The sequence below is a fragment of the Cornus florida genome, unplaced genomic scaffold (assembly GCF_030987335.1).
Source record: "Cornus florida cultivar Cherokee Brave unplaced genomic scaffold, ASM3098733v1 CherokeeBrave_3.0.0_Hap2_Chr02, whole genome shotgun sequence".
Lineage (NCBI taxonomy): Eukaryota > Viridiplantae > Streptophyta > Magnoliopsida > Cornales > Cornaceae > Cornus > Cornus florida.
The window spans coordinates 89,944,123-90,016,211 of record NW_026775572.1 but is presented as its reverse complement, the minus strand read 5'-3'; the positions used below and the strand labels follow the sequence as shown (position 1 = coordinate 90,016,211).

Below are 72,089 nucleotides of genomic sequence, written 5' to 3'. Positions count from 1 at the left end.
CATGAGATAGTTCTTCACTTAGGGCTTGGATGAGCCCTAAGTTCATGTAACCTAAACCTTTGTTTTTTTTTTCTTGGGAAATTATTAAGTTGTAATTAAATATTTGGCCTTGTGATTTATTTATATATACATGCTTGATTTGACAAATTAGGGCTTGTATTGATTAATTCTTCCATTGAAATCTCCAAGTTGATTGTATGTCTATATATGATTAATTAGGGATTTTATTTTTCATTAGATGATTGAAAATTAATTCTTCCATTGATTCTATATGAAAATTTCATGTCTATATGTGATTGATTTAGAATTATACTCTACACTAGATACTTCTTTTAGTTATGTTTAGTGATGGCCATAGCATGAGACTTAGTTGATACAATTGTCAATTAATTTGATGGATAAAGGCTTAATCTTGATGAGTTGTTCTACAAATTAGCTTATTGTCATTAGGTAATTGTAGTAAAGTAGGCAATTTGTGCTTGATTATGTTAATCCATACTTCTAATTACAATTAGTATTATCCTCTTGATTGATATGTGCTCTTATTGGATACATTTGTGAATGTGTATGGTGGGTTATGACGTAGTTTTGAATGGGCTCTACACTTAAGTTTAATTGTCATTAGGTAGACAATTCATTCTTGATGTTGATAATCTATGCTTACAATTGTGATTTGTGATGATAATATGACCACATCTATAATTACACTAATGAATTCCCCATTAATTGAAAGCATATGGTTAATTGCATGGGCTTAGTGGTGAATCCTAACCCTAAGACTCTCTTCATATCTCTTTAATTCTTAGTTAAATTTAATTTAATTTACTTGTATTGTCATTTCTATTTCCATGCTTTCAATTTAACTCTAGTTTAATCACTTCACCAAAAATCTTTTTCTCTCTCTTTATCTCTCTCTCCTCTCTCTTGTGCAATCTCTTTAGCACTAAAATCAAGTTTAATCCCAACACGTGTTCAATCTCTTGCGTTCGATCCCTTCTCACTTCATACTACATAGTATAAGTGTCTAGCGGTTTATAAATTATAAAATATGATGCCCACTTCACATTAATTCTAAACCTAAAGTGTTGTACATTATTTTGTGCATACGCTCGGGTCGCATCATAATTTTGGCGCCGTTGCCGGGGATTGACGGTTTAGTTGGAATTGAATTATGCATTAGGGCTAATTTGATTGTTTTCTTTAAATTACTATTTTCTTACAAATCCCTCTTGTTCAATTAGGTACCTAAAAAGAAGAGGAGCAAGCATTGGATCTTGGCACCATTGTGATGTTGTTGCTAGGGACTTTCGTGAGCTTTATTGAATTTCTTTTACTATAATTGTTCAATTCTCTACATGCTTGCGAGATAGCCCTTATTGAGGCTATCACATTGATTAAATTCTTGTCCAAGCATAAGCCCAAAAGGAGGCTATTACTTTCTTGATAGAAAGCATCGGCCCGTGTGGAGGCAATTTAATTTTGTGCATTGATATAACATGGGAGTATGGGAACATCGTATGTGGAGGTGATGAACTATTGTGGTTTGTTGTGAAGTTGTTGTGGTTTAATCTTGAATCATCCATTCAGCGTTAGGAGGTAGTTCTAGGAGAATTATTCCCATTCTTGATTATCCCACACTTAATGGAAAACCAATTCTAAGATCTAGGGCATATGGATAATCTAAGTGAGTATCACCCTCTTAATGGGCATCCACCCTTGAGAATTCCCCATCCTAATGTGTTTCCACAACTCAATCAAATGCAACAACCTCCAATAATACCAATTCATCCTCAAGATCATGTAGTGTATCCCCCAAATCCTCAATTATCTCTTCGGGATCACTACACTCCAAATGAATACAATGCACCAACATGCATCCGGTTGCCAAACTTTCGGGCAACCCATTATGAAATCAAGCCCGCAACCATCCAAATGTGCCCTATTTTCTATAGGGTGAGCAATGAAGAACCACATAAACATTTGGATGAGTTTTTGGAAGTTTGTTCAACCGTAAAAATCACGGACCTTCCGGAAGAAGTCTTAAAAATGAAGCTTTTCCCTTTCACTCTTCGGGAAAAGGCTAAATATTGGTTCAATAACTTGAGTGCAAATTCAATCACATCTTGGGCTCAACTACAATATAATTCCTAAAAAAAATTTACCCCGCAAGTAGAAACGATGCTATGAGAGCTTCTATCCGTGAATTCTCCCAAAATGAGGGAGAACCTTTACATGAAGCATGGGAGCGTTCGAACGATTTGCTACGGAAGTGTCCACATCATGACATTTCAAAGTGGCAATTAGTTCGTTGCTTCTATGAAAGCTTATCCGATACCCAAAAAGGTATTGTTGATGCTTCATGTGGAGGAACCTATTTGGACAAAAATGAAAACGATATATAGCATCTTTTTGATCGCATGAGCGAAAATTCAATGCATCGTTCTTCATCGTCCCGATTTTGCCAAAATTTGAATGAAGGAGGGAAGAAAACCTCCAGTCTTTCTCAAGTGGAGAGTTCCATGGAAATTGCCGCCGAAGTCAAAAATCTTACTCAAAGGTTTGATAAATTTCTTTCGAGCCAAAACCCGGTAATTCAATCATCCAACTCTTTCCATTCTCAAGGTGTGATGTGCATGACTTGCTCTAGTTATACTCACAATACTTTCAATTGTCCTCTTGGACAAGTTTTTCCGAGTAAGTATCAAGAACAAGTCAATGCTATTTTCATTCATCCAGGAAGTAATCCAAATTCTAACTCCTACAATTCTGGATGGAGTGATCCTCACTTCTCTTGGAGAAATCAAGGAGGAGGTATCATTCCTCCTCTTCATAAAAATTCTCAAGAGAAGTATGTACCGCCCCACCTCCGAAATGCAAAGTCTCAAGCATACCATTCTCTATCTTATCCTCTTCCAAATGTGAATCAATTCTCCAATTCTCATTCTTCAAATCATTAATCTTTTTCTCATCCACCTCAAGAGCCTCCTAGAAATCCCACTTTTGAGGATAAGGTTTTAGAAGCTTTGGTTGATCTTCGAAAGGAAAATCAAGTGTTTCATTCGCATTCTCAATCAATTACAAAACTTGAAGCCTAAATTGGGCAAATGGTTCAACCAATGAAAGGGAAAGGGCATATTCAACCCAAACTTAACCAAAAGGCATACTCCATTACCTTGAGGAGTGGGAGAAAAATTAATAACAAAGTTGAGAGACCTAGTGAAGTTAGTGTTCCGGTGCAACCAAGTGTTAGCCCATTTACCATTCCCAATTCCATTCCTACTTCACTAGGGACAAATGGTCACATTAATGAGCAAATTCCATCATTATCATCTTCCTCCCATGTAAAGAAGTCTTATGAGCCCAAAGCTCCATTTCCACAAGCTTTAAACTCTACTCCATTTTCGAGGCAAGAAGGAAAAATCCATGACATGATGGAAGTTTTTAAACAAGTTAAAATCAACCTTCCTTTTCTTGATGCTATTCAACAAATTCTACCGTATGCCAAGTTCTTGAAGGACTTGTGTACTCAAAAGACGAAGAACAAGGGACCAAGCCCAAAGAAAGTGCTTCTCACGGAGCAAGTGAGCTCTATCATTAAACTTAACACCCCACCTAAGTTCAAAGACCCCGGCGCGCCAACCATCTCTTGTACCATAGGGAACCATGAGGTCAAAAGGGCTTTTCTTGACTTAGGGGCTAGTGTTAACGTTATTCCTTACTCCGTGTATCTTTAAGTAGGTTTGGGAAACCTTAAGCCAACTTCGGTAGTTATTCAACTCGCCGATAGGTCTACAAAACAACCAAGGGGAATAGTTGAGGACATCCTCATCAAAGTTGACAAATTCTATTTCCCGGTTGATTTTGTTATGCTTGACATTGAGCCGGTTCCCAATCCTACCACTTACATTCCAATAATCTTAGGAAGACCATTCCTTGCCACTGCTAATGCGACAATCAATTGTAGGTCCGGCATTATGGACATAACTTTTGGCAATATGATGGTTAAGCTTAATGTGTTCAACACGAGCCAAATATTTTTTGAAGATATTTTATTTCAGGGGTTTTTAAGAAAACATTTTTAGAAGATATTTTCTTTCTAGGTCATTTTTGCAATTATCTTTTCTTGGAAGGGCCACTATGCAATTAACGAAAGTTATTGCAAAATGCCTCATTTTGAGCCTGGATCCTCGCATGGGATTCGTTTTCACATTTCATCGAGTCGGGTACTCTGAGAATTTCCTTCCGGTCATCTTCCCTAGTTTTAGGGTTTTCAGCCCCAATTAGCGCCGAACTTGTTTAGGGCATATCTTTCTGCTCGGGACTCAGTTTTCGACTCCGTTTCCTCTATTATTTAGATTTTTTTCATTTTGGTTCTTTTTCGTTCACGGTGTTTTACTATTTCAGCGCGTTTGCGCAATTCCACTTTTCCGGACCCGGTGGGGCCTGTTCGGGGCACTTTTAGGGTTTTACTATAAATAGAATGACTTAAAGTGAAAAATCAGATTTTCACCATCTTCTTCCCCTCTTTGACTAGCAGCCATGGCAGCCCTTTGGGCTTCCACCATTTCTTTCTTCTCCTCCACTCTCTTCTCTTAGTTATTTGCTTCTAGCTTTAGAGTTTATCGAAAGCCTTGATGAGTCGCACCTTTCCCCCTTATTAGAATCCATTTCTGACCATTTTTTAGTTCGGGCTTCGAGTTCAGGTTTGGAGTGGGGTAGAAAATTTGATTTTGGGAGGGGTTTCTTCTTTGTATTTTTCCAGAAAAATTTGTTTGATAGCCCATTTTTGATCTCAGATCCTGTAGTAACTTTTTGCCCTCTTGTCCAGTTCTGATCTAGGGGCATTTTGGGGATTTTATAGTGATTTTTTTTTTTTGTTTCTTTTTGCGTTGTCGGGTAAAAAACTCAATTTTAGGGGGGCTTTCTTCTTCATGTTTTTCTAGAAAAACTTGTTTCGACCACCGTTTCAAGCCTCAGTTCTGGATACTCAATTTTTTTTTCTCACTGTCAACATGTGCATGCCATTGGGCGCCGGCATGGGCGCCGGGCGCGCATAGGGCATGTTATGGCCTTTGTCGGGCCGCCGCGATATCACAACTTCAAACACTCGTTTCTCCCTCATTCGGACTCCAAATCGAGTGAACTTTTTTATGAACTTGACTAATTTTTTGTCGTCTTTCCAATGGTATGCTCGGTTGCACCCGAATCTTCCTGGATAATTACCAATTTACCCTTTTTGCTTTAAATGCGTGTTTTTCTTCGTCATGCCGTTTCTCCTTCGTCCAGACTCCGAATCATGCAATTCTTGAGTCCATCTTGATTATTTTTTTGTTATCCTTCTAGCGGTGTGCTCAGTGGCACCTGAGTCCACAGGTTTCAAAAGTGACTATTTTTCCCCTAGGGGCTTATTTGTCATATTTTTGATCTTTGCTTCCGCATCGGTTCTCATTGAGTTCCACAACCTCATAGAAGGTCACTTTGACTTCTTAGAGTCTTGTTTTCTGCGACCTCATATTTCTGTTTTTATCGGGTCAACCTTTGGTTCATCACAGGATGCACTGGCTTGAAAAACAAGGGCCGCCACAGTTGAGTTATCTAGGATGTATCTGCGTATCGGGTTTCTGTATGGATTGTAGTAGGATAGAACTTACATGTAGGCCTAACCCACTCTTATTTTTCAGGTGTTTGTCAGTTCCAAGGTTAGAGCGTGATCGTGCAGAGCAAATACCATCACTCACTCATTCGACTACGTAGGACTGCTTTCTATGTTTAGCTTTAGATTTTATTTCAGTTGTTTCAGCTTTAGTTTCGAATATTATTAGGGGTCCACGAAGAAGTGGTAAGTTCGTCAATGGCCAATCCAATTTATGAGGACATTCCTTATAATATTGGGCATGAAGTCATTGAGGCGACCTTAGTAAATGAGGAGAAAATGATCAATGTGGAAGTTGACAAAAAGGATGAAGAGATTGAGTTTCCTAATAATCCAACCGAGTCTTTGAAAGACATTATCTTGCCAAGTGCAAGGCCGATCATGATGGACTTTATTTTCAAGACCGTGAATGAAAGGGAACAAATTGCATCTTCCATCATTTCTTTCCAAATCATTCTTTTAGGAGATGTATTCATTGTTGTGAGAGAATATCCATTGGGGAAAATAGATAAACGGATCAATGAAGATGTCTCATATCCGGTTTTTGATTCTTTCGACTAGTGAGTCGCCCCAACGTCTTTCTAATGACGTTAAACACTAGTTTTTCGTAGAGTTTCCCGACTTTACTTCTCCTTCATTTCTCTTTATTTTATTTCTTACATCTTCGTCTAAATAAAATTTTATTTTATTTTCTTCTTTTACTTTATTTTATTTTTTGTACAATTCTGCTTTCAGAAATTCAAAATTAAAAAAAAAAAAAAAAAATTGTAATGGGTAGTGTAGGATGGAATTTGATTTGATTTCAATTTTATTATTATTATTATTTATTTTATATACTTCATTTTAGTGTATATATTTAATTTTAGTTTTGCTTTATTCAAAAAAAAAAAATTGTAATGGGTCATGTATGTTGGTATTTTATTTTATTTTTAATTTAATTTATTTTTATGTATATATTTCTTTTTAATTTTGCTTTGTTTAAAAAAATAAAATAAAAAATAAAGGGTATTGATCAATCCCATGATGGGCAGAAAGCACCAAAAAAAAAAAGGGCCTAGTGGATTGATCCCCTACCCATGTGGATCGATCCCTTTTAACTTGTGCCATCACTTTTTCATTACACAGAAGGAGCAATTTTTTTGGTCTAAAATAATCGATCCTTCCTGTTGAGGGATCGAGCGCCCTTAACCTTGCCCATTCACTGCTTACCTTCACCCCACATAAATTCCTCTTTTCTCCCTTCGGATTCCTTAACCCAAATCTCCACTTCCAACCTCCCTGCCCAATTTCTTTGTCCAACCCTCACTGCTTTCTTCTTCTCTACCGCGGCATCAAAGGCGTCAAATTCCGGCGCCATGGTTCTGAGTTCTTCTCCGCCGACGGTTTGAGGTTCACCCTTTGCTTCGCCTCTTTGGGTCTCGGTTGGGTGCGATTGGGGAAGTTCGGTTACCGATTTGGTAGGTTGTAGGTCTGAAAAAAATTCCCGCGCCATGGCTTCCGATTCTTCTCCGGCGATTGTGATTTGAGGTTCGCCCTTTGCTTCGCCTCTTTGGGTCTCGGTTGGGTGCGATTGGGGAAGTTGGGTTGCCGATTTGGTAGGTTGTAGGTCTGAAAAAAATTCCGGCGCCGTTTGCTTCGCCTTTTATTTTCCAACACGGCTGGGTCGTTCTCCGGCGTCGAGGCTGAGTCTTTCCAGCACCAGCTGGGTTCTTTCCTGGCGATTTTCCTTCCAGCGTCGCGGCTTGGCTGCTGGGTCTCGCCGGCGATTCTTGGACTGGGTTTACCCAGCCGGTTGTCTTCTCTGGCGAGTTTGTGATTTTTTTTTTTAAAAAAAAAAAAAGAAAAAAAAAAGAAAAAGAAAAGAAAAAAATTAACTAAATAATAATAATAACAAAATTAAATAACAAAATAATATTAATAATAATAAATATAAATAAATATATATAAAAAAAATTTAGAGTCGCATTCCGTTTAGTAAGACGTTAAAATTAGCTCATTTTTTTTTATTTTGTAAGTTGTATATATTTATGTTCTTTTTCTTTATTTATTAAAAAAAATCAAAATCAAAAATCAAAAATTGGTATTACCATTATGCCCCTCTACATGCATGTTCTCATCTTTGTTTCAAGGGCTTCATCTTATATATCTTTGCATCATATTTTATATTGTTTCGAGTGTATGATTTTTATCCCATTTGATATTTGATGTGAGTTGCTAGTGTGATTTTTCAGTATGTTTTTTAATCCAAGTTTGGGGGAGACCTTTTTTTTACTGGATACTTGCTGGACTTTGTAATACCCCTAATTTTAAAAGGATAGTTTCGGCATTTATTTATTGTTTTTATTGTATTTTTGCATGATTATTTGGTTTAATTCTTTTATTTAATTGTTTACCTATGTGTCATGTGTTTTAAATTGAATTAAGTGTTTTTGTGTTTTAAATTGAATTAAGTGTTTTTAATTATTTAATTGGGTTTTTAATTGAAATTAATTAGTTAAGTGAATTTAATTATGTAATTGTGTTTTTCCATTTACTTCTGCTTTAAGTTACAGTTAACTTTGGGGTTGGAAATTTCACGTTTAAGTAAGCCGTAACAAAAGTAGTTCTATGGGCCGGTTAGGATTTAGTTAGGGCTCTAATTAATGTAGGGTTTTGGTATAACTCTATAAATATATGGGTATACGTCTGCCGAGGGTTTCTAAAACCCTATTCACCATATTCCCGTATACAGTAAAGAGAGAAGTTGAGAGAACGGAGCGTCGTAACGGTCTTTCAAGAAGAATAACAGAGAGGACCAAGGGAGGTGTTTGGTGGATTAGATCAGAACCAGAGGAGGCTAGAAGGTAGTCAGTGGTTGCCGGAAAGCTTAGAACAACGGCGTCAAGCATCTGTTTATAAAACTGTACAGACAAGTTCTTCTCTTTCTCCTTCCCTTTGGCTTGTGTTCTGTGCACCTAGACAGTCTCTAGGAGATTAATTGGCCTTAAACTGAACCATGCATGTTTGATATATGATTTGCTTGATCGTTTTATCTATGCAAAATTTATTTACAAAATAATTATAGCGCGTATGTTTTCTTGACTCTGTTTTGGCATAACGTCCCACTGTTTTAATTTTTATTTTGAATCTTACTGAAATCAACCGAGGTCTGATTGGATACTAGATGTAATTTAAGACTTCAAATTTAAAATTGGAGGAAGAACAGAGGGGTTGGGATAAAACTGACGTTGCAATTTAGTTTCAGTGCCGTTCTTCAACAACGCTAGTTTAAATGGCTTGATTAAACTATGTAATTGCTTTCAAAACTATTGTAGACAATCTTGGGGAATGCTTCTAGACTAAATTACGAGTCCTAAGTTTGGTTTTAAAAACTAACAGAGGGTTAGGAATAAGCCGGAGAAGGAGCACAAGAGCTGAAACACGCACCGGGGACGAAGGCTCACACAGGAGGTGAGAGCCGGCTCCATGGAAGTGGGAGCCGACTCCCACAACAAAGTGGAGCCGGCTCTAGGGAGTCCTAGAGCCGGCTCTAGGCTGGAAAAGAGCCTGCTCCAAATTCTGGAGCAGGCTTCCTTGGTATTTTTGTTTTATTTTACGTTTTTTTTTAATTTTCTACATACTATGTTCACTGTTGGAGCATGGAGACTGTTTGAATGAATTTGGAACTTTACAGAGGGATCAAGGAATGAATTTTGAATGTTAGTAAGACCCTGAATTGAGTAAAGTTTAATTCTAAGTTGTCGGGACAAACAGGGTAAAAATTAAGGCACTTAACAAATGGAATTGAATTAATTGTTGAATTAAAATTCAGCAATTTGATGGAACATAATGTGTTTATAAAACTTGTTTTAGAATGCATTCAAGTGCATGATAGGGTCATTTAATTATTAATTTTGATCTATGCATGCTTAGGAGGCTAGTTGCGGAATTATTAAATTGTTTACTGCAACTATATGGCTAATGCTTGGATTTAAACTGCTGAAATATTTAAACAATCTTCTGAATTGTTTTAGCAATTTATTGGTTAATAATAGGATTATTTAACCTATTCACATGCATGATGGAGTCCCTGACATATTAAATTTGGTCTATGCATGCTCTGGATGTTAGTTGTTGATTTGTTAAAATCGTCTCCTGCAACTATATGGTTAAATGCTTGGATTTAAATTGCTGAAGCTTTAAATAGTTTTCTGCAATTGTTTGGATGGTAGTTTTTGGTCTGTAAATTATTGAACTGTTATATATGTTGTAATTTACATGGATATGGAGGATGGTATGTACCGGTATGGGACGGTGACATACTAGGGACGGTTTAGCTCAAAACGCATAAACCTAACCTAATGGATTAATGGAATAGATTGAAAGATATCGAATCCTAATTGTGGCTAAGTCAGATCAACTGTAACCAAGTTGGATGACTTCCTGGATTAACGGATGGTAGTTAAGTCATATCAACTGAATAAGTGGAGTGACTAACTAGTTGGTTTATTGTAGGTCAGTTTAATAAATAGTTGAACTGCTTACCCTGGATTTGGACGGACTTTATATATATGTTTATGGTACCACGAGTTGAGCTTGAGTTTCAGACTCATTGGTTAGGGTGCGTATATGCAGTGGATGCGTAGCTGGTTATAATAGGTTGAGGTGTACCCTGTTAGGTCTAGGTACTCATGCCCACCTTTGGGTGCGTATTCGCATGTTGCCTTCTATTCAGGTTGAGACCCCTATTATAGACTAGTGAATGTCCCTTAGTGTGGATAGATTTATATGTTTGGACTAGATAGATATTGGGAGGTGTCTACGGTGTATCTGCGTATCGGGTCACTGTATGGATTGCAGTTAGATTAGAACTTGCTCGTGGGTCTGACCCACTCCTTTATTATTCTTTTCAGGTACAGGACGGTTCCAGCCTTAGAGCTTGATCGTGCTTGTCGAGGACAGTCTCACCTTCATCTGATTACGTAGGACTTCTCTCGATATTTCTAGCATTATCTATTTTCAGTTTTCAGTTTCAGTTGAACTTTTGGTTAGGGGTCCATCAGTGGATTCCCAAGTTGTAACCTTGAAGTTTTGGAGGATTGGATTTTCAATTTTCAGTTATACATGGAGGATTTTATAATTAATGTTACTTTCAGTTTTATTCCATCACTTTTGTTTCATTTTGTCATCTGTGTTCACTTTAAAATACTTTAATTGTTTGATATTCCCTCGGGTTTGAGCCTGGGCCTGATCAACCCGTGTCTCAGATCCGAGGGGTATCACAGTTGGTATCAGAGCACTCCAGGTTCAAGTGTCTCTAGGACGTTTCGTATTAAGACTTCCGCGTAGCGTTTTGTTTATATAGAGCTTATGTTTAGGATTCGTTGAATTCTTTTACGGTTCGTTTAAACTCGTACTGATGTCTGTCTTTCTATGTTAACAACATGGTTAACACTGGAAGAGGACAGAACATGAACAGTCGACAGAGGAGAGCGTCACGTAGACAGCAGGAACGTCTACAACGTCGACAAATGGAAGAAGAGCAGCAAATGCCAGGGTTTCAGGAGGAGCTGGAGGCAGTTCAACAGACTCAGGGTCAGGACAGAGATTCAGAGATTCCTCCACACCTCAATGACCTCGTTGCTCGGGCTATAGAGGCTGGGGTAACAGCTGCACTCCGGAACCAACCACAGGTTCAGCAGGCACCTGTACCAGCACTAGTGGTTCAAACGGATTCTTGGGGAAAGGCAAGGAGCTCTTTCACAAAGGGGAGTCCACCTGTGTTCTCAGGCTCCACCGATGCGAGAACAGCTCACCAGTGGAAACAAGACATTGAGCGTCATCTTCTAATCCGAGGGCTTTCTCTACCAAACAGAATTACATAACACTCTCTGTGTATTATGGAGAATTAACTGAAATTTTTCGTGAGTTGGATCATCGTGATAAGGTGATCATGGAGAGTGAAATAGACATTACATCTTACCGAAAATCAGTTCAACGACAAAGGGTGCATATTTTTCTTGCTGGATTAGATGGTGAATTCGAACAAATCCGTGTTGAAATTTTGAGAAATGATCATATTCCCGAATTAGAAGAATATTATGCACTGGTTCGCTGTGAATCTGTTTGATGCGCAAAGATGAATGCAGATCCTAAAAATTCTAAAGCTTCAGCCATGGTGACTCGAAATCGATCTAATCAGAATTGGCCTACTCAAAACTAGCAGGACCGAATAAGGTCCAGCCATCCTAAGACCACTAATGGTGCCGACAAATCTTCTTACAAATGTACTCACTGCGATCAAATTGGTCATACAAAAAATCGAAGCTTTGAACTTATGGGGTATCCAGAATGGTGGGATCATAGCCGTGATCCACGAAAAAGGAATTCTAGAAGACCTCCACTGCTGCGGTTGTTGAAACAAAGACAGAGGATGATGTTGCTGGAAAGTTCTTGGCATTAGCAGCAACGGTAGGTAATGGTGGTAAGGTTTTAAATATGTCTACACCTGTTTCTAATAGTTCATGGATAATTGATTCCGGTGCTACGGATCATATGGCATTTGATTCTAGATAGGTCTCACCCCTTAAACATCCCTGTGACGGCCCTGGTTTTTCAAGTCAGTGTGTCCTGTGATGAACCGAAGTTTGACCCAATAACAGATCCGAAATGCAGAAGCAAAAACATAAACAAGGTCTTTAAGGATATACAACATCCCTAGGATGCCAAAGTGACCTTCCATGAGGCCACGGAACTCCACGCGAACCGACGCGGAAGAAGAAGATCGGAAAAAGACCGAATAAGCCCTCAAGGGAAAAATGGTATTTTTACATGAAAACAACGTCTTTAGAAATGTACATCATCCCTAAGACACAATCATGACTTCTCATGAAGCCACGGAAACAAAAGGAAAGCAAGCAGAAACGATGTTTCAAAAACGGATAAGTTTAGCCCCATAGACAAAATGGTAATTTACAGTAAGATTTGGTGCTACTGAGCACACCATTGGAAAGACGACGAAAAAATAATCAAGTTAGACTAAAAAATTCCTTGATTCAAAGTTCGGATGAAAGAGAAAAGTCAAAACAAAGTTTTGACGTCGCCGCGGCTGTGAATAATATTGTGACAGCAATGAATAGTGACCTGGGCAAAATGCTGAAAATCGTGTGCCATTTTGAGGCACTAAACGACATTTTTGGGAAAAACACGAAGAAAAAACCCCCTTAAAATAATTTTTCCAAACTAACCATGTCGAAAGAAAATTTTATTCTTGACGTGAAATCTCCAAAATACCCTTAAAACAGACTTTTCTGAAACTGCATATGCACACCAAAAAATCCGATTTGATGCGGGGTTTTCGAGACCGAAACGACATTTTCTGGAAAAATGTTGTGAAGAAACCCCCCTAAAATCACATTTTCTATGTGACCATGTTAAGGCCGGAATTAAATCTTCAAAGGAAATTCCAAAATACCCCTAAATCAGTTTAGGTCAAAAGCGATAAAAAAAAAAAAAAAAAAAAAGGATAAACAACCTTGCACCAAGTGTTTATTTGACCCTAAATGGTGTTGTGTGCTAAAACGATCATGCACGCAAACGTAAATAGTGATTTTAAGTGCGCGGGAATGGTCTGCGGCTCCCAAAAATGCCCGATGCAAAATACGACCTATCTGAACCTCAAAATGCAAAAAAAAAATACTTTTAATGGAAAACTTGAGACTGACAAGCATCCATTTCATACAGATGTGATATTTTGTGCAAGGTGAGATTTCACGCAAACGTAATATACATATTTACACGCGTTCCAATGGCGTACGGCCTCAATGGTCGCTAAATACAAAATATCACCTATTAAACCTCAAATTTTGCCTAAAATGGCACTTAAAAGAGAAACTTGAAACTAAAAATTATCAAATCGCTTCAAAGGATCATTTAACCCTTGTCCACACTTTATGCATGATTGAAGAGACCCTGTGGAAGTGTTAAAGCACACTTCCCACACCCCATGCAAATGTAGTGAAGTTAATACATGTTATTTTTCTATTTTTCAACAAAATCACTTAGAAATAAAAGTATTTAGAATACAAATTAAATGTCCTTGGCCCATGGCCTCATTACATACATGTCAAATACATCCCAAATGGCGCACTTAAGTGCTTATTACATATTTAGAACCAAATATACAAGTTTTGACATTTTAAATCAAAAATAACATTTCATGCTAATATTTGCATGAATTAAATACTTCAAGTCTACAAAAACATCCAAGGGATATTGTGCATCCCAAAACCACGTCTTCTTGCCTGAAACAAGTCGTATTCAGCGAGGGGTGAGTAACCTGTATTACTCGTAGGGAATGAGCATGCATACACCTAACTTTTTACAAGTTTATCGCATTAATGTGAAACAATTCATAAGGTTCATGCCACCTAACGTCTAGGTAAAAAGTGAGACTCAGGGATCATCCTAAGCTACTTTAAAACATTCCCAGCATAAACCAAAATATTTATGCAAGTAAACAATATAGGGGCATATGTTGTAACACAACATGACATAGATATTCAAAGTTATCAACTTGGAACCTAAAATGTGAAAACAACTAAAACAGTTCATGCCACTTAAGGTCTATGTTCCAAATGAGTCTAAGAAATCATCTTACGCTACATTAAATAATTAAAACCCAAATTACAATATCAATGCAATTTTAACTAATATTAGAACTTCTAATACAACGTATCAAAATATAGATTATCAAAATTATCCATTTGAAACCTAAAGTGCGTAAACAACTAAATATTACAATTTAGTAATAGTAGAACTTCTAATACAACGCATCAAGGCATAGATTATTTGTAATGACCCAGTCATTTTCCTTCCTTTCTTTTTTCTTCAAATTTTACGGATAAATTTTTTCCGTTGTCTTTTTTTTTTGTGTTTAGTTTTTCATCACGTAGTGTCGTTTTGAGTGCTCGAAAATGGTTTCCGAGACTCTTTTCCTTTGGATTGACAACTTCCCTTAAGGACCGAGTCATTTTCACTTTTTAGACACTATTCACTTTTCATCTTTTTCCCGTTTGTCACTTTGTTGGCACAACCTCACTTTTCGTGTTCGAATTTGATTCCGGTTTTACATACATCCACGATATTTAAATTCCATGCCATGTGTATTTTTACTTTTGTAGAAAAACATGCTAGTTGCTTACTTTTTCGTAAAAGGGTATGAATCCATGGTTTTTTATAAACATTTTTAATTTTTGGGGTTTTAGTGTAATTAAATAAAGTAATTATTTTTCTTCTTAGGGACCATTTCGTAATTTAATTTGAAAGATATTTTCAAAAAAGACCATTTTGCAATTAAGTTTACAAGATATTTAGAGGAGGGACCCCTTTGTAAATATTTTTGGGCTACCTTGGGATTATAGTTTTAAAAGGGGGTTTTTGTGTAATTGACCATAGATGTGTGTGTTGACTATGGTGTAGGATCACATAGTGAGTGGGGAATTTTTATTTCCTCCACTCACACTTTATCACATTATATCATTTTCTTCCTCACTACAAATCCTAGCCACCATTAGAGAAGCTTGATGCTTAGGCCTTGATTTTTGAGGCCCTTCCACTCACCTTAGATCATAAAGTTTGGAATACTTTTTGTTCCCCTTATCCTCCTCTACATAAACCTTGAAGGGTTTGCCATTTTGTGTTGATTTGCCTTAGATTCAAGAGGAACAATCCTCTTGTGAGGTAAGGGGTGTTATAGTTTATTATCTAAGGGTTTTACTTGCTTTTGTAATGAAATATAAGTTGTATGCATGTCTTATGTTAATTTGAGAAATTAATGATTAATTATAACTTCTATGTAACTCACTTTAGACTTGGCATATGGCATGGCCATAACTTGATCTTTGTTATAGATTAATTTAAGATGATTTAAATGAGTTTTCAAATCTAGAGATTTAATGAATTTAATTTAATTTAAATTCTACTTAATTGTACCTTGCTCGTATTCCATTTTAGACTTGATATATGGCATGGCCATGGCTTAATCCTTGATATATATTAATTTTGGATCATTTGAACAACTTTTGAAATCTAGAGATTTAATTAATTTAAATTAATTAAATTCTACATGATGATGTCTTACTCATTTTACACTTTTGATTTGATATATGTAATGACCATGCTATTTTGTTTCACATATATTAATTTGAGATTATTTGGAATTGATTTTGAAATCTAGATAATTTAATTATTTTTGTTTAATTAAATTCTATCTAATTGCTCCATAGATTTAATTGTGTTCTAGAAGTTGTTTCTATATTTAAATCATGGACTTGGACTTGTTGTATATTCACTTAGTTACGTTTTGAGCATTGGATAATATTGTGGTCTTGTGTAATAAGTTGCACACTTTGTATTTGACATCTTTCATGCCATAGTAGTTGTGGATTTAGAGCATGTATTATATGTGTTTTCAAATTTGGTTGTGCATGGTAGATAGTTGATTATCTTGTATATACATGTTGATAAATACGTTGTTGCACAACTTGTTGATTTTGGAAACTTAGGGATGTCGTTGTTTGACTACGGTTAGGACATAGTTCTAGTATGGGGGATTGTCCCTCTATAGTCTAGTGCACACATAGAGAGGTTACCGTGGGCTAGTAACCCGAACGTAACTATGGTGTCGGTCTGATCCGGCGAAATATCCAAGTATCCACCTTGTTTAATTTCGCATTTCATTTCAAGTTGATAACTAAATGATGTTGTGACTTGTTGTTCCTTATTTGATTTCCCATTTTGAATTCAAAATGTTAACTTTGAGAAATCATGTTTTATGGGTTGTATTAGAAATTCTAATGTTGGTTAAATTGCATCGATATTGTGATTTGTGTTTTATTGACGATTCCTTAGACTCATTTAGAACATAGACGCTATGTGGCATGACCCACTTTAGTTGTTTTCTTACTTTAGATTTCAAGTTGATGGCTTTGAGAGTCTATATCTTGTTGCTTCGTATAACATGCTTCTATATTGTTGAATTGCATGAATGATGTGATTTATACTATAAATGAGCTATAGTAGCTTAGGATGATCCCTGAGTCTCACTTTGACATAAACGTTAGATGGCGTGATCCTTTTGAATTGTTTCATGTTAATGTAAAAATCTGTAAAAAGTTGAGTCTATACATACTCATTTCCTACGAGTAACTTGTTTACTCACTCCAAAGTTATCTGGTGATTTGTCAGGTACGGATGCCTTGGTTTGGGATACACAATATCCCTGGATCGTTTCGATGAATTGAAGTTCTTTAAGTGTATTCTTGTTCATGATTCATGCAAATGTTAGCATGAAATGCTATTTGTAACTCATATGTCAAAACTTGTATATTTGATTCCATATATGTAATGTGTACATAAGTACACCTTTTGTAATGTATTTGACATGTATGAGATAAGGCCGTAGGCCAATGACAACTAGTTTGTATCTTATGTAATTTTTGACTTCATGAAATATTATGAAAATATTAAAAAATGTCAAGTCATTGTTTCACCATATTTGCATCGGATGTGGGAATTCCATTTTTATTATTTCATAGGGTCTCATTAATCATGTATGAAGTGTGGCTAGGGGCCAAATGGTAATTTGAAATCATTTGTTAATTTTGGTTTTCAAATTTCCCATTTCTTGTTCATTTTCGTCTTTTTGGCCGTTGGGGGGTCGAATTTTGCATCGGCTGTATTTTTAAGCCATGAACCATTGTAGCACATCCAAATAGGTAAGTTACGTTTGCATGCATGATCATTTTCAAGAAAAACCTCATTTTTGGTGATTTGAGCCTCCTATGGACTCATTTTACAACTTTTTTTTTGCATAATCTGATCTAAGGGCATTTTGGTGTTTTCCTTCAAGAAATAAATTTCGGCCATGACATGATCACTTAGGTTCTTCTTCGTGTTTTTCCAAAAAATGTTGTCTTGGTATCGGAAATTCCTCGCTAAGTTCGGCTTTCAGTTTTACATTTTAGCAGTTTTTTAACCCTCTTGACCTGATTTCTTAGAGGGGCATTCTGGGCATTTTATAGCAAGTTTTTTTCATTTTCTTATGCGCTTTCGAGTAGAAAACTCAATTTGGGGGGGGGGGGGGGGGGGTTCTTCTTTGTGCTTTTCCAAAAAAATGTCATCTCAGCCCTCAAAAACTCATTTTTTTCCCAAAAAAAACCCCAACTGTCAACTTTTTGCTGAACCATAGTACAAGTGTACAGGTCAAGTGTACGGGTGGTGAATCTCATAACCAGTTACGTATGCTTGGGTAGAATACGTGACCTCTATTTTTGCCTCCTAACTGGTTAAGAAAGTCTCCTAACCGGTTAGATATTCTTGGGTTGGCTCTTTTTGACCTTTTTGCCCATTTTTCTTCCGTTAACCATATCTTCTTCGTTCGGACTCCGAATTAAGTGATTCTTAAGTCTAAGTTTATTAATTTTTTGCTATATTTCCAACGGTGTGCTCGGTTGCACCCGGATCTTCCTGGATAATTACCAGTTTACCCTTTTAGCCTTAAGTGCTCGTTTTTCTTCGTCTTGCCGTTTCTTTTTCGTTCGGACTCTGAATCATGCGATTCTTGAGTCCATCTTGATTAATTTTTCGTTGTCTTTCCAATGGTGTGCTCAGTAGCACCCACTTTTATTTTAGAAATGACACTTTTGCCCCTAGGTTTATTCTTGTCCGTTTTTGAAACGTCGTTTCCACATTTATATTCCTTGGGTTTCGTGATCTCATTGAGGGTCACATTGATGTCTTAGAAACGTGTTGTATCTCTAGAGACCGCTGTTTTATCTTTTGCTTTCACATTCTGGATTCGTCATCGGATCTACGTTCGGTTCATCACAAGACGCACTGGCCTAAAAACCAGGGCTGTTATATTATCAAAGTTAATAACTTGAAATCTAAAATGCGGAAACAAGTTATAACAATTTAGTGTTATTAACTTGTATTGACAAGAAAGGCATGCAAGTATACTAAGTACATGTATACTATACCTAATTGAAATGTCAAACACCACATCACAAGTTATAAAAAATCCATATTAAACAATTTGGAATTGAATGTGAAATCAAGTAGTGGCGGAAAGACAAGGACATACGGTCTCAATGACCAAACAAGTGATCTCGAGTTACTGGCCCTCAAGGTGCTACCTAGTGCGTACTAAACCTGGAATAAAATCGTATATTGGTGTTTTTGGGTTACTAGCCCTTAGGGTACCACCCAGTGCGCACTATATGTTATAGGTGGAGCTCTCATTCCCCGTACTAGAGCCATGCCCTAGCCGTAACATATTCTAATGTCCGTGTAAGCTTTCTTAAAATCAACAAGCTGTGTGTCAAGCCATATTACATATACTCAATGCACTTAGTCAACTACCATGCATAAACAAGTCATGTAAAACACACAATATATGTCCTATGTCTTCAAGCTACAATGGCATATGACATGTCAAATATATAATGTGTAACAAGCAAGTTAAATTATAACTTCAACTCATGAAATACTATCATGTAATTATACAACAAGTTCCAAATTATAAATTAAGTAAGAAAACAACATCAATGCCTAATTACCTCAATGGAAGCATATAAATCGAATTTAATTAAACCAAATAATTAAATTCTCAATATTACAAAGCAACTCCAAAAGTTCTAATAATAACATATGTCAAAAGTTATATCAAGGTCTAATTTAATATCAAGTCACAAGTTAATTCTACCTTAGTTACAATTAGGCAAATTAAACTTTATACGAGAAAATAATTAAATAAAGTTTTCTAAACTCATTCAAATATTCTCAATTTAATATATGTTAAAGAACATGTCAAGAAATTATTTAAAATCAAGTTACAAGTTAATTTTACACTAGGTACAACTAGGTTAATTAAATTTCATACAAGAAAATAATTAAATAAAGTTTTCTAAACTCATTCAAATCTTCTTAATTTAATATATGTTAAAGAACATGTCAAGACATTATTTAAAATCAAGTTACAAGTTAATTCTACACTAGGACAACTAGGTGAATTAAATTTCATGCAAGAAAATAATTAAATAATTTTTTTTAAACTCATTCAAATATTCTCAATTTAATATATGTTAAAGAATATGTCAAGACATTATTTAAAATCAAGTTACAAGTTAATTTTACACTAGGTACAACTAGGTGAATTAAATTTCATACAAGAAAATAATTAAATAAAATTTTCTAAACTCATTCAAATATTCTCAATTTAATATATGTTAAAGAACATACCATACTCATTACATATATCAAGTCAAATGTCAATTTAAATGAATGTAACACTTGAATAGAAACTAATTAAACTAACTAATTAATTTCTCTAGAATTTAAATAAATTTCAAATAACTCCAAATAATTATATGTCAATGGTACTACCATGGTAATCACATATATCAACAAAAACTTAATTAAGTAAGTGGAACAATTAAATAGAAATTAATTAACTTTAAATAATTAAGTCTCTAGATTCTAAAACAACTCCAAATGACTTTATACTAATACAAGTTATAGATCAAGTCATGACCTTCAAGAATATCATGTCCCGACTTAATTTCATGTAAGGTACTACAACCTATTAATTTAAAAATTAAGTGTAAGACATTTAAACAATTTATTGTAAGCTATAAAAACAATTAAAACACTTAGATTAAAAACCTAAATCACCCCCTAACTCACAAGAGGATTGTTCCTCTTGAATCCAAAGTAAACAAAGGAATTTTTTAATTTCCTTCAAGGGTTATATAGAGGAAGGTGGGGCAAGTGTTTTGTGTTTCAAGCTTTTGAGTCTAAGGTGAGTGGAAGGAGATCAAAACCAAGTTTTTAAGCCTAGGTTAATGGTTTCCTTCAATGGTGGCTAAGGTTTATTATGAGGAAGAAGATGTAATTAAAATGTTGTAAAATGAAATATTAATTCCCTTTAGTGTAATCCTCCACTCACTTCGTCAAAGCAAGTCAATTACACCTAGTCTTGCACCATGCCTACACACACAAAAAAAACTAGACTTTAATTATAAGCCTACACTTGTCATTAATGCAATGGTTCATTTTAGGCTTAATCTAAAGCCTACACTTGTCAACAATCTAAGCTAACAAGTGCACCAATGCTAGGCCAACAAGTGGGTGAATATCCACCCTCCACATGTCATCATCCAAGGCTTACAATTGTTAACCAATGAAATGCTTACAAGTGGCCCAATGAGAGTGCGACACTTGTCACACTTTTCGGTAATTACAAAAAGGTCCTTTTTGAAAATATCTACCAAAATAAATTGCAAAAAGATCTCTAAGAAATAAAATAATTACTTCCTATAATTACGAAAAAAAACCCCAAAAATAAATAATGTTTCCGAAGAAACCATGCATCCATGCCCTTTACGTAAAAGTAAGCATCTAGCATGTTTTTCTAGAAAAGTAAAAATACACGAAGCAAGTAATTTAAATATCATGGATGCATGCAAAATTGGAACCAAATTTGAGCACCAAAAATGAGGTTACGCGAAGAAATCATTCTCGGGAAAAAAACGAAAAATAAAAAGTGCCAAAAAAAAAAATATGAAAATGACACGGTTCTCACAAAGACGTTGTCAATCCAAAGGAAAGAGTCTTGAAAACTATTTTCGAGTACTCGAGACGACACAAAGTGACAAAAAAACCCGAACTTGGAAAAGAAAAATCAACGGAAAAAATTTATCCGTAAAATTTGAGAAAAAAGAAAAGGAAGGAAAATGACTGGATCATTACAATCCCTTACAAAAATTTGTTTCCACTGCCAACGGTACCTTGGTTCTGATTATTGGGGAAGGATTCTTGTCCCTCACCGACACCTTGAATTTAGATTCTGTTTTAGTTGTTTCATCTTTGGATTATAATCTTTTGTCAGTTTCTCAAATAACCACTACCTTATTTTGTATTGTAATTTTTTTGGGTTTAAGGATATCCGAACAAGGCAAACGATTGGTTGTGGTGTTAGGCGAGGAAAGTTGTATTACTTGGACTTGGTGTCTAAAAGTTCAGATAAGTTACGTCAAGCTTTAACTGTAGCTGGCTCTAAGGGGAAAAAGAAGAAATCTGACATCTGGTTATGGTATCGATGTCTAAGGCATGCTTCCTTTGGTTACCTGAAGAAATTATTTCCTAATTTATTTGCAAAATTTGATGTTTCTAGTTTCCGGTGTGATGTTTGTGAACTTACAAAGAGCCATTGTGCTTCATTTCCATTAGTTTTGAATAAAAGTCCAGTTCCTTTTATGATCATACATTCTGATGTTTGGGGTCCATCCAAAGTTAGTACCTTGGGTGGATCACGTTAGTTTGTTACTTTTATTGACAACTGTGCCAGGATGACATGGGTATGCTTGATGAAGTCCAAAAGTGAAGTAAACTTGTTATTTCAAAAGTTTCATAAAATGATTTGTAGTCAATACAATGCACATGTTCAGGTTCTCTGCAGTGACAATGGAGGCGAATAATTAAAGTTCTGAATTTCAGCAGTATTTGGAAGCACACGAAACTATTCATCAAACTACTTGTTCCAATACACCCCAGCAGAATGGAGTGGCCGAGTGAAAAAATCGTCACTTATTGGAGGTTGTCTATGCTTCATTGATAGAAGCCTATATGTCTTTATCCTATTGGGGAGAAGCACTTACCACTACAGCGTATTTGATCAACCTGGTACTATAATACCCCTAATTTTAAAAGGATAGTTTCAAAATTTATTTAATTGTTTTATTGCATTTTTAATGGATTAATTGTTTATTTGATGACGTGGCTATTTGTTTATGTGCTTTTAATTGAATTGTTTGTTAAATTAATTATGTGTTTAAATGGTGTATTTTTTATTTAAATTTATTTGTATGATTTTTATTGTTTGCTAAATGATGTGTATTTGATAGTTTAAATGCTATATGTTTATTTGTATTTAAATTGTTCGTTTATTTTATTTTATTATAAAAAGGAGTTGGATTTGGATAGTAGTAATGGACTAACCATTTGGGTCACATGGACTACTTGAATACGAGGTTTAATGGATATGGATATTTACCCATGGATAGTTATGAGGATATATGTATATATGGAAAGTTTTATTATTATTATTATTATTTGTAGAGTTATTAATAGTAATAGTATTATTATTATTATTATTATTATAGATAATTAGTGTATATATATATATATATATATTGATATAAATTATATATATTATATATATGTATGTAGCAGACTTAATTTATATATATATAAGTATATATATATATATATATTTTTTTTTTTCCCTGAATGGGACTTTTTTGAAATTTATAAATAGAAGTACAATAGTACAATTACAAAAAGGGAGGATAAACCTCCAAAAGAAACAGAAGAATGGATAATAAGTCCATCCACAGCAAAAAATAAAAACGAAATCCTAACTAGGAAAATCAGAAAGAAAATCAAAGCAAAAGCCATCCTCGAGAAAGAAATTCTGAAAAACTAGACCACAGCAAAATGACTGCAGTGAATTCTAGCAATCCGAAAGTTTAAGGAAAATTAAATATAACAAGGAAGAAGGAGTTTAGCTTTCGATCCAAAAGTTTAAGGCAAGTTATTTGTTCTACACTTCTCCCTTAGATCTTTGATTTATATATCTGTAGTATAGCTTTAGGGATGTTTAAAGGATAATTAAAATTGAAATCCATGTTTTAATTGATCTTAAATATAGGTTTTATGAATTTTGCTCATGGGTATTCTTGTTGTATGAATTGATAAATTCATGGCTTAGATCTAATTGTTTTATGGATTTCGTCCTGTTATAATGATGTATTTTCATGCTTGTATGTTGATGGGACTTGGTAGCATGTTTGAACCTTTCACAATGGGGATTGGGGCTTAAAATTAGGCTTTTTAGGTTGTTTCACGTAATAGTGCTCGAGGCTCCTGTTACAAGGCTCGAGCAGAGTAGGGCTCGCTCGCTCTAGGCTCGAGCCTACTGTTACAGGGCTCGAACCCAACATGGGGAATTTTCATAAAAGTGTTTAAATTGACCCCAAATTGATTATGAAGGGTCCCGAACATTAAATAGGGACTAAGGATGATTTTAAATGAATTTTAAATAAGCTTGACACCATGATGCGTGCTATTTGAATTATTTAAAGAATTGATGAAGTTAATCTTTTAATTTGTTTTAACAATTGAAATTAAATGTTTAGCATGAGATATAGTTGGAGAATGCTTACTTAGCTATAAAATAAATTATCAGCATACTTAAGATTCAGTTTATGTGAGATACATGATGTAGGAAGCTTAAATAAATTATAAGTCATTCTTATGATTTGATATCACGATATTACATTATTATGCTTATTTCTGGATTAATTGATGAATTATTATATCTGTTGCATTAATTATTGGATTGTATGGATTAATGCACCATCTCAAGAGATGGGGGCATATTAGGGACAGATTAACGGAATAGTTAAGTCCTACCTATTTATATTCATAAAGGAACGGATTAACCATAGAGTTAAGTCCTACTTATTTACGTCAGGTCAACAGAACCAGTTGGATGACATGCCATTAAAATAATATGATTGGATAGTTTATTTTTATATTTTGGATATGGATTATATATATGGATATGTGATATGATATGAGCTTGAGTCTCAGAATCGATGGTTAGGGAGTGTATATTGCCTTGGGAATGTATAACTGGATATAGTGGATTGTTGTGTGCCCTGGTAGGTTAATGGTACTCATGACTATCGACGAGTTTTACATGTTGCCTACTACCTAGTGGAGTCCGCCCTATATTCTTATGACAGTCCTTTAATATATATATATATATACAGGCTATTTAGCTATTGCATGAGTTAGCTATAGATGTGTAGTTTATCCGATCTCTGTTTAGGTTGTTGTGATACCCCTTGGATCCGAGACACGGGTCGATCAGGCCCAGGCCCAAACCCGAGGGATATCAGACAATTAATACTTTAAACGAACACAGAATACAAAACGAATTTAAGAAACAAAAGTTTAAAGCTGAATGAAAACTAAAATATAATCCTTTAAATTAAATACTTAAAATCCCACATAATAAAGTTATAATAATCCAACTTAAAAACCTCCAAGGAAACAACTCAGGAATCCATCCAGTGAACCCCTAACAAGAAACCAAACTAAAATAAAACTAGAAGAAATCCATAATTAAATCATGGAGAGAGATCCTACGTCGTCGGAAGAATGAGTGACCTTCTCTGCCCAGCATGAACAAGCTCAAGCCTGGAACTGACATATACCTGAAAAATAGGAGTGGGTCAGGCCCACGAACAAGTTCTATCCTACTACAATCCAAGCAGAGACTCAATACGCATATACATTCTAACCAACTCAACAATAACTAAATAGTCCGTAGAAATATATATATATTCACACTACAGGACTTTCACTAGACTACAGGCCCTTCTCAACCTGACTAGTAAGCACCATGCAAAGCGCACCTGAGGTGGGCATGACTACCTAGACCTAGCAGGGTACACATCAAACCATCGTAGCCAGTTATGCATCCCCATGCATATACACTCCCTAACTAGCGACTCTGAGACTCAGGCTCATATCGTGGTACCATAAAAGTATATTTAAAATCTGTTCCCATCCATCCGTAAGAAATCTAGTTTAGTCGTTCAGTGTAATCAGCCACACAGACTAACATATAAGGAGGACTCTATTTATTAAAATATGTACCCTTATTCCAAAATAGGTATGACTTAGCAATTTGAGCTAAACCAACCCTAGTATGTCACCGTCCCATACCGGTGCATACCATCCATCCATCCAGTAGTTGACATTACAGATAAGGAATGTAAATATCAAATTAATCCACAACTACAACAATTGATAATATAACTATGTAAATATAAATATCAATTGTTCCAAAAATACCTAGTCAATGCATATAGCAAACTGAACCACAAGAAACATACATAGAAATATAAACTAACATGCTTACTCCAGTAACTGATAAATCTAAATAATGAGATACATCAATTAATTTCATGACAAGCATAATACAAATAGACAATTTATCATGCTCATACTATACCGACCCATTAATTGATGCTATAAATGATAAAAAGATACACATCAATTAATCCTCACTAAACATGACAAAAATATAGAATTTGACATGCATATTTTACATCATTGATACCTAATTAGAGACGTATAATCCTTGATAGAAAATTGCTAAATTAAGTCCTAGCAATTTAAACATCCATAGCCAAATTCAGTATAGGTAAGTTGTTAAGAAATTCCTGTTATTCAAATTTCTAACAATCTAGAATTGGGTACACCGTTGTGTTTTAAACCGCACTTCTAAACCATCCAAAACCTACCATCACAATCTCTAACTTAAGTCTAAAAACCCAAAAATCCATTCACAGTAGCCCAACCTCGTTGGAAATAGCAGAAAAATAAAAATAAAAAATAAAGAAAACAAAGAAGCAGGCTAAGTTCCCAATTGAGCAAGCTAAGTTCCCAACTGAGCAAGCTAAGTTCCCAACTTAGTCGGCTCGGTTGGTGATGTCGTCTTTTTCACTTTCCTTGAGTCCGGCGTCTTCCCGATGAACTGTCCTCCTTACCTAGGGTTCCTAAGATCTGAACTAGACTCCAAGGTATTCCAAAAATAATTAAATCCTTTGTTTAATAATCGACAACAATTGCAACCCGAACTATGCAATAAGGATTTAAAACAAGCAACTTATAGTTCATCAACGTTTACTGTTTAAATAAATCAACCATGAAACCCAGACTTATTTTAATGTTTTCCCAATGTGTTCCAGACTTAATTCAGTTCCTTATTCAATAATTCATCGTCAATTTAAATCATGAATTAAGCAAGAAAAATTCAAAACAACCAAGTTTACGCTACATGAAATACATATTGATTTAATTACCTCAGACATGCAAACCAGATTAATGTTTATATTTCTTTACTCCTGAAGTTGTGTTAAGAATGTAAAGAACACGAGCAAAGGGAAAGACTTAGGATTAGACCTAGCCTGTAAGACTTTGGTTCAAAATCTTAGCGCCGTCTTCCTAAGGTTTCCGGCAATCCTTACTGTAATTCTCCTATGTTCCTTCTCTGCCTCCACAGTCGTGAGTAGGGTTCTAAAAACCCTTGGCAGAACCTTATACGTATATTTATAGGCCAAACTAATCCTAGGTTCAATTAAACCCTAAACTAACTTACTCGGCCCATAGACCAACCCATGTTAGATATACGTCGGCTACATACGTGAATTCTAAAAATACAAAAAATCTAATTTAATAAATAACACCTTTAACCATTAAAATAAAATAAAATCTAATTTAATAAACAACTAAAATAAATAAAATCCAATTAAATAAACATGAGATTCAAATAATTAATCAAATAACATAAAAACAAAACCATTTAATTAAATAAAATAATTAAATAAACAACCACATAACACAAGTAATTTAAATAATGCACAATTAATAAATTAAAATGCAATTCAATAATTAAATAAATTTCAGAACTATCCTTTTAAAATTAGGGGTATTACATTCTTCCCCCCTAACAAAGAATTCCGTCCTCGGAATTCGCTCTTACCTTTTTCCCATAATTCAGGAAATTGCGAGCGAATGACATCCTCCCGTTCCCAAGTAGACTCAGCCTCATTGTGATGACTCCACTAAACACGAACCAGAGGAATAACCTTATTACAAAGGATTTGATCCCGACAGTCAACAATCCGACCCGGTGGCTCCAAATAGGTTGCATCTGGCTGTAACTCAATCTCCCCAACATCGATATGCTGATACCGATCCTCATCTCGCAGAAATTTTCGCAACATGGAAACATGGAACACGTTGTGCACGCGATCCAAATGATCCGAAAGTGCCAACCGATAAGCAATAGCCCCAACGCGATCCGTAATCATGAATGGACCGACAAATCGCCGAGACAACTTCCCTTTCTTCCCAAAGCGCATGACACCTTTCATCGGCGACACTTTGAGGAGAACCTAATCCCCAAACCTAAACTCCAAAGCACGAGTGCGATGATCAGCATAGCTCTTCTGCCTACTTTGGGCAGTATGCATGCAATCTCAAATAAAAGCTATCTTCTCAGAAGTATCCTTAATGAACTCAGGACCCAAGAATCTGCTCTCACCAATCTCCATCCAACAAACAGGCGATCGACACGGTCGGCCATATAACGCCTCAAACGGTGCCATCCCAATAGTCTTCTGAAAACTATTGTTATACGTAAACTCCACAAGCGGTAAATAATCCTCCCAGTGGCCCTTGAAATCAAGAACAAACGACCTAAGCATATCCTCCATGATCTGATTCACCCTCTCAGTCTATCCATCAGTCTGAGGATGATAAGCAGTACTAAGGTGTAATTCTGTACCTAAAGCTTGCCGAAAATTCTTCCAAAATTCTGACACAAAGCTCGAATCCCTGTCCGATATAATAGACAATGGAATGCCATGTAGCTTTACAATCTCAGTAATGTAAAGTCTCGCCAACTGCTCCGAAGTGAAGTCAGTACGAATAGGCAAGAAGTGAGCTGATTTAGTCAACCTATCCACGATGACCCAAATGGAATTGTGATCTTTGAAGGAATTAGGTAATCCCTCCACGAAATCCATAGAAATGCTCTCCCATTGCCACTCCGGTATTGGTAATGGCTGTAGAGCTCCTGGCGGCCTCTGATGATCAATCTTAACCATCTGACAGGTACTACACTGTGAAACAAAAAAAGCAATGTCCCTCTTCATACCTGCCCACCTAAACTGTCGCTTCATATCCTGATACATCTTGTCTCCTCCCAGATGAACAGAAAACTCAGAATGGTGAGTCTCAGTCATTACATCATTCCTTAACTCCTCAGCAGAAGGTACCACTAACCGTCCCTTGTACCTCAAACCTCCATCAGCCCCAACATAGTAGAATGGAACCTCTCCGGAAGCTATCTCTGCAACCTTGTCAATGCACTGCTGATCTATGAGTTATGCCTGCAAAACCTTGTGAATGATAGAAGGTGTAACTACCATACAAGCCATGAAAACATCCGACAACTCATCCACTATCCTCAAAGCATTCCACTCAGTAGCGAATAGAGCAGAAAGACTACCAACAGGTCGGCGACTGAGTGCATCCGCCACCACCTTCGCTTTCCCTGGATGATACTGTATCATCTATGAAAACAATGACAAATTGATCCAAGTAAACCCTAAAGACTCTATTCATTAAATCCATGAAAACCACTGGTGCATTAGTCAACCCGAACGGCATCACCCGAAACTCATAAGATCCATATCTAGTGAGAAACGCTGTCCTCGGAACATCCTGCTCCCGAACCCGAAGTTGATGATATCCAGACTGCAGATCAATCTTAGAGAAATAGGTAGCTCCTTTCAATTGATCAAAAAGATCATCAATCCTGGATAAAGGGTACTTATTACGAATCGTATCATTGGTCAACTCCTTGTAATATATACATAGGCGAAGTGAACCATCCTTCTTCTTCACAAACAAAACGGGTGCTCCCCAGGGTGAAGTACTCCTACGGATAAAACCCTGGCTAAGTAACTGCTAAATCTGATCCCTCAGTTCTCTCATCTCCACTGGTGTCATCCTATACGGTGCCCTAGCAATAGGCGTAGTGCCTGGAGCTAAATCTATCACCAAGTCAATCTTGCGACTAGGCGGCAACCTTGGAATCTCCTGAAATACATCAGGAAACTCTATACAATTGGTATGTTATCAATGATACAGTAGTCCCCTCCTCCGTTTCCTCCCCCATATGAACCAACTAGGTGTTAGTGACCCCGTTAGAACGTGGCATAACAATGACGTACCAATCCTGACCGGGTATGGTGATCACAATAGACCCATCCACAACAAATAACTTGAGCATGGCAGTGATAACCAATCCATCCCATATCATAAGTGTGCCTATCCAAGACCAAAAGATTTGCTAGAAATCTAAGTCTACCAATATCTAGTGTCACAGGTCCATCCTATATGGCATTATTACCTAAAAACAGATATCCTAAGGTCTATTGTATAAGTGTTTCACCAACCAATCTAAAAAAAAAAAAAAATTCCCTGTTTCTGAAAATTACATAGAGCAGAACACATAAAGTAAACAAAATACTCTGAAATCTTCCCATTTTAGACTATTGTTCTATCCTGGGAATACCTCCTTCTAAACCAAACCTACCATATTGATTTACACAAGTTCTCTCACAAACTCCTTGATAATCATCCTGTCTCAACATAATGTACCACAAGCAAATATTTGTTTGCCTGAGCAAAACCAATCATCCCACTGTGATAGATATTTATGAGCCCAACATACCCATTCTAATACAGCTTAATAAAACCATATGTATAAATCGCCAAAAATGCCATCACAAAACACAATAAAATAGCCAAAACCGTTAGATCACTTTATTAAGAACTTTTCCAAACCACAACTATCAACCCAATAACCGTAAGGTATTATTTAACATAATCCTAATGTACGTGATTAAATCCATACTACATTCTTACTAATACATCCTCCACTACTAGTAATTATAAGTACTCTTAAAAAAGCAGTCACCCTTGAACTCCGGTGCCCTCCATCTTGGATGCTCCGGTATCTCCTCCATCCTGATCTTCTTCGGGGTCTTCCTCTCCGCTTGGTTTAGCTTCGAGCACCACCGAAGTTGTGTTGGGTCCACAATATGGTGGCCAATCCCGCACACAAGAAATCTTCCTTGACTTGTACTCCGAAGCAATGCCTATTGGAATCAACTCCCTGGTCTCCAATTCCGCCTTCTTGGTCGGCCTTCGTAGGGGAATCACCGGAGTAACCTTCCTCGGCCTTGGGCTCGTCTTTGCTTTCATCGCGGACCCCATCCTCTTCCTAGTGCCAAACATTCTGCAATTACAGAATTAACTTGACATCAGTACCTTCTAAATGAACCGTAAAGGAATACTACGAATCCTAAACTTAAGCTCCAATCAAGAGATAATGTTACGCGGAAGTCTTAATACGAAACATCCTAGAGACACTTGAACCTGGAGTGCTCTGATACCAACTGTGATACCCCTCGAGTCCGAGACACGGGTTGATCAGGCCCAGGCCCAAACCCGAGGGATATAAGACAATTAATACTTTAAATGAACACATAATACAAAACGAATTTAAGAAACAAAAGTTTAAAGCTGAATGAAAACTAAAATATAATCCTTTAAATTAAATACTTAAAATCCCATATAATAAAGTTATAATAATCCAACTTAAAAACCTCCAAGGGAACAACTCGGGAATCCATCCAGTGGACCCCTAACAAGAAACCAAACTGAAATAAAACGAGAAGAAATCCATAATTAAATCATGGAGAGAGATCCTACGTCGTTAGAAGAATGAGTGACCTTCTCTGCCCAGCACGAAAAAACTCAAGCCTGGAACTGACATACACCTGAAAAATAGGAGTGGGTCAGGCCCACGAACAAATTCAATCCTATTACAATCCAAGCAGAGACTCGATACGCATATACATTCTAACCAACTCAACAGTAACTAAATAGTCCGTAGATATATATATATATTCACACTACAGGACTTTCACTAGACTACATGTGATACCCCTCGGATCCGGGACACGGGTTGATCAGGCCCAGGCCCAAACCCAAGGGAAATATCAAACAATTAATACTTTAATGAACACAGAATACAAGATGAAATAAGAAATAAAATAATAAACTGAAGGAATGCTAATTGAAAATCCTTAAAATAAAATTATTCAAATCTGATAATCCAAAACTCCATAAGTTTAACAACTCGGGAATCCATCTAGTGGACCCCTAATAAAAATCCCAACTGTAAATGAAAATACTGAAATAAGATCCAAAGCTAAAAAGTAAGCAGTCCTACGTAGTCGATGGAATAGAAATCTGTATCTGCTCTGCATAACCAAGCTCTAACCCTGGAACTAACGAGCACCTGAAAAAAAATAAAAGAGTGGGTCAAGCCCACATACAAGTCCTGATCTACTACGATCCAAACAGGAATCCGATACGCAGATACATCCTAGATAGACTCAACAATATCTAGAGTAGTCTATATATGTATATATTACACACTATAGGACGCTCACTAGTCCAATAGGTCTATCTCAGCCTGAGTAGAGATACCATGCAAATCGCACATTACGTGGTCATATGTACCTAGACCAACCAGGGAACAACACCTATGTCCAGTTATCCATCCTAGGCGATATACACACCCTAACCATGGTCCTGAGACTCAAGCTCATACCATGGCACCATATAATAAATATATAAAGTCCGTCCTCCTCCTGAAACAAAATATCATCCATCTGTGTAATGGTCTGATATATGTATAGACATCCGTCCTGAAACCACACTAAGTCATTCAACTAGTTTGTTGACATGACACAAGTAGGTGATAGACTTAACCTATATGGTTAATCCATACCTTAATCCGAATTAGGTAGGACTTAGCGTTTGAACTAGTCCATACCTAGTATGTCACCATCCCATACCGGTGCATACTAACCTCCATATAGCATAGTTACTAAAACAACACTATATAAGCAACAACCATCCTCCAGAATATGCATCAGTTTAAATTCATACATATATATCAATATTAGGTATTCACTACAGAACCTAAATATCATGCTCCAACAATTTAAATAGCTAGAATAAGACATAACATTTAAATTCTCCATATAGTCCATAAACCGATACAATTATCATCCATTAGGCATCAATTTATTCCAAACCAATCACAGTTGAATATAAAATAATCCATTATGTTTATAACATGGTGAAAAATATGATTAAACATAATTAATTCATATATCAACAATTTGCTATCTTTCGGTATTTAAATTTCTTAGCAAAACAGTGCAACGTATAGTCATTCCTTGAGTTATTCGTTACTCCTTCCCTTAATCCATTATTGTAATAAGTGTTTCCAATATTTATATAAGTCCCTAACATTAATTACACCCTGTAGTAGCCTTTAAACAGCTTTAGTAAACACTGTACAGCCCAAACAGCCCTTAAACAACCCAACTGTAGGCTTCCGGGTGAGAGCAGGCTCTTCCAAAATGAAGAGCCTGCTCTTCTTCAACAAGAGCCGGCTCCATACCTTAGGAGCCAGCTCCTAGCAAGGTAGAGCCGGCTCCACACCTTAGGGAGCTGGCTCTAAGGGTAGGAAGAGGCGGCTCTTCCTCCTTTGGAGCCTGCTCTTCTCTCCTTAGATGTCGTAGTCTGTTCCTGCATCGTCTTCTCCATTCCCAGTGATTTCCAGAACTTCTGTAATGTGTTCTAATTCTTATTCTAGGTTCAATCTTAGTCCTAGATAAATTTAAACCACTGAAATCCAATCCTAAGATGTAAAGGAACACAAGTTTTTAAGCCATGATTACAGAACCTCCGTTAGAAAGTTTAAGCAACTTACAACAGATTTATACAGATTAATATAGTGAAATCAAAAACTGATCTAAGAACTTGTTCTAGGGTTCAAACTCAGTTTTAGATTAGTTTCAAGGCATCCAATCCATTATTAATCTCTATTAAACAAAACTTAAATGTAAACAACGAGAGAAAACAAATAAGAGAACATCACAGATTTATGCAGACCAGTTAATTCAACGAGATTAAATAAAATTCATATATGCATAAAAGACTTGTTATAATGTTTTTTAAATCCATTTTAGCTTTTATTTAATCCCTGGAGTCTAACTAGGCATGCACATAACACGAATTAAAGGGAAAGAGAAGAGCAGAGACTTGCCTTTGAGTCTCAACCTTGAAAACTAATTCCACGTCTCTGAGTGTTAAACCACCCTTGCTACTCCTACTGCAGTCCAGTAACACACACCAAACTTCCCTCCTTGATTCTGTTTTGTGAACCACCTAAATTCCCACTCCGGTTCTCTCTATATCTCTCTAGTTTTCACTACCAAACTAGAGGCTCTGTTTGTGGTTTACAGAACGCACGTTTATTTTCTCTAAACCTTAAACCACCGTATTACATATATTTATAGGTATAAATTAATACTAACCCTAATCCATGTACAATTAGGGCTAAGCCCTAATTCCAATTCTAACCGGCCCATGAAATTATCAGTTCTAACCTATGGCGGCTCTTATAACTGTAACCCTAAGTTACCATAAAGAAAGATACAGTACTTTAATTAAATAAAACAATTAAATCTGTATTAAAAATTAAGCAGGTAATTAATCCACGTTTCATAAATTCAGCACTTAATTTAATTTAAATAATTAATTAAAACCAATTAAACAAATAAAATTTAATCAACACAATTAAAAAATTAATCAAATCAAAACAATTAAATCAAAAATTAAATACCAGAAATATCCGTTTAAAATTAGGGGTATTACACTACAGGCCCGTCTCAACCTGACTAGTAGGCACCATGCAAAGCGTACCTGAGGTAGGCATGACTACCTAGACCTAGCAGGGTACACATCAAACCATCGTAGCTAGTTATGCATCCCCATACATGTACGCTCCCTAACCAGCGATTCTGAGACTCAGGCTCATATCATGGTACCATAAAAATATATTTAAAATCCGTTCCCATCCATCCGTAAGAAATCCAGTTTAGTCGTTCAGCGTAATCAGCCGCACAAACTAACATATAAGGAGGACTCTATTTGTTAAAATCCGTACTCTTATTCCAAAATAGGTATGACTTAGCAATTTGAGCTAAACCAACCCTAGTATGTCACCGTCCCATACCGGTGCATACCATCCATCCATCCAGTAGTTGACATTACAGATAAGGAATGTAAATATCAAACTAATCCATAACTACAACAATTGATAATATAACTATGTAAATATAAATATCAACTGTTCCAAAAATACCTAGTCAATGCGTATAGCAAACTGAACCACAAGAAGCATACATCAAACTGAACCACAAGAAGCATACATAGAAATATAAACTAACATGCTTACTCCAGTAACTGATAAATCTAAATAATGAGATACATCAATTAATTTTATGACAAGCATAATACAAATAGACAATCTATCATGCTCATACTATACCAACCCATTAATTGATGCTATAAATGATAAAAAGATACACATCAATTAATCCTCACTAAACATGACAAAAATATATAATTTGACATGCATATTTTACATCATTGATACCTAATTAGAGACATATAATCCTTGATAGAAAATTGCTAAATTAAGTCCCAGCAATTTAAACATCCATAGCCAAATTCAGTATAGGTAAGTTGTTAAGAAATTCCTGTTATTCAAATTTCTAACAATCTAGAACTGGGTACACCTTTATGTTTTAAACCATACTTCTAAACCATCCAAAACCTACCATCACAGTCTCTAACTTAAGTCTAAAAACCCAAAAATCCATTCACAGTAGCCCAACCTCGTTGGAAATAGCAGAAAAATAAAAATAAAAAATAAAGAAAACAAAGAAGCAGGCTAAATTCCCAACTGAGCAAGATAAGTTCCCAACTGAGCAAGCTAAGTTTCCAACTTAGTCGGCTCGGTTGGTGATGTCGTCTTCTTCACTTTCCTTGAGTCCGGCGTCTTCCCGATGAACTGTCCTCCTTACCTAGGGTTCCTAAGATCTGAACTAAACTCCAAAGTGTTCCAGAAATAATTAAACCCTTTGTTTAATAATAGACAACAATTGCAACCCGAACTATGCAATAAGGATTTAAAACAAGCAACTTACAGTTCATCAACGTTTACTGTTTAAACAAATCAACCATGAAACCCAGACTTATTTTAATGTTTTCCCAATGTGTTCCAGACTTAATTCAGTTCCTTATTCAATAATTCATCGTCAATTTAAATCATGAATTAAGCAAGAAAAATTCAAAACAACCAAGTTTACGCTACATGAAACACATATTGATTTAATTACCTCAGACATGCAAACCAGATTAATGTTTATATTTCTTTACTCCTAAAGTTGTGTTAAGAATATAAAGAACACGAGCAAAGGGAAAGAGTTAGGATTAGACCTAGCCTGTAAGACTTTGGTTCAAAATCTTAGCGCCGTCTTCCTAAGGTTTCCGGCAATCCTTACTGTAATTCTCCTATGTTCATTCTCTGCCTCCACAGTCGTGAGTAGGGTTCTAAAAACCCTTGGCAGAACCTTATACGTATATTTATAGGCCAAACTAATCCTAGATTCAATTAAACCCTAAACTGACTTACTCGGCCCATAGACCAACCCATGTTAGATATATGTCGGCTACATACGTGAATTCTAAAAATACAAAAAACTTAATTTAATAAATTACACCTTTAACCATTAAAATAAAATAAAATCTAATTTAATAAACAACTAAAATAAATAAAATCCAATTAAATAAACATGAGATTCAAATAATTAATCAAATAACATAAAAACAAAATCATTTAATTAAATACACAATTAAATAAAATAATTAAATAAACAACCACATAACACAAGTAATTTAAATAATGCACAATTAATAAATTAAAATGAAATTCAACAATTAAATAAATTCCAGAACTATCCTTTTAAAATTAGGGGTATTATAGTTGTCGTAGAAAAAACTTGTTTGTGGGCCTAACCCACTATTTATTTTTCAGGTCCATAGGTTTATCAGGTGTAAATATGGTTCGTGCAAAGCAGAGACCAGTTATCATCACTCTTCCAGTTATTTACATAGGATTCTAGTATATGTTTTCAGTATTCTTATGTAGACAGTTGTTTATTCTAGTTTGGGATTGTTAGGGGTCCATATGTTATGAATTCCCGAGTTGTATTTTTTTTTGGAGCATTATTATATCGGATGAATTTATTATTTAATGAAATTTACTTTGAGGATTTAATCATTATTATAGTATTCTTTTCAGTATTTTATTTATTCATTATTTATCATCTTGTACTATATGTTCGTTTATTACCGTATTGTTTTTTATATCCCCTGGTGTTCGGGCATGGGCCTGGCCAACCCACATTCGGAAATCCGAGGGTATCACAGGTACCTTCTAGCACTATTGATTTTCGGGCACCATCTCAGGATCTCATTGAAGTGGTTGTTGCCCCAGCAGTCCCAAACTTACTTCCTCGTGTCTTTGGTTATGCAGCATTCATACATCTCCATAAGCATCAACACAACAAATTGACTCGAACGTTGCGATGTGTCTTTCTAGGGTATGCTACTTATCAAAAGGGGTACCGATGCTATAATCCCCCAACCCAACGAATGTTTGTTACATTGGATGTAGTTTTTCATGAAGACTCAATATATTTTTCCTCTGAGCCTGAACTTCAAGGGAAGTACCAGGAGGAAGTTCAGACTCTAGACTATGATGTTCACATCTCTGAAGAAAGGGAACTCTCTGAACCTGGTAACCAGGATGCGGGTAACTTGGATATGAGTGGTAATGATCACTCGCAAACTGGACCGGTCAATCAAGAGGTGGGTGAATTAGATTTGAGTGGTATAACTTTGGACCAAGGTGGTAATGAACATCCAGAAACTGAACTTATGGCTCCACCTCTGTTGTAATCCCTCGCACCATAGGCAACTGATACTCCAAATCAATCGCTTGCTGAGGATATTCCTGATTTAGTGTCTGAACCATTTAGAAAACAACTCCCACCGCGTCACACCAAAGGTATCCACATATGAACCTGAACTTTCTAGTAAAGTTAAATATCCCATGAGTCATTATGTGTCTAGCCATCGTTTGTCATAATCAAATCAGTCATTTATAAATCAATTATCCACTGTATCTATTCCTAACAGTGTGCAGGAATCCTTAGCTGACCCAAGGTGGAGAGCTGCTATAAATGAGGAGATGAAATCCTTGCAGAAATTTTAAATCTGGGAACTTGTTGACCGTCCACCAGGAAAAAAACCAGTTGGATGTCGATAGGTTTATACTGTAAAGTACAAAGCAAATGGTACAATTGAACGGTTTAAAGCGATATTGGTGGCAAAAGGGTACACCCAAACCTATCGGATTGATTATACGGAGACATTTGCACCTGTAGCAAAAATCAACACAATTTGAGTCTTATTGTATCTAGCAGCGAACCTGAATTGGCTATTACAACAGTTTGATGTGAAGAACGCCTTTTTACATGGTGAATTGTTCGAAGAAGTCTATATGGATCTCCCACCAGAACGCATGATATCAGAAGTTCATAGTCGGAAGGTGTGCAGATTAAAGAAGTCCCTGTATGGGTTGAAATAATCTCCAAGAGTGTGGTTCGAAAGGTTCACAATGTCTATGAGAACCTTTGGCTACCATTAGAGTAATTCAGACTACACTTTATTCTTGAAGAAACAACATGGTAAGATCACTACACTTATTGTGTATATGGATGACATGGTGGTTACAGGAAATGATCCTAAAGAAAGGAAAGCTCTACAGAGTTACTTGTCTAGAGAATTCGAAACGAAAGACTTCGGTCACTTGAAATTTTTTCTTGGGATCGAAGTATCTCATTCTGATAAAGGAATCTTTCCATCTCAAAGAAAATATGCCTTAGATTTGTTACAAGAAACTAGTATGTCGGCATGTTAACTAGCTCATACACCAGTAGAAGAAGGATTGAAGTTATGTGTTGAGTCTAATCAGGGGTCGGTTGATAAAAGAAGATATCAGGGACTAGTAGGAAGATTGATGTACTTAGCACACATTAGGCCGGACCTTGCCTATGCATTGAGTATTGTTAGCCAATTTATGCATAATCCTGGAGAGCAACATATGAATGCAGTTATGCGTATTTGGAGGTATCTGAAGTCTGGTCCTGGAAAGGGAATTTTATTCACTAAATATATAGATTGTCAATGCGTGGATGCATATATTGACGTTAACTGGGCTAGAGCAGTAGATGACATGCGGTCTACTTCAGGATATTTCACCTTTGTAGGTGGTAATCTCGTTACATAGAGAAGCAAAAAACAGAATGTTGTTGCACGTTCAAGTGTAGAAACTGAATTTAGAGGTATGGCACTTGGAGTATGTGAAACATTATGGCGAAGACTTCTCTTGAGGGATTTCGGCTATCCGCCTAGGCAACCGATTTGACTATATTGTGACAATAAAGCAGTATGTGATATTGCTCATAATCTGGTTCAACATGATCGTACAAAGCATGTGGAGGTAGACAGATTCGTCATTAAGGAGAAGTTGGTCAAGAAAATTGTGGAGTTGCCTAAAATTCTATCAAAGGATTAGTTGACCGATATCCTCACCAAAGCGGTTTCAAGTCGAGTGTTCTCATAGTTTTAGACAAGTTGGGCATGTGTGACATCTATACACCAACTTGAGGTAGAGTGTTGAGCTATTGAGTTAATGGTCAACCATTTTTGTAAATATTATTCTTGCGATTCTTTCCTATTTTAGAGATATTATAGTTGTACATTAGGTGTGGACAGATTCTTTAGAGATATAGCTTGATTGTAGGACCTATACTAATGATCCGATTACTATATATGTACCTGTATAGATTATTGATTCGTGAATAAGAAAATATTCTTCTAAAAGTCTGATTTTCAATATTCTTCTAAAAGTCTGAATTTGGAGGATGACGTCTACATATAATGGGCCACCGTATATATGTAAAACTTCTATATAATTTCATATATTTCCAGAATTCAAATTTTTACCCCAGCAATTTTTTTACCCCATTTTACCGGTGCAACAGTAGCCACCGGCCTAAACAGGTTTCCTGTTTGACAAGGGACGATTTTGCTCCCACATGACACGCCCATTTGTTCATAAAAGAACGCTAAGCTTTCACTTTGAGCGATAGGGGAGATACCACTAGGTTACAAGCATTTGGAACTAAAAGTGGCTAAATTTGTAATCAACTCCATTGAATCAGGTTCCAGTGATACCAAGTGCCGAGCAAGTCATCAACTAAAACCTACAAAGTGACATGTTTACATACGCATATACAAGAACCCTATTTCTTGCAACATGTTTACATAATAATGTATAATACAAAAAATCTACATCTTTTAATCTGCGTTTCTTATGAAGATCACAAGAAACCAAATATGCTTTCAACAACATCAAAACAAAAACACCTGCATAATGCTGAAGCCCGGGGGAGCAACTTGTGCTGCCTTTATGGACTAATACAGTTTAATAATGCTTTTCCCATACTCTTATCTGCATGTTGATTGTTGTGATATAATGTCACAGTGCATATATCTTCTCATAGTCAGACTGATAGTCCTCGAGGTCCGAGATATTAGCAGAGTAAGTCCATGAGAAAGATTTGCTTCCACTTGCTCTTCTTATGCGTCTTTGAGAATCATTGCCGAACATCCCAAAATGTTGCCGGAAAACAAAGTAACACAAGTAAGCAAGAGTCCCCAAAAGAATTGGTGTTCCCACTGCGGTAATAGTAATGGCCATCCACAAGCTTCGTTTTCCCACGACTGCAAATGCAATCGACAGGAAAGCTCCTAAAGTGCTGATGCAGGCAACCCACATTAGCTTGTTGATTACCGAAACCACCTTTTTTTGTGCCTTTGTGTCCCAAGCAACCAGAGTGATCTGAACCACGACGACAGCTAAAGATATGAAGAGGGATGTCGCGTTCAAGAGGCAGAACACTCGGAATGCAGCAGTGCCAGCTATGTAAGCCTTCCCGGTTTCAGATGATCCATCCATTAGATACTGGCCAGGCAAGTTGAATATAGCCAAGAAAGCTATGGAGGCAAATAAAACAGCAACAACCGTCACGGAATTAACGGTATTTTGGACAGCTTCCCTGTGAATTTTCTTGAGTTCTTTAGCGATCCCAGAAACTCGTCTGTTGGTTTTCTCGTTTTGAATGAGTTGAGAGTGCACTTCATGCTTTATATCACTCACTGTCCTTTTGAGTTCCATTGTTTCATCCACTCGGCCAACATGCCTAGCATGCTTGGCACCAACCTCCGCTAGAGCTTCCTTAATTTCCAATGCCGGTTCTCCATACTGGAGTTTATCAGCTAAATCCATTGCTGTTTCAAACTGATTATTAATGGCATTGACATCAACGGATGTAAAGCTCAGCAGAAGGCTCACTATCTGAAAGAAAAAGGCTCACTATATGTAAGGGAATCAAATTCCTCACAACAATTATGGAGGGAAACAAATTGCGAGTGCCACCAACAGTGGAAGAATATAATAGATGCATATCTGTGCGCGTAGTGCACTTATATCTGATCCTGAGCATGTAAAAGCCCTGAGTGTCAAATATGTACAATCATTTCAATTTTGCCAAACCAAAATTTATAATATGATATTTGTGAGAACTAAACCAACTCAGAAGATGATTCACTATGATATTATATGTAACTAATTTTGAAAAAAATTACCATTTTTTTTTTTGTCCGGGGGCCAGGAAGGGTTATTAATATTTCATATCAAAGTGTATACGCCAAGACTGTCGTATCACTGGTATCAAGTGAGCCTTCTTTGATACTGACTAGAATCAACAGAAAAAACTTAAGATACCTCTGGTTAGAATAGCAGGGACTTCATATGGTGATACTTCCAAAATCCATTCACTAATAAAGGGCCGACAAGCCAACAATACAACACCTTTTCAGTCACCATATTCTTTCAAAATTTGTTTTAATTACTTATAAAGTTCCTCTCAGTTACAATATTTCTGAATTTCTTTTCTTTCTACTCCACAGTTTGACCCAAGTCTCTCTCGTTAGTGGTGGAAGCACCAACAAGATCTCTAAACAAGAAAAGAGGGGTCTCCATGGAACAAAGGCAAAGGATAAATGAAGCAACAATTTTTGATTCACTCCTAAGCATATAATACACTACATTTTTCTTTGGTAAAAGTCCATTTTTGTGAATGAGATGGTCTACTTATATAGTACATAATGAAATTTGCCAAAGAAATGAAATTCAAAGGAATTTATACAGATTTAAGTTTCAGAGACCATCACAGTGCTTCCAAAACCAAACTGGACCAACAGTTTGAAGAAAACCGGGAAATGCTCACTCTTCCGGTTGGTTCAGCAAGCTATTTGGGGACAAATATTGTTTTATGTAGAATATTCTAGTTAAATTGTTTTACTCATTCATTTCTCTGTAATTTCAGATTTATAAAGTTTCTTGGTTTCTCTATTTTTGTTTCTGTTATGTCCAAGTAGTACTATCAAGATGTTACTTGATGTGAATGAGAAAAACCTTATTGCACGAAAGACTGAAATCGTCTACAAAAGCTCAAATTAGCAATGTAGCTGAATTTAATACCATGGACCATTTATATGAAGTTCCATAAATAAAAGCTCTCTCAGAACATGGGGGGTTTTCTACTTCGACTTGGATTCCACTGAACTTACAGAAAATTATATATGTATATGCAGGAATTGAGGAATATTTTATCCCAGAAAAGTAAAAAATAATTAAAGTGTCATCATCTCTGTGAAATTGGAAAACAACCAAAAGATGCTTGAATTAAATGATAAGTTAGTGCCTCTATTTATAAGGGGAAGTGATGTGAAGAAAATCCGTAACATTTGTTATCATCAAGGTTTTTCTGTGAGAACCCTGATATATGAAATAGGATGAGGAGATGATTATGCTACTCCTTGTCTTCTCAAATGACAACCATGTGGTCTATTTTCTTATATTCCTTATTTCTCTTATTCATCGCAAATAACAATCATGTCTTTTGTCTCTTATTTTGGAATATGTTACTACAATGTCTCTTCAGCGGTATGAGTAGATCACCATGTATCCAAACTCACAACCAAATGAACTACCTCAAGTCCACCACATGTTCTTTAGCCTATTTCTTGTGATATTTCTGAAGATATAAAGACCATGACTGTTAGGTATATATCATATATTGTTTTAAAACTCCCTAGTTTACATAACGGTTGATTTGAATAGGTACTTATAAATTATAGTCGTCTTTTGGCTACAGGCGTGAGATAGCCTATAAATATCTGCCTAATTCAACAGATTAGAAACACTGTTTAAGTTGTTCTTGTGCTCCTTCCCTGCAACCTAAATATTATGTTTATATTTTCAATTTTATATTCGAATTTTGGGCAACATGGCATCACTACGACTTGGTGATTGTTCTTACGTGAACACGCTCATTGAGGACTTCCAAGTTGTATCCAGAAGCCTTTTGTAGTATGTCAAAACCTGCATGTAGGGAGGCTACAAAGGTTTTCAGCACTGCGTGTCTATCCATTTTAGGCAAGAGTTTCTTAAATCTCTCAATTTAATTTGCTTATTATGTTGTTTAAAATATTTTCTTTATATTATTTTATATGATGCTTCTGTTTATGAATATATGAAACTAGAGTGAAATCCTAATTGAAATTTACAGAAATCCTCAAATGAGACGAGGATAAAAAGTAACACCCTAGGAGTAATGCAACAGAAAAGCGTCTAGGAAAATCGAAAACAAAAGCAGAAACAATGAAAAATGAGATCATAAGAGAATAGGTATGATTATGTAGTTCCATCTTATAAATAACATCAATCAAAAGATACCTGCGAACGACCTTTCCTTGTGGCCATATGCAGAGCTGTATTGCCCTTTTTGTCACGTTCATTCAGTATTGAGCAATCGGCGTGCAAAATTTCCTCTACTACTGAAGTATCCTTACCTTTTACAGCCATATGGAGTGCAGTTTGGCCCTTCTTGTCTTTGATGGGAACAATTCCCGGATCTCTCTCTATAAGTGCTTTTACCACTTGAAGGTAGCCATGTCTCGCGGTCATGTGCAACGAAGTTTTTCCATTTTTCCTCACTATCTTTATCGAGCTGGCATCTGCATCTAATATGGCATTCACTACGTCCAAGTGGTCCTGCATGGCAGCTGAATAAAGGGGGCTTGTGTTCGAAGAGTTGCATGACCTACAAAGCTCAGGCCACAACCCCAAAAGTTCCTTCACAATCCCTATATACATTAACCATAAGAAAATTAGAAACACAACAACCATCAAAATAGTATACTAAGGTGAATAGGCAAAAACTGCCCAAATGCAGTTAGGCTATGTTTGCCAGGCATGAAATTGGAGCTTTGGAATTGAAATAGGTGGAATTGGAGAAAACAACTCATAAAATTGAACCAAAATTTTCTCCAATTCCAATTCCAATTCCAAGGCCAAAATTTTCTCCAATTCCAATTCCAATTCCAAGGCACCAATTCCATGCAGCCACCGAACACACCCTTAATGGTGTACATATGCATGAATCACACACTTTAACAGTCATTTGAGAAGCCATGAGGGATAGGAAAGGAGAGACTAGCAAGAAGAGAACAGAAAGAATCGAAAGATTAGTTCAACACTACTCGTGTTTGGAAAAGTAGGGAAGTAAAAGAAAATGAATGATAGTAACAACCCCTCATTTTTTAATTTATTATGTCAATTCAAAAACAGAGCTAACAAAATGGGTAACTACTAATTCCATTATCATTTCCACCCTTTTGTTTTTCTTTCTTTTCCTTCTAACTCCCTCGATCAAAGTGGACTATAAAAGAAATTCTTCCCAATCTCCCACCATCATTGTATAAACCCCTAAAACTTTGATAGATATACATCACAAAGTACTTTGAAATCAAGCAAAGATTTGATTGAACCCTATTGAGGGGTTGTGAAATACAATTTTCGTTCTTTATTTTGGGTACATAAGTCACAAATTCTCTCAATACTGTCCCATTGAAGACTAGAACCCTCGTCCTTCTATTTGGAAGGAGGAAGAGCGCTGGGGCTAAGCCCTCGGTTTTACTTGTTTGAAATTTATTTCATTTAAGTGATATTCCATTATTTTTAACCCAAAAACCTCTGCCCTTAGACGATGACTTGGGGGCCTCAACATTACCATGCAAATTACATGAATTAATTTCTCCTTCAAAGGTTAACCATTAATCAATTACATATTGCAATATTGATATTCTAAGCCCATGTAGAATTCAAGAACATATATGATGCTAAATTACCTTATGGTCCATATTATTCATAAATTGGGTCAATCACACAACACAAATTTCAATCATGTAGTTTAACACACTCCAAATTCAAAATCCGCCCGAAAACCAATACTTATACATACAATAGTGTGAGGATCCAAGAGGGAAAGCTTATTGTGTACCATGGGTGTACCCAATAAATACTCATCATTTTCTTTTTCTATTGGGAATAATCATTGTTCTTATTAGGAAATGATCCTGATGCGCCCAAACATAATTATATATATATATATATATATAATTATATAAGCTATTATTGAAGTAGAGTGAGAAATAAGAGTACATACCCAAGTGACCCTTTTGAGCTGCAACATGAAACGGATCCATATCAGACTTGGACCTGATCATGAGGCTCTGTAGATCACAGAATTTGAGCAAGTAGCTGAAAATCTCTTGGAAGTTATTCTCTGCGGCCAAGTGCAGAGCAGTTTTACCCTCATCATTCTGCAACACCATTAGAGCGGAGACCGAAGCTTGATCATCCCCTTCATTCTCGATGATGGTTTTCACAGATTCGAGGTCGCCGGATCGGACGGTGGAGAGGAAGGATTGGTGGGTGATGAATCTCATAGACATGGAGCCCATGTGGATGTTTGAGAATTTTTGGTATTTTGTTGTCCTCTTTGTGAATTCTATAATGTCTCTGTTTCTGTTTCTGTAATGGAGAGGAGAGAAGAGAAGAAGAGTATGATGAGTTCAGTAATCGTTTCTCTCACTATCATGAATTCAATGGAGAGAAGACCACCAGGTGGAATGGATATATTATTGGTTGAGTTGTCTGTTTCCTTCATTTTGATGATTTGTGGTGGACTTTGGTGGATTAGTGGCTTGACTTTCAGATTTTTACTAGGGGTAATCAAAATCCTATCCCGTGGGCACTCAGATTTCACTGTCACAAATTATTTAAAATTCTTGATAAATATATATATATATATATATATATATATATATATTTAAATTCTCCAATTGGTGTATTGACTTTTTTTTATTAAACAAATAAAAATATTCAAGTAAATTCACATGAAATTATTAAACACTCAGCCTCCTCTTCTCTATCATATCATTGGACATAATATTCATTAGGACAAACTTATTTTGATAAATGACAATAGTTTTGTGTACGTTAGATCAATTTATTATTGAAAGAATTTAAATTTAATATTAGATAACTTTTTCTCTCTTCTCTCGCAACCTCTTCTGCCGCCTTCAACTTCGTCTTCCCCATCTATTTTTCTCCCTACTCCCTTCCATAAGAGGGGGAAGGTGTCATTTCTTACCTAAACTCGGCACGTAACAATAAATTCACTATGTGGGTGATTTTTACGTCATTTTTGCTTTTGTTTTATTAGATATGTTCCCGTTTGACTTGTTTTCGGCTTAAATGGTGGATATGTTGTTTTCTATCTGACTATATCTCTTATCTATATTGGTTTTTGTTATCCCCGACTTGATTTTATCTTGTGTAGGATTTGGGTGGTTTTTTTTTTTCTGTCGGAGGCTCCTTGTGGATATAGCTTTGGAGCTATTGCCTTGATGATAGTCTGACCATTGAATCACTCCCTTTGCTACTATTCTACTTTTGTGGTTTTCGTTATTGAGCTGGGGCTCTTTTTCAACAAATCTGAATCTGTTATTCATTTTTCTTGTATTGCTTCATAATTTGTATGCTTGTATCTGACTTTGTTGGTTTGCACGGCCATTTATGACTTGGCCTTTGGCCTTTGCAAAAAAAAAAAAAAAAAAAAAAAAGTAATAATAATAAATTAGATCTATTTGGCCCGTGTTTTTGTTGTGTTAATTATATTGTGATGGTGTAATGTAGGGAAGAAAAACAGTGTAATACTTAGGGTTTTTGTAATTTGATAGTATCTTTTTTATTTGTTGCTAAAAAGAGAAGGTAACGGTGAACACTAAAATAAAATAAAGATCCTTTTAAGAAGCCATTTTGTTAGTCGATTATGTAACATTTTTTTTTAACAAAGTATTTCTAATTATAAATAAACACATATCATAACAAAAATGTTATGTTTTTTTAAGGAGTATTTTGAATGAAAATGAAAATACAAAATAGAAATAATTGTCAAATCAACTTTAATAATTGATAAATGAGTGGACGTGTTTTATACTTTATCTGTTCTCAAAATAAACTTATTTTTTTTCTAAAGAACATCACTCTTCCTGTTAACCATATGGAGATGGTACATTTGGCGTCAAATTGTCATACCAGTGTAGCAAATTTTTTTATTTCTTTCTTTATTATTATTATTTTTTTTAAGATTGTAGCCAATATAATTTTTCTTTCCAAAATCCAAAAATACATGTTCCACAACTGGGAAGGAAATGTGTGTGTGTGAGAGTATATTCCAGGTGACAATAGTTAAATGCATGCATGTCGAGTCAATTAGTCTTACTAAAGGGTGTGAGCACCTTGATATATATATATATATATATATATATATATATATATTCTCACAACACACTTGATATTGGAAAATAAAAAAATACAAACAAATCTTCTTGAATATCATATCCTAAAGCCATATACAACCGTTTGAATCTTTTCCAAAACAAGAAAGCAATTTGTTTATTAAAAGTTTATTTTCTAAATTTATCGAAAAAGACAACTTTATTAAATTAAAAATATATATATTTGGCAACATGCCCAATTAATAAATTATTAACCTGACTTTTGGGGTTTAGACTGCCATTAATTTATCATTATTGGCAGCTTTGTTTTCTGGAAGCACTAACCATCTACCTGACAACCAATTTATATTTGTTTGGAAGTTTATGAAACTCACCAAAGTGTAACAAACAAACAAATAAAAATTAGAATTCCATTTAACGCACGAGAGAGCATTTCAACAGCCACACAAACTTCTTTCATACGTAGTAATAATAATAATAATAATAATAAGGAGAATAAGGGTTAATCACATTTCTCATTTTTTAAATTTGAGTAAATTACATACAAGTAAAGTGTTTAATTTTTATTATTTTAATTTCTTTTAAAAATGTAAAATATTTTTCGTACTCTTATTTAATTTAATAATAATTTAATACAAAAATCTATCAAATCAAAAGATTGTTTTCCCCAATCTTTTAAAATACTCTGTTACCCTACATTTAAAAAAATATAAAAAATAAAAAAATCTAATCAAATGTCATTATATATATATATATATATATATATATATATATAGTTAATTACAATGACACCTCCTAAGATTTGCCATAACGACAATCATACATAAGTTGAACATTTTTTTAACTATGACACACCGTCAAAAAATGGATTCAAATAATCCCTTAAAAGATGTGAAATGTCAATATTACCCTTAAATATTTTATTATAAAATATTAAAATTCTTAAATGACACTTCTATACTTCCGTAAACCTCACCAATCTCTTTCCTCGATCTCTCGCCTTCTTTCATCAGAAGGAAAACTAGGCCAATGGAGACGGACTGGTTCGGCCGTGGATGAATCGGCGGCGACTCAGATGAGGGTGACGGCGGAGAGCAATATCAACCAAATTATCATTCCTCTGTTTCATAGTCACACCCGAATTAGTCCTATTATTCGGTTTCTTTGTCAAAGAAGATGTATGATTCGAATAGTGGTGAATTCCCAGTTTGATTTTCCTGTCACCGGTGCTTTCGGTGCAGCAATTGGGTTTTGGTCTGACTTTGGTAGTGAATCCGCAGTGTGATTTGCCGTCACCGGAGTTTTTGGTGCCACAATTGTGCTCTGGTTTAACTTTGGTGGTGAATTCACCGTCACCGGAGTTGTTGGTGCCACAACTGTTCTCTTGTTTTGCTTCAAAACTTCAACTTTATCTCGAGTCTGGTTTTTGGTAATTGATGGTTCTGTAGGCAAAGGGGGTGATTGTAATGTAGTGTTTTGAGATCTGGAAGTATTAGTTGGGGGTGGCAAAGAAGTAACGTTGTGGTCTTGTTTGGTTGAATTTGGGAAAAAGTAGGTAAAAATTGAAGAAAACTGAGATCCATACGATGATGAACTCGTATTTGATGATGATGATGATGTTAAACTAGTACTAGTAGTAAATGTGGTGGTCTGGTTGCAGGTCGTAGGATTGATTCGGAGCTGAGGGTAATTTGGCTATTTCAGTATTTTGATATTTTATAATTAAAATTAATAAAATAGTAAAGGGTAAAATGGACTTTTCACATATTTTAATGTCATGTTTGGATGGCAAATTTCATAAAGGAGTGTGGTTGTCCCAAATTAAGCAAACTTTGTCCTTTTACAAACCTCGTGTTTCTGTACTTTATCCAAAAGTTTAAACGAAGTATAATTAAGTTTTATTATAAATAATAAAATTTTAAGAAGTAGTCAATCGTTTTAGAAAACAATAGTTACAAATATTTTTTTATTTATTAAAATAAGTAGTATAATTAATACTGGTATTTAGATAAGAGAAAAGATAATTAAAAATTTTAATAAAAAATAACAAATTTAATTAAAAAGGGTAAAATAGTTTGTTCTGAATTGTTGGGAGATAATTTGTAGTCTATGGAAGCGAAGTGTGATACCGGATCAATAATAGGCTCTCTCTGATAGTGCTTGCCCTTTGGCCTCAAACCCTACTCCATACAAATAATAGAAGCAAGACAAATGTTGTATTATCGTGGGTCTACTTCATCATTTATCCTACATGTGTATTTTCAGTAGATTATGTATTGAAGTGGTTTATGTATAGCGTGCGAGATAGTATAATGAGTAGAGTACAGTGCATTAGGTGATAAAAACACTCAAGTCTCTATATAAAGGAGTGTAATGTATTGCAAAATATAGACAACCGAAGTGAGAAATTAAGAGTCCGGTCTCTCTTCATTTACTATCTTCCTTGCTTCTTATTTTCTTATCAGTATATTTGTTTCTTCTCTGTTACAACTTTATTCTCCCTTAAATCAACACTAAACACAAATTATATAATTTTTAAAAAAATACCAGATAGAAATGCATTTTTTCCGGATGTGTGTGATACTTCTTAAATGTTTTTATCATATATATATATATATCTGTTGATGTAAAAATTTGCATGAATTAGACTTGGGGCATTTCATACAACAGAAGAAAAGAGGTGGCTGAGACAAGCACTGGTGTGGTGCCGACCGGGCACTCTCCATATTATCATAGCATAATTGTTAAGAAAAATTCAAATTTTTTTATAAAAAGAAGTATTGAGATATATATTTAGACATATGATTACATTTAGATCCATAATTTTATAAAAGATTGACAAAAAATTAATTTTATTGTATATATATTAAAAAAAAAAAAAATCTTTTATTATTGTATCTTACTGTTCTCGTATCCTTTTGATTTATTTTTTTGGAAATTTTCCATATCACACTATACCCATATCATTTCGATTTTGTATTTCGTATTCATATCCGTATTTGTATTCATGCTTCCTAAAAAGGATTACGTGTAGATTCAGATGTAAAATTTATCAACAATCAAATACGATTTATAGGATTTTATTAATGGAATCAATCATTCAATTTTTTTTTTTTTTTTTGGTGGGGGGGGGGGGGGGGGGGTATATGGTGTATATATATATATTTATCATGATTTAGTAAAAAAAATTATATCATATTAATGATTACATTTAGATTCATAATTTTATTTAAAATAAATACTAATTTTATTGTATATAAAAAAAAATATAATATTTTTTTTATTGTCATATCAAATATATTGTACTCATTTCTTTCTTTTCTTTTTCTTGCTTTTTAAAAATTTGTTATATCACCGTGCCCGTGTCATGTCGTTTCCGTCTTCTATATTTGTGCTCCCTAGAAAGGGTTACATATAGATCCACATGCAAAATTGCAAATAAAATTTCTAGGATTTTATTAATAATCATTCATATGTGTGAAATTATATGTGTGATTTTTTTTTTTTTTTTGGTAAGTGAATGTACAAATAACCCAAGGCCCAACAAAAGAGACCCATTAGCCATGGTTAATAACTATAAAAAAAGAAAACCATCAAAATCCAGTTCTAGCCCAACCAAAAGCTTAACTTTGTAAAACTAAGTAAACCAAAGGCAGCATACAAGCCCACCAAGACCCATTAGCCATGGTTAATAACTATAAAAAAAGAAAACCATCAAAATCCAGTTCTAGCCCAACCAAAAGCTTAACTTTGTAAAACTAAGTAAACCAAAGGCAGCACACAAGCCCACCAAGGCCCAGAATCAGTTCACACATTTAGCCTCGTAAAATATTTTTTTATTTCTGCTATTTGGTTACCGTAAAATATTTACAAAGAAAAAAATATATATATTTAACAAAAATAATCTCAACCTCATGTAAACTTTTGCCAAACACTAAAAAAAATAAAAATATATTTTATAAAACAAACGGAACGTTAAAACAATTTTTTTTGTAATTTGTTTTGCTTCCGATCTGAAGATGGACAAATTAAGAAATCCTTCCATGAATTAGGGCTAGTACATAATTCACATTTGTTCTGTATCTCGTTCCATATAACTTTAGAATATGCACATTGATGAAAAAGATACTCATAATTTTCTACAGCATTGAGGCACAATGTACATACATTTGTTGCGTTTATAAAGGGTTACAAGTGGATTTACGAGCAAAAGTCTATCTTTGAGAGAAATGGTTTTTTTTTCTTTTTCTTTTAATAATAGGGTTGTCCGGGATTTTGAGGACTGTAGTTGGCTGATTTGAGAGACATGGTTAGGCAAATCAAAACATTTATAAGATTTTTAGGACTCGCACCATTTAACAGCTAGCAATTATTGCATCTAGACATTTTTCTTTATATATATATATATACACACACACAATAATAAAATACACGTGCAAGCGAAAGTGTGCATATAATTGTAAAATAAAAAATTGTAAGGGATAAAAAAATATATGTATGAATAGTTTTGCTTTATAATTTATTACGTATAAATAAATATTATACTATATATTATTTATTGAAGTAAATAGTATTATTTATAAAAAAATTAAATATAAAATAATTTTGTATTTAGAATTCTTAGTTTAAAATTTTATTCGTATATTGATATAGAATTGTTGTTATATATTTATTGAAATAAATTATATATTTTCTTCTCTAATTAGATATCATTTCTTAAATTTCAGTATTTCCTACTACTATGTTATTATTATTAGTATTAATCCTCTAATTAGATTTTCTTTTATTGAATTAAATAAATAAATAAATTTTAAAATATTGCATTTTTCTTCTCTAATATTAGATTTCCTTTTATTGAATTTCAATACTTCAATTTTTTAATATTAAATATTTCCTTCTCTAATTAGAGTTCTTACTACTTTAATATTATTAGTAGAGTTGTATTTCCTATTACTATATTATTAAATAAGTTTTTTAAATATTATATATTTTGTTCTCTAATTAGATTTTAATTTATTGAATTTAAGTATTTCCTATTAGTATATTTATTGAATTTCAGTACTTTAATTTTTTAATATTATATATTCCATTCCCTAATTAGATTTCATTTTATTAAATTTCAGTAGTTCATATTTTATTCTATAATTAGATTCATTTTATTGAATTTCAGTATTTCTTTTCTTCCATAATTAGATATCCTTTTATTGAATTTGAGTATTTCTACCACTACTATTATTATTATTATTTCATACTCATCATATATTAAATAAATTAATGTAGTGAAGTTTAGATATACTATAGCTCTTTGTACTTTTAATAATAATATAAATATAGATAGATATATATAAACATGGGTCAAGTACATAAAACATCTTTAAAGTATGAATATAAGTATGCTTACGGACTTTACAATGCATCACACCCTTTAGGTACAAAAAAAAACACCCCTCAAGTTTCAATTTGGTGCAATTAGGTCCCTATGACATATTTAAACCTAAGTTAACTAAATTACCCTTACTGAACTATTTTATAAAATATATAAAAATAAATAATTTTGTAAAAAAATTGAAAAGACATTATGCAATAATTCTGACAAAAGGGTATTTTTGTACAATGTCAAAACATTAGGGACAAAGTATACTTTAAGAATATTTTCAGCGCTTGTACCCTATACACACACACACATATATATACTAGGAAAAGGCACGTGGATTTTCCTATTTAATTTTTCTTCACGCTGCGAAATATAAGTCAATGACACTCTCATGGTTAGTCATTGAATTCAAGGCCTGATGATGCACGTGGTGAATATTTTGTAAGTTATAAAATTTTTGTCTTCATATTGATTAATAAAAATTTATTTTATATTAATAAATAACTACTGAAATATTTTGAAATTGGTGATAGAGTTTTAGTTTAGTAAATTAATAAATTCTTTTATGTTTTTATATTAATACTGAAATATGTATATTTTATTTTTTATTAAATAATAATTTTTTATTTTAATAGAGAAATATTTGAGTTTTGCAAAGTAACAAATTGTTTTAGGTAACTTGAATTTTATTAGGTAATTTGTAATTTGAATTTTATTAGATAATTTAAAATTTAGTATAATTTTTAATTTACAATAGAAATTCAATTATATTAATTTTTACTTAAATTTTAAAATAGAAATTCAATTATACTAATTATACATTAGATTGAAATTGATATAAAAATTTATTATATGGAGTTTGTAGTTTTTGGAAGACCCTAGGTTATATTTTATTTTCTTTAAATATGTAATTTGTGGTAGAATTTTATAGAAATTATTTTATTTTATTAAGATATATCTTTGTAAAATTAGATTTTCTTTTATTAAAAAAACTCATAAAAAAATAGATAAATACAAGGGTTATATACTTATATGTGATAGAGTTCTCTTTTTGTAATAATTAATAAATATTTTTTATACTAAAAAATAAATACTGAAATGTTCAAATTCTTTAACATTTATATTTTATTTATATGTATTATTATATTATTATATATATTTTTTAAATATATCCTTATCTAATGTGATAGGGTTATAGAAATTGTTTTACTTTCTTTAATATATCCTTATTTAATTAGATTTTATTTTATTAGAAAACTTATAATAAATAGAGAAATACAGGTTACATGTGATAGAGTTTTAAAGAAAATAAAATACTTAATTTGTGGTAAAGTTTTAGTAATTTGTATTAGAGTTTTATAAAAACTATTTAAATATATCCTTATCTAATGTGATAGAGTTTCATTGCAAATAAAATAGGTAATTTGTGATAGAATTTTATATAAATTATTTATTTTCATTAAATATATATATCCTTGTCTAATTATATTTTTTATTAAATATATATAACCCTGTCTAATTATATTTTTATTAAATACATATATCCTTGTCTAATTAGAAAAATTATTTTATTTTTTATACCAATTATTAAATATTTTTTATATTAATAATTCTTGTCTAGTTATATTATATTTTCTTAAAAAATTCACATTAAATACATAAATAGGTAATTTTTATTAGAATTTTATATAAACTCTTTTAAAAAAATATTTTATTTTCTTTAAATATACCGTTATCTAATTAGATTTCCTTCATCAAAAAACTAACAATAAATATATAAAAACAAGCTATATGTGATAGAGTTTTAAAGAAAATAAAATAGATAATTTGTGGTAGAGTTTTATAGAAATTATTATATTTTCTGAAAATCTATTTATAATAAATAAATAAATAAACAAGTAATTTGTGTTATAGTTTAATAGAAATTCTTTAAAAAATACTTTTTATATCAATTAATAAATATTTTTTTATATTAATAATTCTTGTCTAATTAGATTTCCTTTTATTAAAAAAATCATAATAAATATAAATAAGTAATTTGTGTTAGAGTTTTATAGAAACTCTTTTCAAACCTCTTTTTATATTAATTAATAAATATTTTTTTATCTTAATAATGCTTGTCTAATTAGATTTTATTTATTAAAAAAACTCATAATAAATAGATAAATAGGTAATTTGTGATATAGTTTTATAGAAACTCTTTTAAAAACTATTTTTAGATTAATTAATAAATGATTATTTTTATTAATAATACTTGTTTAATTAGATCTCCTTTTATTAAAAAAAAAACACTTAATAAATATATAAATAGAAATTTTGAGTTAAAATTTTATAGAAACTATTTAAATATTATATTTTTGTCTATTGTGATAGAGTTTTATTGAAAATAAAATTTGTAAATTGTGATAGAATTTTATAAAAAATATTTTATTTTCTTTAAATATATCCTTGTTTAATTAGATTTAATTTTATTAAGAAAATCATAATCAAAGTTAATTTATGGTAGAATTTTAGAAAAATTATTTTATTTATATATCAATTAATAAATATATTTTATATTAATAATTCTAGTCTAATTAGATTTGCTTTTATTAAAAAAATCATAATAATAAATAGATAAATAGATTAAATTAAATTTTATTAGATAGATTTTAGAGTTTGATTGACATTTTTTTTTTTATAAAAACTCTTTGCATATCAATTAATAAATATTTTTTTTTATAAAAATAGATACTTAAATACTGAAACTCTTTGCACATGTAATAATACTATAAATAAAAACTTTTTTATATCAATTAATAAATATTTTTTATATATAAATAAATAAATACTTAAACACCTGGGCACAACTTCTGTATTTTACTCAGAAAATTAGGTTTTCTTTTATTAAAAAATTCATAATAATAAATAGGTTAATTTGAATTTTATTAGGTAGATTTTAGAGTTTTATAGAAGTTTTTTCTATAAAATCTCTTTTCTTATCAATTAATAAATATTTTTTTATATAAATAAATATATACTGAAATACCGAAAGTCATTACACATTTAATAAATATTTTTTAAATAAATAAATAAATACTGAAACTTTAGATTTTCTTTTATTAAAAAATTCATAATAATAAATAGATAAATAGGTTAATTTGAATTTTATTAGGTAGATTTTAGAGTTTTATAGAGTTTTTTTTTTCTTTTATTTATTTTGTTTAATATAAACTCTTTTCATATCCATTAATAAATATTTTTTATATAAATAAATAAATACTAAAATATTGAAACTCTTTGTACATTTAATATTTTATTTTCTTTAAGTATATCCTTGTCTAATTAAATTTAATTTTATTAAGAAACTCATAATAAAAGTTAATTGGTGGTAGAGTTTTAGAAAAATTATTTTATTTTATATATCAATTAATAAGTATTTTTTATATTAATAATAAAAAGAGGTTAATTTAAATTTTATTAGATAGATTTTGGAGTCTGATAGAGTTTTTTTTTTTTTTTTTTTTGTTTTTTTAAAAAAATACTTTTCATATCAATTAATAAATATATATTTTTATAAATACATACTTAAATACTGAAACTCGTTGCACATTTAATAGTAGTTTAGATAAAATATTTTTTTTATATTAATTAATAAATATTTTTTATATAATTAAATAAATACTGAAACACTTTGATACAACTTCTATATTTTACTCTAAAAATTAGATTTTCTTTTATTAAAAAATTGTAATTTGTAATATGTGTTAGAGTATTATAGAAAATATTTTTAAACTCTTTTTACATGAATTAATAAATATTTTTATATTTTAATAATTCCTATCTAATTAGATTAGCTTTTATTCAAAAAAACTCATAATAAAAGGTAATTTGTGGTAGAATTTTAGAAAAGTTATTTTATTTTTCATATCAATTAAAAATATTTTTTATATTAATAATTATTGTCTACTTAGATTTTATTTTATTAAAAAACTTATAATAAATAAATAGGTAATTTGTGTTAGAGTTTAATATAAACTCTTTTAAAAACTCTTTTTATATCAATTAATAAATATTTTTTATTTTAATAATTATTGTCTAATTACATTTAGTTTCATTAAAAAATTAATAATAAATAGATAATTAGGTAATTTGTGTTAGAGTTTTTTAAAAATTCTTTTAAAACCTCTTTTTGTATTAGTTAATAAATAATTTTTTATATTAATAATACTTGTTTAATTAGGTTTCTTTTTATTAAAAAACTCATAATAAATAGATAAACAAGTAATTCGTGTTGGAGTTATATAGAAACTCTGTTGATAGAGTTTTATTGATAATAAAATAGGTAATTTGTAATATAGTTTTATAAAAATTATTTTATTTTCTTTAAATATATATATACTTATCTAATTAGATTTAATTTTATTAAGAAACTAATAGTAGAGTTATGTAAAAATTATTTTCTTTTATATATCAATTAATAAAACTCTTATTTTTAGTTATTTTTTATGGGTAATTATCACAATATAACCGACCCGACCCAGTTATCATAATATTTTTTAATATTATTTTATTTTCTTGATAGAGTTTTATTGATAATAAAATAGGTAATCTGTAATAGAGTTTTATTGAAATTATTTTATTTTCTTTAAATATATACTTATCTAATTAGTTTTAATTTTATTAAGATACTCATAATCAAAGCTAATTTGTGGTAGAGTTTTATAAAAATTATTTTATTTTATATATTAATTAATAAATATTTTTTATATTAATAAATCTTGTCTCATTAGATTTTATTTTATTAAAAACGGATAATAATAAATATATAAATAGGTTAATTTAAATTTTATTATGTAGATTTTACTGTTTTATAGATTTTTTTTTTTTTTTTTTTAGTAAAAACTCTTTTCATATCATTTAATAAATATTTTTTTATATAAATAAATAATGAAACTCTATACACATCTAATAATAATATAGATAAAAACTCTTTTTATATCAATTAATAAATATTTTTTATATAAATAAATAAATACTAAAAACTCTTGACAGAACTTTTGTATTTTACTCTAAAATTCAACTCAATTAATAAATATTTTTTATATAAATAAATAAATACTGAAACTCTTTGACAGAGCTTCTATATTTTACTCTGGAATTCTAGATTTCTAGAATTCTCAATTTCTATACCCCTTCCTCCTTCCTCCATGCCTCTATTTATAGGCTTCTTGGATGAATAGGATGATGACATGTGTCCTTTTCTGATAATGACATAATCATAATTGGGCCGGGCCGGTTATATTGTGATAATTATCTATAAAAAATAACTAAAAATAAGAGTTTTATATAGAATGTGATTGATTTTATTAGGTAATTTTTAGAGTTTTATAGAAACTATAATTATCCATAAAAAATAACTAAAAATAAGAGTTTTATATAGAATGTGATTGATTTATTAGGTAATTTTTAAAGTTTTATAGAAACTATTTTTACAAAAACTATATTTGTATTAATTAATAAATATTTTTTTATATAAATAAATAAATACTGAAATACTAAAATACTTTGCACACTTAATAATAATATAGATATAGATATAGGTTAATGATCAGTCAATTGACAAGGACTACACAATAAAATAATGCTTGGGTGTTCTTAGTTTATTTTTGTATTCACTAATCGCCTGACTCCAATGTCGTTATTGATTAATCTCACATTATTCCAATGCTTTCTCTCAAATTTTATATGATTACATTACAATACAATGGGACAATATTGAGTAACGCTTGATCGACTGGTAAAATATTTAAGCCTCTGTAAGCGTAAGATTTGGTAACAGTATTTAGATATATAAATTGTCTCTATTTTTTAATTTACAAGATTAAAAATTCAAGTCTTCTTACGCAGGGAATAAAAAAAGTCTTCATACCCACAAAAAAAAAAAAAAAAACAAACAAACAATGCTAGTGAGAGAGAGAGAGGTGGTGAAGGAAGTATAGAGAGATAAAACACCGAAGGTTAGAGATATATATAAGCAAAAAAGTTTTTTTAAAAAATAAGATAATGTGCACATAATACATCTATAGTATGAGATTAGTAGTGGAAGAATAAAAAAGTAAAATTAGTATTACAACACTAATTTATGTCAAATTTCGGAGTATTTTTGCACAATGTCAAAAAATTAAGAGTATTTATTACACGACTTTTTAAATAAAAAATAAAAATATTATCTGAAACATATTTTAAGAGTGTTTTGTGCTATTATCTCATATAAACATGGAATAGAATGTTGGCGTGAAAATTTGTTCCAACATAGTCTACATAGAAGCCTCAAAAAGTCCAGCAAAGGAAAAATTAATTTATGCAAGAAGAATGTATCTATATATGTTTTTAATGACCTTTGAGGACAGTCATGAGTGGCTCGTGACAATGTTAAAACGCATGATTGTAAGTTGTAACATGCGCCTGATCACGAGAGCGGGAGCGGAAGGGCATGATAGCCCGGCAATGCCAGCATAACTCCCGTGAATCTTTTCTCCTTGTTTTTTAAATTCTAATGCTCTGTTTGGTTGATGGGATAAAAAATTGGACAGAGAGAAAGAGGAGAAGAAATGGATGAGGTACCAAACGGAAAGTGTCTCCTTCACTAATTGTTTGGCTGGATAGAATAATTTATAGAAATGATAGATGCGGTGACACTTTTTATTACTTGGTTGGAAGGAAGGAAGGAAGGAAAAAGGAGTTTTTATATTGTTTTTATCAAGTAAAGTTAAAAATGTAAATTATATATTTGTTAGTTATAATTAGGGTTGGGCAAATAATTCGTGAATTCAATTCGTGAATCGGATCGGATCGCTATACCCACGATGGCGGATTCAAAAAAATCAATATGTAGCTTACGGATAAAATTACAGATTTGACTATTAAAAATCCGATCCAAGAGTCCTATCCGATCTGATCCATAATATATATATATATATATATATATATTCAAAGAATATGTTTGTTAATTTAATTAGTTAATGATAATTTAATGTATTAGTTAATAATTATTTAAATATATGAATTAATGTTAATAAATTAAAATTTTATTTATTGGTTTATAGTTAAAAGATAAATAAATAATAAATAATATTAATTATAAAAATAATAATGAATAATTTAGATAAAATTCAACCCGCGAATCTAATTCAATTCGATCCGTTATTACACAGATCCGATCTGATTTATGAGATAACGAATCGGTAGCGGATTAAGATTTGTCTAATTCATTGGGAACAAATCAGATTAAGATTGATACTTAATTCGATCCGTGGCCATCCTAATTATAACCCTCTTTTATGTTGCCTCTTTTTCCAATTTTGAACGGATAAAAGAAAAAAATGAAACCAAACAAGGAGTTATATCCCTCATTCCGTCCATTCCTCCAACCAAACATACCAAATCCATTTAGTTTTAGATTAGACTTTGAAACAAAATATCAAATCACCTAAATCTAACTCAAACCAAACCACACCAAACCAGACCAACACCAAAACCAACACCAACAAACTAACACAAATATACACACACATAGCACATGCGGAAAAATATTATTGTTCTCTGGTTGTTTTCTCTCATTTGTCCTTTAATATATATATATATATATATATATATATATATATATATATATATATATTAAAGGACAAATGAGAGAAAACAATTTAGATGAAGTTTCATCAGTTTTAAAGTCAAAGAAAAAAAAGTGTTTTCACATTTTTATTTTAAGTATTTAATTTGTTGACTATCCCACAAAGGATAATACTTACCTATTAAGTGGTGAGTAGTACTCTCCAGTTTCCACTGGCTATTGATGCATTCCAATCTTATAATTATATATTATTAATTTTAAAAAATAAAAAGGAAAAGAAATAAAAATCGACCAATTTTAGGTCCATTTTTATTAGTATTTATTACTTTTTTAATTTTATAATTAAATAATATGTATATTTATAATTGAACCACATTATTAGTGCTCTCTCAAAGTAAGGACTTGCTTGAGCACAAAAGTATTATCCATCCAGAAAATAGGATTTTGAAAATTTGGTTTTCATTCATGAAATTTCATTTGAAGATGATATTTGATCAGATTTCATTTGGCCAAAAATCAAGACAGTAATTTGACATTTTTACCTGTTTAACAATGAGTACTGTAGCGATAAATATTAATATATACATATATTTTTGAAAACTCTTAAATGACATTTTTAAACTAACTATTATATTTTTCAAACTTGCAATATTCTTTTTACCAAACATGTTTTTGTGTTTTTACTTCAAAAAAATTTGTAAAAAATGAACGTTACATACTTCTAATTACTAATTACTGTTGGCGTTGAAATTTGCCGTGGCTTGGTACGACACAGTTTCCTGTAAAATGAAGGCGGCTGAGTCAAGCACCGATGTGATGTCTGTCGTAGACCCTCCGATGATCAATTTAGTGGGGGTTTAGATAGATAATTAAACTGTTATAGCTGTAATTTTTTTGTATCTACCTCATTCCATCGTCCTTTATATTTATGGTGCTTTGTCAATGTAGGTTGTTGAACTGAATCTTGCTGGTTGAGATTCTGATTATCATTAATAACCACTTCAAATATCGTCGTTAATTGAATGTTGTCATTCATATCGCAGACCCATGATCATACGGAAGTTGAAGACATCTAGCGACTGGTCAACACTTAATTACTTCTATTATTAGGTCAAAGTAGGTTTTATTTTACCCTATCAATTACTATTCAAATCACTCTATAATAAACCCACTTATTTTGTTTCGAGTTAAAACAAAACGTCAAAAACAAAGCGCAAACCAAACAGGACCTTAGAGTGTGTTTTTTTTTTAAAAAAAAAAAATTGTTTTATTATTATTATTAAACTTCATTTTTTTTTTTTTTTTTTTTGTGGAGATCTTTGAAGTTTTATTTGGAGTAAGATGGTCAAGAGTCGAGACTTTAACTTCTTAATTAAACTCTTAATCATTAATTTTCACATTAGATATTATTGCACTTTTCGATAACCTCCATCAAATTAATTTTAGCCAAAAAAAAAAAAAAATCTAAAAAATCTAAAAAATCTAAAAAATTGTTAAATAAATTGTGAGAAAGAATGTCAATATATATTGCCAAATCTGGCCAGCGTGAAGGTTTACCATGATAATTAAAAATGGAGTGTTTTGATTGGACGGGTATTCAATAACCTTAACCCTCAAATACCCAATGACATTTCCGAATGGATGGGCATTTAAGCCCTTAGATCATATATCTTACTTGAAAATAATTAAAGACTCCATTAAATCATGGATAATCATATAAAATAGTAGGATTAAATAAACGCAAGAATTTTAATTTATTTTGTATTAGGATTAAAATAACCGAATTGAACGGACTAAGTTTACAACAACGAATATTCTGTAACCACCGGTGTGCTTTGAAACATTTGACGAACATAAGTTGAGGGTTTTTAGCCCTAGTTGCACATTTTTAAGCGCTTAAAAGCCCTCTTATATGGATCATCGATCATTGCAGATTTATCATCAGTAGGATTTAATAATCGCAATAATTCTGATTTTCCATGGATAGGATAAAGAAAGGTCAAATGAATTATTCATTCTTTTGCCATCTTATATTAAGGGTTAAACATTTGAATTGTATGAATTTAGTCAGATTACTTGTTTTCATATTTGACTAGAAAATATATACTCGAATAAACAAGCCCTGGGCTTCTAAGTAAGGATGCAGCTTAGGCGGGCTAACCCAAGCCTAATTCAAAAAGAGCTTGGACAACATTTTTTAAAATTTTGTCATAACTTGGGTTAAAAAATCTTGACTCGAATGTTTAGGATCGAGTTAGTATGTTGATCTACCTGAACCATGGTTTACTGTATCATCCAAATACGCGACGTATCAATTAACTGATAGGCGATCCTTTTTTTTTTTTTTTTTTTTTTTTTTTTTTTTTTGTACCTTTTTTTTTTATCTCACTCACCTATTTTTTTTCTTTTTCTAAAATTTATGAAAATTTTAGGTGAAATTTCATCGGTTTTAAAGTCAAAGAAAAAGAGTATTTTCACATGACAAAGGTATCAATTTTTATTTTAAGGATTTAGTTTGTTGACAATCCCGATAATACTTACCAATTAAGTGGTGAGTAGTACTTTCCACTAGCTATTGATACATTCCAATCTTATACTGACATATCACCTTTAGTTATTAATTAAAAAAAAAAATCCAATTTTAGGTTCATTTTTATTATTTATTACTTTTTTAATTTTATAATTAAAAAATATGTATGTATTTATGATTAGACCACATTAGTGCTCTCTAAGAATAAGGACTCACCTGAGAACATAAGTATTATCCATCCAGAAAATTAATAGGATTTTGAAAATTTGGATTTCATTCATGAAATTTCATTTGAAGATGATATTTGATCAGATTTCAATTGGCCAAAAATCAAGACACTAATTTGACATTTTTACATGTTTAACAACGGGGTACTATAGCGATGAATATTAATATATATATTTGAAAAAAATTTTAAATGACATTTTTAAACTAACTATTATATTTTTAAACGTGCAATATTTTTTTACCAACATGTTTTCATGTTTTTACTTTAAAATTTTTTGTAACAAATGAACATTTAAACATACTTTTCAAGTTAAAACAAATGTCAAAAATAAAGCGCAAATCAAACAGGATTTTGTTTTTTTAAAATAATTTTTTTTAATAATAATATTATTATTATTAACAACTTGTTTTTTTTTTTTTTTTTGGTCTATTACGAGATCTTTGAAGTTTTATTTGGATTAAGATGCTCAAGACTTTAGCTTCTTAATTAAACTCTCAATCATTAATACAAGGTTGTTCCCCCATCTATTTCTCATTAGATATTATTGCACTTTTCTATCACCTCCATCAAATTAATTTTAGCCAAAAAAAAAAATCAAATAAATTATTAAATAAATTGTGAGAAAGAATGTCAATATATATGGCCAATTTTGGCCAGCCTCGGGTGAAGGTTTACCATGATAATAAAAATGGAGTGTTTTGATTGGACGGGTATTCAATAATCATTACCCCCGAATATTCAATAACATCTCCGAACAGATGGGCATTTAAACCCTTAGATCACATATCTTACTTGAGTATAATTAAAGACTCCATTAAATCATGAATGGTCATATATATTGAATATAATTAAAGACTCCATTAAATCATGGATGATCATAAAATTATTAGTTGGATTAAATAAACACAAGAATCTTAATTTATTTGGTATTAAGATTAAAATAGCCGAATTGTACGGACTAAGTTTATAACAACTCATATTCTGCAATCACCGACGTACCTTGAAACATTTGACGAACGCCACAAGTAGAGGGTTTTTAGCCCTAGTTGCACATTTTAAAGGGCTTAAAAGCCTCTTATATGGATCATCTATCATTGTAGATTTATAAGTAGGATTTAATAATCGCAATAATTATAATTTTCCATGGATAGGATAAAGAAAGGACAAATGAATTATTCATTCTTTTGCCATCTTATATTAAGGGTTAAACATTTGAATTGTACGGATGGAGTCGAATTACTTATTTTTGTATTTGACTAGGAAATATATACTCGAATAAGCCTAGGCTTCTAAGTAAGGTTGTAGCTTAGGCGGGCTAAACCAAGTCTAACCTAGAAAGAGCTTAGACAACATTTTTTAAAATTTTGTCATAACTTGGGTTAAAAAATTTCGACTCGAATGTTTGGGGTCGAGTTAGTATGTTGATCTACCTGAACCATGGTTCATCGTATCGTTCAATACGTGACGTATCGATTGATACGCGACTCTTTTTTCTTTTTTGACCTTTTCCTGTCTCACTCACCTAAAATTTATGAATTTTAGGTGATGTTTCATCGGTTTTAAAGTCAAAGAAAAAGAGTGTTTTCACATTACAAATGTATCAATTTTTATTTTAAGAATTTAGTTTGCTGACAATCCGGATAATACTTACCTATTAAGTGGTGAGTAGTACTCTCCAATGGCTATTGATGCATTTCAATCTTATACTGACACATCACATTTAGTTATTAATTTTAAAAAATAAAAATCAGTCAATTTTAGGTTCATTTTTATTATTTATTACTTTTCTAATTTTATAATTAAAAAATGTGTATGTATTTATGATTGGACCACATTAGTACTCTCTAAGAGTAAGGACTCACTTGAGAACACAAGTATTATCCATCCAGAAAATAGGATTTTGAAAATTTAAATTTCATTCATGAAATTTCATTTAAAGATTTTTGATCAGATTTCATTTGGCCAAAACTCAAGACACCAATTTGATATTTTTACATGTTTAACAACGGGGTACTATAAAAATGAATATTAATATATATATATATATATATTTGAAAAATTTTTAAATGACATTTTTAAACTAATTATTATATTTTTTAAACTTGCAATACTTTTTTACCAAACATATTTTCATATTTTTACTTCAAAAAATTTTGTAATAAATGAACGATACCAAACATACTTTTTGAATTAAAACAAAACATAAAAAATAAAGTGCAAAACACTTTGGTTTTTTAAAAATTAATTTATTATTATTATTATTAACTTTTTTTTTTTTTTTTTTTTTCGAAATCTTTGAAGTTTTATTCGGATTAAGATGGTCAAGACTTTAGCTTCTTAATTAAACTCTCAATCATTACTACATGGTTGTTCCCCCATCTATTTCGCATTAGATATTATTGCACTTTTCTATCACCTCCATCAAATTTATTTTAGCCAAAAAAAAAAAAAAAAATTCTAAAAAATTATTAAATAAATTGTGGTAAAGAATGTCAATATATATGGCCAATTCTGGCCAGCCTCGGGTGAAGGTTTAAAGTGATAATAAAAAATTAAGTGTTTTGATTGGACGGGTGTTCAATAACCGTTACCCTCAAAGACCCAATAAAACATCTCCAAACGAATGGATATTTAAACCCTTGGATTATATATCTTACTTGAATATAATTAAAGACTCCATTAAATCATGGATGATCAAAAAATTGTTAATAAGATTAAAAAAACACAAGAATCTTAATTTATTTGGTATTAGGATTAAAATAACCGAATTGTATAGACTGAGTTTACAATAACTCATATTCTGTTATCACGAGCTGCCTTAAAACATCTGACAAACACCACAAGTTGGGGTTTTTAGCCCTAGTTACACATTTTTAAGGGCTTAAAAGCCCTATTATTTTGATCTATCATTATAGATTTATCAATAGAATTTAATAATCGCAATAATTCTAATTTTCCATGGATAGGATAAAGAAAGGTCAAATGAATTATTCATTCTTTTGCCATCTTATATTAAGGGTTAAACATTTGAATTGCACGGATTGGTGTTTTTATATTTGACTAGAAAATATATACGCGAATAAGTCCGCCCTGGGCTTCTAAGTAAGGCTGCAGCTTATGCGGGCTAACCCAAGCCTAATTCAAAAAGAGCTTGGACAACATTTTTTAAAAATTTGTCATAGCTTGGATTAAAAATTCTGGACTCAAATGTTTGGAATTGAGTTAGCATGTTGATCTACCGAACCATGATTTGTCGTATCATTCGATACATGACATATAGGCTGATACACAACCTTTTTTTAAATTCGATACACTATCCATATCGATTAATTTACACTGATTTTATTCGACTCCAACCATGCCAATTACTGTGAACCATGACCTGAACCCAAACTCGAACTCAAACCTGCACGGCTGCACCACATCAATTCAAGACAGGCCCCACTAATTTAAATTAGAAATTAGATGAGCTCAGATTGATTAGATTTGGTTAAAGGTCCCACTTGAATTAGGCTATAAATGTTTGGCCGTATATTTTTTGGTGTTTAAAAATCATTTTTGTAAATTGTGTTATTAGAGCCATTAAATAGGGGATAATCTGGTAAAATTATGAGAATCTGAATTCATCTCCAATTTAGTAAAAGATTAAATACGAAATACACGGATTGAATCACAGGTAATCTTATCGTGCCTTCACGCTTATTGCTAACACTCTCAGGAAACAGAAAATCTTTATATAGACGTACTTATATATCTATATAGAGAGAGAAAGTTCAATTTCACCTCAATCTCCCAAATCTTCGTGTTCCCGTAACTGCTTGTACGCGTATCACCCTCTACCTCTTTCTCTCTCTACCTCTGTTTCATTTCATTCATCGCATTTGTTCATTCTTTCCTTCACAAATCACAGACAAAATTCAGAATAAATAATCATGGGTTTGCGAAGTCTCTTCAGTCGCAAGAAGAAACGCAGTAGTTCTTCACTGTCGATCGCGAGCTCTCTCCACCAATCCTCCCGATCGCCGTCCATGGCGTCGAACACCATCTCCCGCGCGCAGATCGAGGAAGAGCTGGCCCAAGTGTTCAAGAAATTCGACGTGAACGGCGACGGCAAGATCTCGTCGTCGGAGCTCGGCGCGATAATGGGCAGCCTGGGCAACGACACCACCGTGGAGGAGCTGGACATGATGATCCGGGAGGTGGACGCCGACGGCGACGGGTTCATCGACCTGAACGAGTTCATCGAGCTGAACACCAAGGACATCGACTCCGACGAGGTCCTGGAGAATCTGAAGGAGGCGTTCTCGGTGTTCGACATGGACAAGAACGGGTCGATCTCGGCGGAGGAGCTGCTGAACGTGATGAAGAGCATCGGCGAGGAGTGCTCGCTGGCCGAGTGCCGGAAGATGATCAGCGGCGTCGACGCCAACGGGGACGGCATGATCAGTTTTGACGAGTTCAAGGCCATGATGATGATGGGCTCCAGATTCGATACGATGGAGTCGCACAGAGTCCCAGCGGTCAACAATTGAGAATCCCATTACAACTTAATTCTCTCTCCCCCCTTCTCTCTCTCTCTCTCTCTATATATATATATCTATATATATTTTTCTTCTTTTATTTTCAAATTCTGAATTATAATTTAGGGTTTTTATATTTCTTTCGTCTGGTAGATTGATGATGATGGGTTCCTTGAGATTCAAAATGGGAATTCTTAGGGACATGGGAAAATTGTGTATAGATGACTGGGATATCTCTGCGCATGAGATTTTATATGAAATCCATTGACTTCTGTTTTTTTTTCCTGGAAATTGGTTATTTTCGTTTCAATTTCAAAGTTTTTTTTGTTTTTGTTTTTGTTTTTGTTTTTGTTTTTGTTTTTGGAAATTGATTGAGAATTGTTTTTGAGTTTGATGTGTATATTTGTTTGTCCGTTTCTATATTGTGTGTTTTTGGTGCTTCTTTCAACCGTGCTCAATTTAGTTTGACTATTTGCTTTTGATTGATATTGCTTTTTTAGAATAAAAATTGGCCCTTAGCTTTTTGATTCAAATTTGGGAGGTGGGACTCCAGGCACACCAACTTCAAATTCCTCTACAATTGAGTACGGACTTGTTTGACAAGCATTTTATTTAAAGTGTTTTATTTTTGGTTGAAATAGAAATGCAATTAAAAGTACGTTTAGAAATGATATTTTGTTGTGAAAATGTCATTTTGTTGTGGAAATTTTAGGCTCGTGTTGTGTTACTCTTATGGTTTTGGCCATGAACAGTTATTTGAAAAAATAACTTTTTGGTGTTTTAGTTTTGAGCCATTGTTGTGCTGTGGGCGGGTGCGAGTCACTGACCGACTACTACACTGACGAGTTACGGGTGCATAATCATAAAGGAAATGTGAAGTGCTTATATGTGGTGGTGTTATCTCTAATTGGTATGAGACCTTTTGGGGGTAAAGTTCAGTGTGGGCACAGGTTCAAAGCGGACAATATCATGTCATGTGGCAAATGGTAATCAGAATCTGACCTAATTAGAGGTGTGTTTTAGTACCTTGTAAAGTAAACTTAGCTAGAGGTGTGTTTTAGTACCTTGTAAAATAAAATAAAGTAGCACCAAATATGTTTTTGTTATCAAAATCGATATGGTAAAAGTCTAAAAACAAAACAAATAAAACGCATGTCAAATGAACCTAAGAGATAGAGTTGGTTGTTTGGACTCTTACAAGTCTAGAAAACTTGACCATATTTTTTTGGGGTGTATTTTTAATATAGTTTGGATCATCTAGCCAAAATATTTATTACAATACTTTATTTATTTATTTAATTTATTTTTGCTAAAAGCATATCATAGTTTGAGCTATTTCCATTTAAGATCCTTTATTGGAATTTGAAACCTCAACGGCTCTTGAAATGCCTCTTCAATTTTTAGAACAACAATAATTAATAGAGTATTCACTTTTTTGTTGATGACATGCTGTGGGTTATATTGGTTGGACAGCAACCTGAAAAAAGAAAACAGTGAAAAGGATGTGAACCCCAACTGATAAATGCTTTTCGGTAGATGGCATTCATGACATCAACCGGGCAAAATTAAAAAATAATAATTATTATAGAATGCTCCGGGGGACTGTACATTGGGATTTCTCAGCCCTTGAACAAGATTCCGGAAGTATTCAACTTCTGGGTAAAACTTGCAACATGGGTAAGAGAGGAGTAGGTATTCGGATCATTCATCGGGCTAATAAGAGTCGGGAGTGCACAATATGCGTTCGCGCATAGTTCTGATTAACTTTGCATATGTTGCACGGAACGTAATGAATATCAGAGGGTTGGGGGATTAAATATTCTTAGTATTATGGTGGCCATATTGCCATCCACCTTAATGATAAAAATAAATAATAATAATAATAAAAAAACCAAAAAGCAGTTTAGTTAGTAGGGGGACAAGTAAAAGAACTTCAAGGTATGTTGGGGTAGGGGGACGTGGCTTATATAGTTTGAGTTATAAATTTGGAAGCCAACCTTACTCTTATTAAGTTGTTTCTGGAACAACCCTTTCACCTGTAACAATGATTGGATGGAGGTATTCGTGTATATAATTTATTTATTTATTTATTTTTTCCGGTAAGAAACACACCAACATTATTCACACACTCACGATGTACCTCTCCAGACTTGAATTCTCACTGTTTATTTTAAGAGATAAAGAAGATATCATTAGGACCCACGACACTTTATTTTGAGAGGTAAAAAAGATATCATTTTTTTTTTCCTTGTTAGTACTCACAAACACACATGCCTCCAATGAGACTCAAACCCCTGACCTTTCTTTGAGAAGTAGAGGCTTGGTACTACTAGGCCACTGGTCATTAGGTCACAAGACCCTTGATATATGTATATATAATTCACCAACTAAAATTAGGGATCAATGCCACAAATGAATCCAATAAAATGAACTAATTAAAGAGAGCAATAAGGTACATGACCAGAATCGATAGGCTCTGGCCTAGATGATATAAGCTCTTTTCTCTTATTGAGTGTTTAAGTTTAAGTAGGAGCAAAATATACTGTGAATTTGTGTTTACTTGATCTTTGAAAGAAAAAAAAAAATTATAAAAAGAATGAAAAAAAAAGGTACATGGCAACAAAACAAAATCCATTAGAGTATGGGTATGTTGCAGATCAAATATATGACACTTTTTTTTTTTTTTTTAATAAAAATTTATGCTTTTGACTTCTCGGATGATGAGCAATCCAGTCGGTCGGGTCTATTGAGCTGCACCTGGCCCGACCTAGGCCAGTTCGCATTTCCCAACTCTTTATCTACCCCTTTAATTTCGCCATAACGATTAGGGTGAGATTAATGTGTTTTGATGACGACGAAGGCTGTGATTGGACCTCACGGTGTTAGGGGATGGCGTGTTAGGTGCTTCGGTTTTTGAAAAGCCATGATTGCTTTTGACTTCTGACCTCCCCACGTGAAGGCCTCAAGCTTCTTATAAATTGGAGAAGGCTTTGTTCATTTCTTTCTTCTTTTTCTTTCTCTGACCTTTCTCCTATTACCATAGGCATTAACATAGAATCCTTTCGCCTTCGTTGTAAAATCCCTGACGGTGTCACCACCCGTTTTTATTTGGACGACAAGGGTGCTAGCACTGGGAGGGGTCTTGAAGATGATGAAATCTTGTTCACCCCATCCCAACTCTGTGTGGTTAGGTTCCCACTTCACCCTCTATTATACTCGGTCCTCAGTGTCCTAGGGTTGGCCACTCTTCAGTATAGGATCATATCTTCAATGATTCTCCTAAACTTGGACCGGGGTCTTCAACTAAATGCATTCGACCTTTTCTTTTGCTATAAATTGGTTAGAACCAACAAAACTGGCATTCGGTATCATCTCCATCCAATCTTCGAACGGATGACACCTCTGATTCAGACAAGAATTGGAAGAAAAATCATATTGTTATTGGGGGCAATTGGAAGTCCCCTTAGACTCATTTGCTTGCCATTCCCAGGGTGTTTAGGATGAGTGCCCTTCTAGCCTTCACCCCTTAAAAACACATACATACGAGTGCACATGTTCAAAGCACCTTCCACATTTCTGTGGTCTCCTTGCCCACCACTTGGGTTTTTCTTCTAATTTTTTTGATTTTAAGGTTTGCAGAGCAAGACTCAGGATTCTGCATTCGTTAAACTAGAACGACGTTCCCAAAGTCTCTACTTTATTAACAGAAAAGGCGCTAAGGAGAATTGTAGTTGCAACAGGACCAATCTTGCCAATGGAAGATACATCTATCCCTATTTTTGGTAAGACAAAGAGGATCGAAAGGCTTACCTTTATTAATCCAGGTGACTCTTTAACGACCCGAACCAGGAGTCCGAATCGCTAACAGGGTTCTTAACCAAACCCGAGGACACACTAGGGGTAGAATGGTTATTTTACAATATGAGAGGATAATCTGTCTTAAAACTAGTCAAATAAAGTTTAAAACAAGCTGTGATGTTTCCAATTTTTGGCATTTTTCATTTTTTTCGGCCTGGACGGTCTTGTGTGAGACCCGCTACCGGAGTTGTTGCATCCGGGGATTTTAGTTGGGTCCATTTGCATCATATTCATTTTATTTTATGTGTTTTAAGTGATTGTGAATTAAATGTGTATATGTATGTAGGTGGTGTAAAAAGAAATAAAGATAAAACAAAAAGAAAATTAAATTTTTAGTGGTGGGTCCCACCACCACCTTAAAGGGGCAAAGAGGCCATAAATGGTCTCAAATCTCTCTTTCTCATGCAGCTCTCTCTCTCCTCTAATTTTCTTTTCATTTTTCTTTTTCTTGAGACTTCGATTTTCTCTTCCATTTTTCGGCAAATTGGTTGGGATTCTGGTCTTGGTTCCTTGACCTCTCCTCCTTCTCTATCACATACTCAAAGGGTTTATTTTTCAGAGGAGCGATGATTATTTTATGAATTTTTGAAGTTTTTGGATCTAAGGCTTCGGATAGGATTTTGGGCCACTTAGAGTCGGATTCCGGAGCTGACACTTTGGAATAGTAGAATCTCCTCGTCGACGGCTACGTTTCCACCAAACAGTTTTCTGTTCTACCACCGTTGACCGGCGTTGACTTTTGTTGACCGGCATTGACCGCGTTGACCGGCGTTGACTTTTCCGGCCA

At 33.1% G+C, this 72,089-nt stretch overlaps 2 protein-coding genes across 3 annotated transcripts; one reads left to right on the top strand and one right to left on the bottom strand.

Moving 5' to 3' along the window:
- Positions 1-39,634: 39,634 nt before the first annotated feature.
- On the bottom strand, positions 39,635-45,521 carry LOC132295447 (ankyrin repeat-containing protein At2g01680-like). 2 transcript variants are annotated; one of them, XM_059793719.1, is made up of 3 exons: positions 45,040-45,521; positions 43,269-43,678; positions 39,635-40,823 (listed from the first exon to the last, which is right to left on the bottom strand). In XM_059793719.1, exons 1-3 carry the CDS (start codon positions 45,335-45,337, stop codon positions 39,945-39,947), a joined length of 1,587 nt encoding a protein of 528 aa, XP_059649702.1. In that variant the 5' UTR covers positions 45,338-45,521; the 3' UTR covers positions 39,635-39,944. The 2 variants fall into 2 exon arrangements, with proteins under 2 accessions (XP_059649702.1, XP_059649703.1); XM_059793720.1 differs by having other exon boundaries at positions 43,269-43,667; positions 45,040-45,198.
- Positions 45,522-66,599: 21,078 nt separating this feature from the next.
- Positions 66,600-67,775, top strand: LOC132295446 (probable calcium-binding protein CML25). The gene has a single exon (XM_059793717.1). It carries the CDS (start codon positions 66,857-66,859, stop codon positions 67,454-67,456), a length of 600 nt encoding a protein of 199 aa, XP_059649700.1. The 5' UTR covers positions 66,600-66,856; the 3' UTR covers positions 67,457-67,775.
- Positions 67,776-72,089: the final 4,314 nt, after the last annotated feature.

Coding starts and splice junctions, on each gene's coding strand:
- LOC132295447 (XM_059793719.1), bottom strand. CDS start 45,337: ATGGGCTCCATGTCTATGAGATTCATCACCCACCAATCCTTCCTCTCC. Junction 43,679..45,039: donor AGCTCAAAAGGGTCACTTGG/GTATGTACTCTT, acceptor TAATGTATATAG/GGATTGTGAAGGAACTTTTG. Junction 40,824..43,268: donor CAAGGAAAGGTCGTTCGCAG/GTATCTTTTGAT, acceptor TTTTTCTTTCAG/ATAGTGAGCCTTCTGCTGAG.
- LOC132295446 (XM_059793717.1), top strand. CDS start 66,857: ATGGGTTTGCGAAGTCTCTTCAGTCGCAAGAAGAAACGCAGTAGTTCT.